Here is a 64,197-nt window from a genome sequence, read left to right as displayed (position 1 = left end):
CAGACCCTGTTAGAAAAGAAAACACCTGAATTCACCGTGTCCACATACTTTTGTCCACATAGTGTAGATTAGCCTGAAAATGAGACCAGGAGGAATGAAAAAGTTGAATTACCTTATTTAATTATTATTTACGTCAGAGCATGAAAAATATTTGAGGAATTTAGACGTAGACCATATAAAATCCTAGTCATGGATTAAAAAAAAACTAAATTAATATTGACAGAAATTTAAAAAAATAATAAATAAATAAAACAATCTCTGAGGCATTTTGGAAACAAAGATAACAATTTAAACCAAACTAACCAATGCAATGATATTTATCCCATAATATAAAACTACATTTATACCATTAGTCATTATTGTTTTGTATCCCAGACCCCTGTTAGAAAAGAAACACTGAATTCAACATGTCCACATACTTTTGTCCACATAGTGTAGATTAGCCTGCAAAATGAAACCAGGGAGGAATGAAAAAGTTGAATTACCTTATTGATGATTATTTACAGTCAGAGAATTTGAAATATTTTAGAAATTTAGAGGCAGAACTTTTAAAATCCTAGTCATGGATTTAAAAAAAAAACTAAATTAATATTGAAAAAAATCATCATGAACATCTTACAGCTACAGCTCTGACGTGTCCCAATATTTTTGTCAATATAGTTTATAAACATCAATAAAAACATAATGAACAAGAAAAAGTGAAGAAAGTAGACGGTTAGCTGTGTTAGAAAATTATAATTTGCAGTCAGAACACGAAAATATTTTAGAAATTTAGAAGCACACTTAAAATCCTAGTCATGGATTAAAAAAACTAAATTAATATTGAGAGAAATTTAAAAAAAAAAAAAAAACAGTCTCTGAGGCATTTTGGATGCAAAGATAACAATTTAAACCAAACTAACAAATGCAATGATATTTATCCCATAATATAAAACTACATTTATAGCATTAGTCATTATGTTTTGTATCCCAGACCCCTGTTAGAAAAGAAACACCTGAATTCAACATGTCCACATACTTTTGTCCACATAGTGTAGAATAGCCTGAAAATGAACCAGGGAGGAATGAAAAAGTTGAATTACCTTATTTGATTATTATTTACAGTCAGAGAATTTAAATATTTTAGAAATTTAGAGGTAGAACATTTAAAATCCTAGTCATAGATAAAAAAAAATGTAATTAATATTGAGAGATCATCATCAACGGGACATCTTACAGCTACAGCTCTGACGTGTCCCATATTTTTGTCAATATAGTTTATAAACATCAATAAAAAAATAGTGAAAACGAGAAAAAATGAAGAAAGTAGATGGTTAGCTGTGGTAGAAAATTATAAATTACAGTCAGAACACAAAATATATTTAGAAATTTAGAAGCAGAACACTTAAAATCCTAGTCATGGATTAAAAAAAACTAATTAATATTGAGAGAAATTAAAAAAAAAAAAAAAAAAAACAATCTCTGAGGTATTTTGGAAGCAAAAATAACAATTTAAACCAAACTGACAAATGCAATGATATTTATTCCATAATATAACTACATTTATAGCATTAGTCATTATTGTTTTGTATCCCAGACCCCTGTTAGAAAAGAAACACCTGAATTCAACATGTCCACATACTTTTGTCCACATAGTGTAGAATAGCCCGAAAATGAGACCAGGGAGGAACGAAAAAGTTGAATTACCTTATTTGATGATTATTTACAGTCAGAGAATTTAAAATATTTTAGAAATTTAGAGGTAGAACGTTTAAAATCCTAGTCATAGATAAAAAAAATGTAATTAATATTGAGAGAAATCATCATCAACAGGACATCTTACAGCTACAGCTCTGACGTGTCCCAATATTTTTGTCAATATAGTTTATAAACATCAATAAAAAAATAATGAAAACAAGAAAAAGTGAAGAACGTAGATGGTTAGCTGTGGTAGACAATTATAAATTACAGTCAGAACACAAAATATATTTTAGAAATTTAGAAGCAGAACACTTAAAATCCTAGTCATGGATTAAAAAAAAAAAAAAAAAAGCAAGACAAAATCATTGCTGAGAGAAATAAAGTAAAACCATCTCTGAGGCATTTTGGAAACAAAGATAACAATTTAAACCAAACTAACAAATGCAATGATATTTATCCCATAATATAAAACTAGATTATAACATTAGTCATTATTATTTTGTATCCCAGACCCCTGTTAGAAAAGAAACACCTGAATTCAACATGTCCACATACTTTTGTCCACATAGTCTTTTTATTTACAAGGTAAAATTAGAACCAGGGCTCCAGGAAGTGGCTTTGATTTGTGTTGTATGTGTCATCTTTACTGACCTGTGTGTGTGTGTGTGTGTGTGTGTGTGTGTGTGTGTGTGTGTGCGTGTGCGTGTGCGTGTGCGTGTGTGTGTGTGTTGGGCAGGTGCAGCTCTCCTTCAACACCGACACTCTCTGCTGAAACTGACCCACAGTGGGAGCAGACAGAGCTGCTGATTTCAACCCTGACGAGGACCAACCTCTGCACCGTGGAACGTAGAACCGCTAGAACCACAGCCTCCCACAGGTTCTGCCCTGGGTCAGCCTTGGCTCTGACCGGGCCCGGGGTGCAGACTCCGCAGCGGGGACGCGTGTTCCGGAATGTTTCCATATTTATTTTTTTGAGAATGTGTCCAGACGGGGTGACTGGTAGTGTAGGCCTGGGTGGTGGTCCGTGGGCGTGGCTTTGAGGGGCCTGGTGGATCCGGAGGCGGACCTTTGTTTCTGTACCAAACTCGCCTGCCTCGACAGCATGCTGTGATGTAAAACACTCTATTTTCTGTGCCAAGAAGAATGATTTATTTTGGATATGGAAGCCCCCCCCTCCCCTCCCCCCCCTCCCCCCCCCCCCCCCGCCGCCGACTGATGTGTGGTTTATTTTGCAATAACAGAGGATTTCGTCAAACGCGCTCGTGGAGGCGTGGACGCGCCTGTCTTTAGTGATGTCAGCGACACAGACAGAATGTACTGGCCGTGGTTCTGGTCCGGATGGTGCCTCCCTTCTTGTTTCGACACCGTACATTTGGTCTGTTTTTACCTGAATGTTCTTTTGTGCTCTTTACATATCGTATGCTATGTAGACAAAAGTATGTGGACACAGTGGATTCAGGTGTTTCTTTTCTAACAGCGGTCTGGAATACAAAACAGTAATGATAAGTGAAATAATATAGTTTTATATTGGGATAAATATCATTGCATTGGTTAGTTTGGGTTAAATTGTTATGTTTGCGGCCAAAATGCTTCAGAGATGGTTTGGACTTAATTTATGTCACCACTGATTTTGTTAATTTTTTTTGGGTTTTTTTTTTTTTTTTTTTAATCCATGAGTATGATTTTAAATATTCTGCTTCTAAATTTCTAAATTTTGTCCATGATGATTTGTACAGTGGCCCAGAGGTGCAACAGCCCAAAAAATTATCCATTAGCCCAAAAAATTATCCACTATAAGAAAAAAAAAAAAAAAAAACATCATCCACCTTTTAAATTCAGGGGTCACTGTTCACCCAAACGGTCTCTTGCTTTACAGTTAAGGCCACCACAAAAAATAAAAGCAAAGGCTGAAAATTTGTAAGTCCTTCAGCTAATGTGGCTAATGCTAACGAAGCAACCCACCGGAAATGGAGGTCAGCGCGCTAAAAATAAAGTTATTTTAAAATGATGATTTCCATTAATATAGTTTGTATAGTTAGTAATTTTTTGGGCTGTTCTCTTTTTTCATAGAGTGGATAATTTTTTTGGGATGTTCTCTCTTTTTTTTTTGTATGGATCATTTCTTGGGCTGTTGCACCTCTGGGCCACCGCAGATCTGACATAAAAACATCAATATTTCCTTAAAGTTAAATATTAGATTTTTCTTCCTCAGTGAGATGTGAAGACAGTAGATGGTTAGACAGGGGTCTGGGATACAAAACAATAATGATAAGTGAAATACTATAGTTTTATAATGGGATAAATATTGCATTGGTTAGTTTGGATTCAATTATTATGTTTGCGGCCAAAATGCCTCAGAGATGGTTTGGACTTAATTTATGTCACCGTTGATTTTGTTTTTTTTGGTTGTTTTTTTTTTTTTTTTTTTATCTATGACTATGATTTTAAATGTTTTGCCTCTAAATTTCTAAATTTTGTCTGTAATGATTTGACATAAAAACATCAATATTTCCTTCAAGTTAAATGTTAGATTTTTCATCCTCAGTGAGATGTGTAGACAGTAGAGGGTTAGACAGGGGTCTGGGATACAAAACAATAATGACAAATGAAATAATATAGTTTTATATTGGGATAAATACCATTGCATTGGTTAGTTGTAGGGCTGCACAATTTTGGGGAAAAAAAAAAAAAAATCCCGATTTTTTCCTCTAAAAACTCAATTTTCGATTTTGATTTTTGGGTAAAACTACAAAAGACAACAGAAGTCAGCATGTTGTTTTCAAGAGCGGCCCACAATGCAAAGCACTGCTCTGACCTGAAGTCTGTGATGGTATCACGTCATGAACCCACAGTTTTTTTTGTCTTCGTTAAATCTTTAAAATGAAGTAGAGTATACGAACAATGTATACAACAAGAAAATAACGTAAGTTTGCCAGGGAGAATACACTACAATACAATGTCCAAATCAGAGCAAATACTGATGCTTTTTGTAGCCTTTTGTTTCCAGATTTATCGAACAGCTTTGAATAAAGTTCAACATCTTTCAAAAAATAAATAATATTTGGTTTTGTGTTACAGAACTTACATTTGTGAATGAAAAATTTAGCAAGTAAGCCCACAGGCATGCAGCCCGGACACATAAGGAGGATGAAATCGATTTTATGATTTCCCTTTTTTAAAAATCGTCCTAATTAAAAAATCCAATTTTGATTTAAAATCGATTAATCATGCAGGCCTAAGCTGTAGTTTACTGTTGGACCTCACTGTTTAATTGTCCAGATTTTTTTCTGTTTTTATATATGTATATATATACATACATATATATATATATATATATATATATATATATATATAATAATATATATATATTTATTTATTTATTATATATATATATTGTTTGTATATATATATAATATAACATACATATATATATATATATTATTTTTATATATATATATATAATATTAATATATATATATATATATATATATATATATATATATATATATCAGGATCAGGCTAAACTTTATTGTCCCATACAGGAAATAATTTTTGGACAACAGTGCTACACATTGCTGCGTTCACATTCTAACACATACAATCACAAAACAGTTCAGTCGCATAATCTTAAAATCAGCATAATCACAGTTAAGTATTACACCCAGTTCTTAACCTCCTGAGAGCCAGTAAGTAAAAGTTTTTAGTTTTGTTTTTCACATTACATAATTGCATTGATTGGAAACCATATGATGCCACAGTTTTTCAGATCATTTTTATTTTATTTAACAAAATGTACTTTGCAGTGGACTTTTTTTTTTTTTTTTTTTTTTTTTTTTTTTAATAAAGCTGTGAAACTCTTGTCCACTACAGAGGACAAATATGCATTGCTGGGTCTCAGGAGGATATATTGCACCCTTCCCTCCAAGATCCAATAAAATGAATAAATATAAGTGATACGAGTTGGTTTAAGAAGGTTGGGAGTGATTTCATTCTTCAAGAGTAAAATTTTAGAAAACATTGAAACATAATTAGCAAGAATATGAGTAGTTTAAAAACCCGACCTTATGTATTGCACCCCTCCCTCCAAGATCCAATACTGGAATAAATATGAGTGATACAAGTTAATTTAAAAGGGTGACAGTAGGTAATTTCATTCCTCAAGAATAAAAGTTTAGGGAACATTGAAACACATAATTCACAAGAGCATGGTAGATTTTATACTTTAATTTATTATGTATAGCAGTGGTTTCCAATTTTTTTTGGCTCGTGGCCCCATTTTAACCTCACAACTAACCAATGCAATGATATTCATCTCATAATATAAAACTATATTATTCCATTTGTCATTATTGTTTTGTATCCCAGACCCCTGTTTGAAAAAAACACCTGAATTCAACGTGTCCACATACTTTTGTCCGTATAGTGTATAATGTGGTGGACTCTGCAGAGAAGATCCCGTTTGAGCCGGACACAGTGTATTATAATAATAATAACAGTAACTCCATCTCCAGTGAAGGTAAAAAGCATCTTAACAGTCTGAAGTGAACTCACCAATAACTGCACTACCATCACTGTGATACTAAATAGAAGTCTCAGATCAGAGTCAGCTGATGTTTTAACTACATGTTTTATTATTTGCAGGAAATCTTGTAATTTTTATGGAGTTTGAAGAAGTCGAAATGTGCAAAATCTTCACCTTTAAAAAAAAAAAAAAAAAAAAAACAACAACAAAAAACCTAGATATTCTGACTGTATGTTGGCATGTGGTTTTAACTGGTCTCTTTTCATGAGGTTTGTGATAATTGAGTTGTAACCAGTCTTGTCAATCTATTTACTGTTTCACTACTTATTTTACAGCTAATTGCCGTCATATTTTTGGTGATTATTATGGCACTGGTGGGCTTTTTTCTTACTTGAAGGGGTTGTCATTAAATACGAAAAACTGACTGTTGTAATTTGTTTCTTTTTAAGCATTTTTATGTCAGAGGTTTTACTGAAGTGAGTAACAAAACCTTTCATTTACGGGTTTTTTTCTTGGTTACGACAGCGTATTAGGGCCACATAAAATAGAAACACTTGTCACTATGAAAATAAAGACGTAAAATATCGAGATAAAACCTGTAATTTTATAAGATTAAAGTTGTCGCATTTTGAGAATAAAACCAAAATATTATGAGAATAAAGTTGTAGTTTAAAAAAAAAAAACTCAGAAGTTAACAAAAATTATGTACTTTTAGGAGATTAAAGTCATCATATGTCGAGAATAAAGCCATAATATTATGAGAATAAAGTTGTGGTTTTTAAAAAAAATCATAATTTAACAAAAATAATGTACTTTTATGAAATAAAAGTCGTCATATTTCAAGAATAAAGCCATAATATTATGAGAATAAAGTTGTAGTTTAAAAAAAAACACCAAAAACTCATAATTTAACAAAATAATGTAGTTTTAGGAGATTAAAGTCGTCATATTTGCATATTTTGAGAAAAAGCCATAATATTTTGAGAATAAAGTCATAGTTTAAAAAAAAAAAAAATATATAATATTATATATATATATAATATATATATATATATATGTATATATCAGAATTTAACAAAAATAATAATACTTTTAGGAAACTAAAGTCGTCATATTTGAGAATAAAGCCATAATATTATGAGAATGAAGTTGTACTTTAAAAAAAACTCATAATTTAACAAAAATAAAGTACTTTTAGGAGATTAAAGTCGTCATTTTGTGAGAATAAAGCCATAATATTATGAGAATAAAGTTGTAGTTTAAAAAAAAAAACTCATAATTTAACAAAAATGATGTAGTTTTAGGAGATTGAAGTCATAATATTTCAAGAATAAAGCTGTAATATTATGACAAATAAAGTCGTAGTTAAAAAAAAAAACTTCATAATTTAACGAAAATCATGTACTTTTAGGAGATTAAAGTCGTCATATTTCAAGAATAAAGCGATAATATTATGAGAATAAAGTTGTTCAAAAAAAAGAAACTCATAATTTAACAAATACAATGTTCTTTTAGGAGACTAAACTCATATTTTTAGAATAAAGCCATAATATTAAGAGAATAAACTTGTAGTTTAAAAAAAAAAAAGATAATTCAACAAACATAAAGTACTTTTAGGAGATTAAATTTGTTACATTTTGACAATAAAAATTTGACTTTTTTTTTTTTTTTTTGTACCTAACCTCCTTTTTAGTACACTCACCAGTATTTATCATCTGCACATTTCATGTTCATGTCGTTTTGGAGACAAACTCGACCTGTTGTTACTGACGTGTTGTGACAGGACTGCAGCTCTTTTCTAATTCCTCAGACTGTCAGAGTTCAGAGTGAACTCTGGATCTGAATGAACTCCACCTTCATACATCCCAACAGACACATGTGGAAGCCGCTGCAGGCTGTGCTCTGATTGGCTGATGGAAGCCGTCGACTCTGAGGCGTTGACTGTGCCTTTGTGGTTTCCAGTTTGTATGTGTCACACCCTGCTCTGCCTGACTAACCTGCCTGGAATGTAACCCTGGAAGATCATCACACACAACGACGACAACGACGAGGACGAGGCTTCAGACAAAGTGAAGGAAATCTGGGTTCATTTGTTTTCCAAACAACAACAACAACAACCACCTCAGGTAAGAGCAGCCAGAACATACAGGATGTAGTTATTAACCTCCAAAATAATCACTGATACAAGAAAACCTGAAATATTTATGAGTTTACTGACTTAGATGTGTCCTAAGGGAGTGGGTGTGTCTATGTGTGCGTTTGTATTCCTCTAAAAAAGTCTTAACCCTTAAAGACCCAAACAGCCACTGACGACCAAACCATCTACTGATCTAACCTGTTTAATAACTTCTGCTCCACTAATCCTATCAATACATGGCAATAATTCATGTAAAACACAGTTATTCATCTTTTCATGGTCATCAGATATGACCCATTTGGACGTTCAGAGGCTCTGTAGTTACCATGGAAACACCGTCATCTTCTACAACACTGATTCACCAGTAAAACCCATGGAGTTGGATCAATGACAGTGGATGGAGACACTGATTTTTACATTCAGTTACTGATATCTTTGCTGGAAAAGTCACTTTTTCTTCAATTTTCTTTGTTTCATACAAAAACTTTTGAATTTACTGAGTTTTTCTGAACCCCTACATAATCAGTGAAAAATGCAAAATGCAGATGATAAAATAATAAGACAATGTCTACTGTCACAGTACTGCAGCACAAAAATGGGTTTTGGTCCACGGTAACTACAGAGCCTCTGAACGTCCAAATGGGTCATATGTGATGACCATGAACAGATGAAGAACTGTATTTTACACCAATTATTGACATGGACTGATAGGATTAGTGGATCAACAGGTATTAAACAGTTTAGATCAGCGGATGGTTTTGATCGGTGATGGATGTTTGGGTCTTTAAGGTTTAATAAAGGTCAAATGTGGAGAAAAATTTATTTGAAAGTCACCAAAAAAACAAAAGGTCCAGGTTTCATGTCCTTTTACATGAGTGTTTGTACATTAATGAAATGAAAGTTAATAATAAACCACAGCTCTGGATAATAAACTGATAAACAGAAGAGCTGACTTTACTACTAATAGTACTACTACTACTACTACTACCACTACTACTACTACTACTAGTACTACTGCTGCTGCTGCTACTACCACTACTACTACTACTACTACTACTACTACTACTACTACTACTACTACTAGTACTACTGCTGCTGCTGCTACTACCACTACTACTACTACTACTACTACTACTACTACTACTACTACTACTACTACCACTACTACTACTACTACTACTACTACTACTACTACTACTACTACTGCTGCTGCTACTACTACTACTACTACTACTACCACTACTACTAATACTACTACTACCACTACTACTAATACTACTACTACCACTACTACTACTACTACCACTACTACTAATACTACTACTACCACTACTACTACCACTACCACTACTACCACTACTACTACTACTACTACTACTACCACTACTATTACCACTACCACTACTACTACCGCTACTACCACTACTACTACTACTACTACCACTACTATTACCACTACTATTACCACTACTACTACTACTACTACTACCACTACTACTACCGCTACTACCACTACTACTACCGCTACTACTACCGCTACTACTACTACCACTACTATTACCACTACTACTACTACTACTACTACCACTACTATTACCACTACTACTACTACTACTACTACCACTACTACTACCCGCTACTACCACTACTACTACCGCTACTACTACCGCTACTACTACTACCACTACTACTAACACTACTACTAATACTACTACTACCACTACTACTACCACTACTACTACCACTACTACTAATACTACTACTACCACTACTACTACCGCTACTACCACTACTACCACTACTACCACTACTACTACCACTACTACTAATACTACTACTACTACTGCTGCTGCTACTACTACTACTGCTGCTGCTACTACTACTACTACTACTACTACTACTACTACCACTACTACTAATACTACTACTACCACTACTACTAATACTACTACTACCACTACTACTACCACTACTACTAATACTACTACTACCACTACCACTACTACTACCACTACTACTACTACTACTACTACTACCACTACTATTACCACTACCACTACTACTACCACTACTACTACCACTACTACTACTACTACTACCACTACTATTACCACTACTACTACTACTACTACCACTACTACTACCACTACTACCACTACTACTACCGCTACTACTACCGCTACTACTACTACCACTACTACTACTACTACTACTACCACTACTACTAATACTACTACTACCACTACTATTACCACTACTATTACCACTACTATTACCACTACTACTACTACTACTACTACCGCTACTACCACTACTACTACCACTACTACTAATACTACTACCACTACTACTACTACTACTACTACTACTACTACTATACCTACTACTACTACTACCGACTACTACCCTACTACCACTACTACTACTACTACTACTACACTACTACTACTACTACCACTACTACTACTACCACTACTACTACCACTACTACTACCGCTACTACCACTACTACTACCACTACTACTACTACTACTACTACCACTACTACTACTACTACCACTACTACTACTACTGTCAAACACACCTGGAAACTCCACTAAATGTTTTTCACAGACCAAACCAAAAACAGGTAAAATAAGTTGAACACTGAAAACGACTTAATACAGAACTAACCCAGAATCCCCCCCGTTACCCATCACCCTTGGTTCAGTCCCATGACCCACCTCCAGCATTAACATCCTCAGCCCTTAGCCACACCTTTGACTGGATCAGGAAGTGACCAACCAGCCACACCTGGTAACTCACACACACAGAACAACACTTTAATGCAACTAATATTTACTTAGTATGTGAACTCCATGTAAATAATATGAGAATTAGAGGAATACATAATACATGGATGACTTTACTGGACTGAAATGAGCGTATGCAGGTAAAGTGGCTGCAAAAATACATAAAACATGTCAAATAAGAGCTGACTTTTGTTAATGTTCTGAGTTTTTGTTGTTTTTTTTTTGCAGTCGACCGAGATGGAAAACTTGTAATATGTGCAAAAAATAGACTCACATCACAGTATTATCCAAAATAATTGCAGTATGACTTTTTCACTGAAACTAATGAGGCAGAGACTGTGATTTCATTGATCTTATGCTGCCTTCAAGTGCTATGGGAATTATGAACGTCCCCTCACGTTGTATTTTCCACTGGAAAACTGGGAAAAAAATGTTTGATCCAAGAGCTTCCGAGATGAAAATAATCTTTGAACTTTGGCGGAGAGCAACGAGGGATTCATTGTGAATGGTAAAAAAAAAAAAAAAAAAAAAAAAAAACTTTATTAGCATTCTGCTGCTGTTAACTGATTATTTTTCACGTTTATAATATGCACAATTTGCAAAAAAAAAAAAAAAAAAAAAAGTTGTAGCGGATAAATTAGCACTTCAAAGCTGTGTTTCAACCATTTTTTTTATTGCGCTACAACACAAAAGCACTTGAACACAACACTCTTGTCATTTCGAACTCACAAGTGGAAAGGTTCATCTTCCCGATAGCACCTGAATGCATCATTTTCAGCTCCACCTCCTCAGGTAAAGGTAGATCCGTCCAGGTGTCTGCTCATTGGCTGTTTGACTGTTTTCTGCTCATGCTGGTTGTTGTTTTCCTTCATTTCAGTGCCAGATATACAATTAAATATCAATATCGATATACTTTATTGTCATTGTATAAAATAAAGGATGCTGATATTGATACTGAATATATATTTAACCCATAAAGACCCGTGCTACTTTTGTGGCAGCTCCCAATTATTATTTTTTCCTATATGTAACATTTTGGAAGTGATTTATCACCATTAATTACAAATAATATTCTGTTTTTTTGCATTTTTTAGTGAAAATCAGGTATTTTTCTATATAATATAGGAAAATACATAATTTAGACTGAAAAATGAAAAAAAAAAAAAACAGAGGATAATATTACAATAATGGTGATAAATCACTTAGTAAAGATGTAAATGTAAAAAAAAAAAAAAAAAGTAATTGTACAGATGTATTGATAAATGACAGTGGATGGAGACACTTGTTTTATGTTCATTTATTCATATTTTGCTGAAAAAGTCACTTTTGTTCAGTTTTCCTTGTTTTTGATACAATACCCTCAACTTTAATCTGAGGTTTATGAACATCTACATGATCAGTAAGTTAAATATTATAAATTAAACACTGAAAATGCAAAATGCAGAGGATAAAATTACAATAAATGGTGATAAATCACTTAAAAAGGTTAAATAGAGAAAAATGACTGGGTCTTTATGGGTTAAAGAGAAAATAAAAGAAAATAATCAGAATCTGAATACTTTATTAATCCCAGGGGGAATTATTGGGTGTTACAGTCGCTCCATTCAAGTAGCAGGAAAGAAATTATCAATACAACAAAAAAGAAAATATATGCAGTATACAAAGCTCTAAATATACAAACATATGTATATATACCAAATATACATATTAAAATCCTCTAAGACACAAAATTATAACAGCAATTTGTACAACAACTAACAACAAAAATAGAAATAAAATAAAGAAAAACAATAAACGCCTCCCTGGGGAGGTGTTCCGGGCATGTCCCACCGGGAGGAGACCTCGGGAAGACCTAGGACACGTTGGAGAGACTATGTCTCTCGGCTGGCCTGGGAACGCCTCGGGGTCCCCCGGAAGAGCTGGAAGAAGTGTCTGGGGAGAGGGAATCTGGGCATCCCTGCTTAGACTGTTACCCCCGCAACCCGGCCCCGGATAAGCGGAAGATAATGGATGGATGGACAAGAATAAAATACAAATAAAATAAGATAAAATACAAATGAAGAATAAAATAAGAATAAATACAAATAAAGAATAAAATAAGAATAAAATACAAATGAGAATAAAACAAGAATAAAACAAGAATAAAATACAAATAAAACAAGAATAAAATACAAATGAAGAATATACAAATAAAGAATAGAATAGGAATAAATACAAATAGAGAATTAAATAATAAAATACAAATAAAGAACAAAATACAAATAAGAATAGAATAAGAATAAAATACAAATAAAGAATAAACAAGAATAAAATACAAATGAAGAATAAAATACAAATAAAGAAAACAAATAAGAATAAATACAAATAAAGAATAAAAAGAATAAAATACAAATAAAGAATAAAATAAGAATAAAATACAAATAAAGAAAACATAAGAATAAATACAAATAAATACAAATAAAGAAGAAAAGAAGAAAAAGTACAAATAAAATAAGAATAAAATACAAATAAAGAATAAAATAAGAATAAAATACAAATAAAGAATAAAATGCAATAAAATGTATTCTAAATCAGAGTATTTCCACCCAGGACTTCATGTCCTCAGTAGATCTTGGTTCTTGTAGGTGCACATACTGCCCGTTCTTCCTCGTTGGTGTAACCTGTTGTAGTTTCCGTCTCAGATGGCTCAGACGAAGGCGGCGTCCACCTCCAGAGGGGCCAGGCGGAGGCGCTGGTGGCACCTGAGGCAGCGCTGGAGGATGCTGGGAGTGTTCGAGATCACACCGGAGCACGAGTTCTACCCTCTGACCTCCATGATCAAAGACGGGATGCAGGCCTCCATCCAGAACCTGGAGTCCACCACGCAGGACCAGCTCACACCTGAACACTTCAAGGCCCAGGAGACTCAAACCCACCAGGTCAGAGGTCAAACATACGGCCCGTGGGCCAAAACCGGACCTCCAAAGGGTCCAACCCGTCCAACAGGACACTGACAGTCAAGTTATATTGATCGTAATATAATAATATAATAATAATAATAATAATAATAATATAATAATAATAATAATAATAATAATAATAATAATAATGGATTAGATTTCTATAGCGCTTTTATGTTATATTATTCAGTTCCAGATCCCTCATACTAAATGTTTTATTTGTAAATCCACTGCGGCCTATACGTTATAATGAACATGTGTAAATAATGAACTGAGGCAGAATATCGTTAAAATTCAACTGTTTTTCTTAGAAAATTTCAGGTTCATGAATTTTGAGGTTATTCACATTTTTGTTTAAGAATAGTTTGTAAACTGTAATTTTAGGTTTTGTACTAAAACACAGAAGATTTGTAGAAATAGAATAATAGAATAGAATAGAATAGAATAGAATAGAATAGAATAGAGTGATATAGAATAGAGTAGAGTACAGTAGAGTAGAATAGAGTGATGTATAATAGAACAGAGTGATGTAGGATACAATAGAATAGAATACAGTGATATGGAATAGAATAGAATAGAATAGAATAGAATAGAATAGAATAGAATAGAATAGAGTGATATGGAATAGAATAGAATAGAATAGAATAGAATAGAATAGAATACAATAGAAAAGAGTGATGTAGCATAGAATAGAATAGAATAGAATAGAATAGAATAGAATAGAATAGAATAGAGTGATGTAGAATAGAATAGAATAGAATAGAATAGAGTGATGTAGAATAGAATAGAATAGAATAGAATAGAATAGAATAGAGTGATGTAGAATAGAATAGAATAGAATAGAATAGAGTGATGTAGCATAGAATAGAACAGAATAGAATAGAGTGATGTAGCATAGAATAGAATAGAATAGAATAGAATAGAATAGAGTGATGTAGAATAGAATAGAATAGAATAGAATAGAATAGATAGAATAGAATAGATAGAATAGAATGAATAGAATAGCCTTTTCTTGTCATCATGTGCTCTTCCGGTCAGTGCAACAATATGAATTAAAAAAAAAAAAAAAAAAAAACATAAGAAAACAAGAATAGTGCAAATTTAAAATGATAAAAAACTAAAATAAGATAAGAAAACAAAATAGAAAATAAAATCTGACAAATAGAGCTAAATAGATTTTTACACATTTTAAAAAATTCACATAAAATATGAATAGACATAATATTTCCAATATTAACAGTATGTATATTTCTGAAACGTTGTCATTATTTCTAAGTTATGTTATTATTTAACTGGGTTGAATGTGGCTCTGAACTAAAATGACTTTAATGGTTCCAAAGGTTTCCATCTTGGATTAAACTGGTGTGTGTGGTTCTAACCCGGGTCTTCCAGGGCTTTGAAATGCAGACGTTTGCAGCTGCGGTGTTTTCTAAGCTGAGGCGTTCACTGGACATCACAGACCACGACTACATGACCTCCCTCTGCTCGGACGGATGTTACCTCCAGTTTGTCAGCAACTCCAAGAGCAAAGCCGACTTCTTCGTAACGTGAGCATCAAACAGTGTCCTGCACAAAAAGTAGTCTTATCAGTTCTGAGAATATGTTTTATTATTACTGTTTTTGGGGGGGGCATTTTCTCGTCGACAAATCCTTAAAAAAATTTGAATTAAGGCGTTAATTCACCTTAAAATTGATCATTAATCTTTAAATCTGACTCTGAAAGGTCCTGAAAATCCCACAAACAGAATAAATGCTATTTGCTATATTTTCTTTGTAAATCTTTGTACAGAATTAGTCCAGTGTAATTAGTGTTGATCATTTTAACGGAGATGGGTGGAGCCTCCAACAGTCATTCATGGGTGGAGAGAAAAAAGTCTTAAAAAGTCATAAATTTGGCTTCATCAAAACTACAGATACCCTGATTGTGTATTTAATGTCTTTTTTGTGTATATTTTTTTTGCCTATTTCAGTCTTTTTTTTTTTTTTTTAGTGCATTTTATGTGTATATTAGCATATTTTAACATACTTTACGTGTATTTTAGCAGATTTTTTTGTATTTTAGTCTATTTTATTGTGTTTTCTATAGTATTTGTAATGAAATTTGACCAAGGACAGTCAGAAAAATGTCAAAAAAAAAAAAAAAAAAGTTATAAATTTGGCTTCATCAAACCTGCAGACATCCTGACTGTGTATTTAACATATTTTTGTGTATTTTAGTGCATTTCAGTCTATTTTTGTGTATTTTAGTGTCATTTTAGTATATTTTAGCATATTTTAACATACTTTATTTGTGTTCAAGCATATTTTTCTGTGTTTTAGTCTATTTTAGTCTATTTGTATTTTTTTAGTGCATTTTTTGTGTAAATTAGCGTATTTTAGCATACTTTATGTGTATTTTAGCACATTTTTTGTGGGGTTTTTTGTGGGGTTATTTTAGTGTAATTTTTTGCATGTTGGTGTATTATTAAAAAGTTAAAAAAAAAAAAAAAAAAAAAAGTCATAAATTTGGCTTCATCAAACCTGCAGATATCCTGATTGTGTATTTAACATTTTTTTCTGTATCTTAGTGCATTTCAGTCTATTTTTGTGTATTTTAGTGTAATTTTAGTGTATTTTAGCACATTTTAACATACTTTATTTGCGTTTAAGCATATTTTTGTGTGTTTTAGTCTATTGTATTTTTTAGTGCATTTTTTTGTAAATTAGCATATTTTAGCATAATTTATGTGTATTTTAGCCCATTTTTAGTGTTTTTTTAGTGCATTTACTTGTGTTTTGGGGTATTGTAGTGTAATTTTTTGCATGTTGGTGTATTATAACATTTTTGAGCTTTAACGGCTTCAATATCATTAAAACAAACATTAGTCATGGAAAAATGGAATTATAACGTAAGTGGATGTAAACATGATTCAGATTGTTCAACACAATAACTCTGAGGCCTGTTGGACTGATATTTATGTGAATGGAAGGAATGAAATTTGGCCAAAGACGACGAGAAAAAGACTAAAAAGTCATAAATTTGGCTTCATCAGACCTGTAGATATCCTGACCGTGTATTTAACACGTTTTGTGTATTTTAGTGCATTTCAGTCTATTTTTGGTGTATTTTAGTGTCATTTTAGCATATTTTAACATACTTTATTTGTGTTTTCAGCATATTTTAGTCTATTTTTGTGTATTTATTGTAAATTGTGTGTATTTTAGCATATTTTAGCATAGTTTATTTGTATTTAAGCATATTTCTTGTGTATTTGTATGTTATTTAGCATGTTTTATGTGTATTTAGTGTAATTTTTTTGTTTCTTGGGCTATTTTTTGTGTTTTAGTGTATTTTAGCATATATTAACATACTTTATTTGTGTTTTCAGCATATTTTTAGTCTATTTTTGTGTATTTATTGTAAATTGTGTGTATTTTAGCACATTTTAGCATAGTTGATTTGTATTTAAGCATATTTCTTGTGTATTTTTGTGTTATTTAGCATGTTTTATGTCTATTTAGTGTAATTTTTTGTGTTTCCTGGTGTATTTTTTTGTGCCTCTTGGTGAATGGAGGGGCTTCAATTTGACCAACGACGACATGAAAAATGATTTTAAAAAGTTGCAAATATGGATTCAAACCAGAATAAATGAAATATTTTTCTTGGAACAAAATAAGATAACTGAAAACATGAGTAGAACAATGTTTTTAGAGTTAGTTTGCCTGTTTTATTTGGAACACAAAACACTTTAGGATTGGGTTACATACCAGTATTCTGAGATTCACTCTGTTGTTGTTTTTTTTTTAGGAACGACAAGAGGTTCTTCCTGAAAACCCAGAGCAGACGGGAGGTCCAGTTTCTTCTGTCCAACCTTCAGGCCTACATGGACCATTTGGACAAATACCCTCATTCACTGATGGTCAGGTTTCTAGGTAAGAGGAGCAGCCACGCAAAAAATAATAAAAATCACAAGTATATCCTGCAAATTATTTGGCTTTTACTAAGATTTAAAAAAAACAACTCAGATTTAGAAGAGTGAGATAATTTTGCTTGTTTTAAAAGTTAATTCATACATCTGCAGATATGCTTATTTCTAGATTTAACAATCTTTTTTTTTTTTTAATTGATTTATTTCGAATATGGAAATGATACAAGCCTCCTGATTGTTACTAATTGACTTCTTTGCACAACATAATATAGAGATGAAAATTCAAGGAAGCATAAAATAATGATACACACAAAAAGAGAAAGAAAAAAAAGTCATATTTGAATATTTAAATCTTAATTCAAGAAATCTTGTCAAGTGAAATTATCTTTCTGCATGGACAGATATTTCACTTGTTTTAAGTACCTTTTCCTCAGATTTACTGTTTTTATCTTTTAGACAACCTTTTTTGTAGTATAGTGTGTGTGATGTCAAACATTGATTCCAAATATGGCTTTACATGTGATTTCATTAACATTTTAGAAGGTTATCTGTATTTTTTCACACTTTGAGAAAAGAAATGAGAATCTGTTGTGCAAAATACCATTATGGATACCAAGTAGGAAATTTGAACTTGCATAATGATTTTCACATAATAATAATAATTTCAACATAATATAAAAATAAGAAAGACCCAGACAATAGTTCAGTCCTAACCCATAAAGACCCTGTGCTACTTTTACAGTTCCCAAATAAATGTTTTTCCTATTTAACCTTTCTTGACGTGATTATCATCATTTATTATCGTATTATCCTCTGTATTTTGTGTTATTTCAGTGAATATCAGGCATTTTCCCTTATTTAATTCACTGATAATAAAAGTTCAGATTAAAGTTGATTGTTATTATATCAGAAACTGAAAAAAATAAAGAAAAAGCGACTTTTTCAACAAAATATATCATTAGCTAATAAAAATAAGTGTCTACATCCACTGTCATTGATCCAACTCCATGGGTTTTACTGGTGAATCAATGTTGTAGAAGATGACAGTGTTTCCATGGTAACTACGAAGCCTCTGAACATCCAAATGGGTCATATTGATGCCACGAAAAGATGAATAACTGTATTTTACACCAATTTTCCATGTACTGATAGAATTAAAGGGTAAACATGTATTAAAGTTTAGATCAGTAGATGGTTTTGGTCACCAGTGTCTGTTTGGGTCTTTATGGGTTAAAGTTGTGGGACAATATGGAGTTTAAGGTAGTTGTACTGATAAGATACAAAAATACAAATGATGCCTGGGGATAAAGCTTTACACCCTGGTTATTTGATGTTTTCTGGATATATACAACAGCAAAGCAGAGAATAAAATTAAAATGTTGCGAGAGATTAAAAAGTGTGTACATCTGTCTATCCATTTTCCAGGTGTCCACAGGATTATTGTTCCTAATGAAATAAAGGTACAGTATAAAGCATAAAACGTAATAAACCACACATTATTAAAGGGGTTACATGTAGTATTTATATTCCAAACTCACTCAACACGTTTAGAACCAAACCCACCACCAGGGGGCAGATCTGTGTTGGTGGAGGTCTGCGCTCTCCGAGTGCTTTTAAAGTCTAAATACTACATATAACCTTTTACACACACTTCATGTCATGTTCTATAACACTGTGTTGTCTCTGTAGAAGTATTTCATCGTGATGCAGAGTGTGTTTTATCCTGATGAGAGGATCAACATCAGGTGAGTTATTTTGTGTTGTGCAGATGTAGAAGTAGAGTCGTATATTATTACAGCTGACATCAGTAGATTATTAAGAGTGAAGTAATAGTTACTGTTGTTTGTGCTGGAGGTGGCGATAATTTTAACTGTTTTATATCAGATCTATAAACAGACATCACTTAAATCTGATGACTCATAAGGAAACAAGGAAAAACAATGCTCTGATACGCAAATGTTTCCTGTTTCTGATCAAAAATAGAGACAAATCACACAAGAAAGGATACATCAGCACAGAAATAGTTGTAGGTCTTTAAGCGTTAAGTTAGTATTTGTGTTTTGTGTCGTCCAGATATGATATTAAAGGGTGTGAGGTGGGCAGATGGACGAACCCTGACACTGGAGGAAAACAAATAATAAAAGTGCTGAAGGACAACAACTTTGAAGGACAGAACATTACATTAGGTAAGAGTCTGATGGTTTACACTGTTATTATGATTAAAGGCCATTGTTTATGTTGTTTATTTTATGGATGGATGGATGGATGGATGGATGGATGGATGGATGGATGGATGGATATAGATAGATAGATAGATAGATAGATAGATAGATAGATAGATAGATAGATATAGATAGATAGATAGATAGATAGATAGATAGATAGATAGATAGATAGATAGATAGATAGATAGATAGATATTTTATCACTATTTTCTTTCCTTTCATTTTATAATATTTCTTATATGTGTACATTCGGTGTTGTGCTGCTACTGGAACCTTAATATCCTGACAGATCAATGAAATTCATTCTAATCTCATCTAATTAAACTGTATTTGTTTTCAGTGTTGGGGAGGCTTAAACTACATGTAGTTGAACTACATTTTGCTGTAACTTGCTGGTAGTTCAACTAGAATACATGAATGTAGTTGAACTACTCAATTTGTAAACTACAATTTTGGGCAACAACATAAAATTAGTTTAGAGTTTAGAGGGGTTTTTTTAGATTTATTTTTGTAATATAAATTGTATTTTCCCATTGAACCCAAGACAGTCCCTTTTTTCTTTCATCATGAATTACTTTGAAGGCATGATCATTTCATGACATCTCAGCCATCGCTTTCTCTGATTGGTTCGCCCTGGACCCATTCCAATGCTTCACAGTTGTACGATCATTACTAATGCTACGTTCCAGTCCACCCGTATCTCGTGTTTTTCCAACCTTCAACCGGTGAAAATGCACTGGAATGTCAGTCAAACCTGTGACTTCCCACCGGTGAACTCGTACTAGATCGATGTTCTCCCAGTTCTGAGCTCTGACGTCACGTAGCAATGGCAGCCCCCCCCATGGATGTGGTGTTTATGCAGATTGTTTATTAAAACAAGGTCTTGCTCCGATATTATTTACCTGCAAATGTTGTGCATAATCAGCAGCTGCTCTAGCATTAGCTAGTTTTCAGTCCAATGAGTGCAAGAATAAATTAATACTAAATATGTATCCAAATATACAAATAACAAAACATAAAAGGTAGAACAGCTTCTCTTGCTTTATGCGCCGTTTTTCCTCCTCCGTTTCCCTCAAATAAGCAAAGAACAAACACCTTTGGCGATAGAAATGATTGGAAATGAACATTACATGCGGTCTGCCATGCTGGTTTGTTTACATCTAGCTCCCACAATTCCTGGCGCTCAGGCAGTTTGGCTTGACTTGCCTGGAACGTTACAAAGTCATGAGTTGTGATTTGAAGTCATGATTTATGGGCTCAAAAATAGGGCTGGAACACAGCATTACGTCATGTGGTCACCACCATGGACGACCTCCCCGCCACCACCACCCCTGATAGCAGTGTGCTGCACAAACCATGGCCATATTTAGTTTCATATACACCACATGTACATTCTCCATCTAATGCTGAAAATAAAAAGTAGTTGCTAAAACTACTTTTCCTCACTGTACTTTTACAAACTACATTTCGCCAAGAATAGAGAGAAATGTAGTGTGTTTGAACTACTGCCATGTGGAACTACTTGTACTTTTACAAGCTAACCTTACAAAATAACTTCCCAGACCCTTTTGTGAACCTTTACTCTGTGGACTGGAACATGTTTGTGTTGTTTCAGGTCAGGAGAAGTCGTGGTTTGTGAATCAGGTCAAAGTGGACGCTGCCTTCCTTCAGGACCTGAATGTGCTGGACTACAGTCTCCTGATCGCCCATCAGCCTTTGCACCAAGACGAACTGGACGGGAAACGCTCCTTGGCAAACCTTGTCGTACGTACCACAAAGTAAGTTTGATAAACTCTTTAAATAAGGAGCTGATGGTGTTGACCCAGTGTCCCAATGCACAAGTATCAAAATCTGCAGGAACATGAATGTCCACCAGGGGGCTGTGTCCAAAACAGAGTCATCCTCATAGAAAATACAATGAAAAATCATTTGTATGAAACAACCACATTAACAGGCGTATTTCTTATTTCATTTGGAAAAAAGTATTCATTTATTTGTGACATGTAGTAACGGCAAATAATAGACAAGGATAGGCCTAGAATGTAACTGGTACCTTTTAGAAGAAATCAAATTATGAAATCAATGATTAAATATTATTATTATCATTATTACCACTTTACCACTTGTTTCTACTAGTATTTTCCAATGTGTAATTGCAATTTTTTACTACTGTTTTTTATAGTTATTGTATTGCTTTTTTCTTGTGGTTGTTATTTCTTGTGTGTATATTTGTTTTTTGTGCTGCTTTTGGAACTTCAGTTTCCTGAGGGTTCTGCCCAAAGGATCAGTAAATTTCTATCTTATCTTATCTTATCTTATTTTATCTTATCTTGTTTTATATTGTTTTATCTTATTTTATATTATCTTTTTTTATCTTACATATTGTTTTATCTTATCTTATATTGTTTTATCTTACCTTACCTTATCTTATTTTATCTTATCTTGTTTTATCTTTTCTTTTCTTATCTTATCTTATCTTATCTTATCTTATCTTATCTTATCTTATCTTATCTTATCTTATCTTATCTTATCTTATCTTATCTTATCTATATTGGACTGGGTTTAGTCCAGTCTGTTATCGACCACTTGTTTCTGGAAAAAAAATCGTCTTTTACATTTTTTTTGCTGGAACAGAATCTTTCCTGTTGTTTTTTATTCATTCTGTTGGGTCTGGTTCTTCCCTCAGGTCTTTGGACTTGGATGACGGTCCCACAGAACCAGACCCACCCACAGCTCCGTTACTGGAAAAGGCCACAGAGGAAAGTGGACAAAGTCCTTCAGACCAAACCCTGGCAGCAGCGGCGGTGGAGGAGGAGATCCCCCTGCAGGAGCTAAAGATGCACAGGACTGACTCTGAACTGCAGGAGTTCCAGGAGCAGCATCGACGACTCCTGCCCAACTGTAAGAACCGCCGTCCACGTGATCGCGGGCCCCAGCGCCGCTACTTTGTGGGAATTATTGACATTTTCACCGTTTACGGTTGGAAGAAAGACTGGAGAACCTGTGGAAGAGCGTTCGCGTTCCCGGGCAGAGCTTTTTCCACCGTCAGTCCTCCGAAATATTCACCCAGATTCTGCCGGTGGATAGAGAACGCACTCAGTAACAGGGTTTAGAACCAGACCAAAACCTACCTGTTCATATTATCACTGATTTCTATCAAATAATACACGACTAACACTGTAAAGTTTACATTTACTATACGGACAAAAGTATGGGACACGTTGAATTCAGGTGTTTCTTTTCCTAACAGGAAGCTGGGATACAAAACAATAACAATGTCATATAATATGTAGTTTTATATTGCGATAAATCTTTTTTGCATTGGTTAGTTTGGTTAATTGGTATCTTTGCTTCCAAAATGCCTCAGAGATGGTTTGGACTTAACCCTTTCATGCATGAATTGTGAGAACCTTAATCAAGATTATTTTCTTGAGTGTTTTTATTCCTCTTTAGGCATGAACAAAGCAATGCCATTGAAAATTTTGTTATGAATCTCTATTCATGGAGTTCCAAAAATATCCATGCATTTGATTTTTGAAGCAAAAAAAACCCCACGTATTTACTGATACATCACTTGAAAACTATGAAATAATTAAAAAATAAATAAATAAATTACTGCTTCTAATCTGTTTTCTCACATTTTAACACACTCTAATACTACTCATTACCTCACTTCATGGATGAGAATATGCAAAAAAAACCCCAAAACTGTTTAGTAAAAAACAAAACACAACACTGTTTAATATTAATAACAAGCAATGATTACATTCAAACATGACTACTGCAGATCAGTTTGTTAAGAACAGTAAAGTTACAGTAATGGTGTGAATTGGAGCATATGGGATGATGCAGAAGTATCCGCTGTGTTGGCTGATATGGAACTAAAACAACACAATCCCATGAATACACAAGAGAACAGCTGTAAAATAGCTGTCCACTGTAGTGACCACTATCCATGAAAGGGTTAATATCACTAATTTTAACCTCCTGAGACCCAAGAAATATCAGCAAAGTACAAGCTTTTTTTTTTTTTTTTTTTTTTTTTTAAATCAGTGCCTATATTGGAAACATCATGATGCAACAGTTTTTTCCGATGCAGTTTTTAACATTTTTATGGAATGTCCTTTGTGGTGGACAGTTTTCTTTTCTTTTTTTTTTTTGTATAAAGTTGTGAAACTCTTGTCCACAAATGCGGACAGAAAACCCATATCTGGGTCTTAGGTCAGGGGTGTCAAACTCATTTTAGTTTAGGGGCCACATTCAGCCCAATATGATCTCCAGTGGGCCGGACAGTTAAACATAATAACAGTGAAAATGTAAATTATATTCTGATCAGGTTTAGATCTACAAAGTTTCCTTAAAATCTGAATAACATGAACAACTTGAATTGTCTTAAGAAACAAGTGCAATTTTAACAATATTATGCTTCGGTTATCAGTTTATCATTTACACATGTGCGTTACAATCGCCACAAACTATTTAGTAACAGGCAGACAATATTGGTAAAATGCATTTACCTTTCTTAAGACATTTCCATTGTTCATATTTGTTCATCTTATTCACATTTTTTTTTTGTAAAAGTATAGTTGGTAATGTAAACATTTTCTATGTAATTTTAACTTTTCTACACCAAAAAACAAGAGAAAATATGGGGTTGTCATTATTTATAGGTTATTATAATAATCTTTTACTGGTCTAACCTATTTGAAATCTAATTGGTCTGTATGTGGAACCTGAAATAAATGATTTTGTACACATGATTGTTAATATCTTCAATATAATTTTTGCATTTTACAAATTCATCCCTGTGCGCCGGCTTGGACCCTTTGGTGGGGCCGGATTTGGCCCCCAGGCCGCATTGTTTGACACCTGTGTCTTAGGAGGTTAAATGTTCCTGCCTCTGAATTTCTAAACTATTTTTCCTACTCTGACGGTAAATAATAATTTTCTACCAAAACTACCATCTACTTTTTTCCACATCTCTCTTAGGAAGAAAAATCTGCCATTAAATTATCAAGAATATGATGTTTTTAAACTATATGGCCAAAAATAGTGGAACACATCATGTCTACAGCTGTAAAATGTCCTCGTTAATGCTGATTTGACATTTAAAAAAAAAAAAAATCAATATTTCTTTAGTATTACTGTATATTTCAGAGGCATTTTGGAAGCAAATATAACAATTTCTACAAATATCATGGGCTAAAAGAATGAAGTTGTCTGGTTACTGTAGCAATGGTTGTGCTTTGTTTAGGCACTAAACAGTGGTTGTGTTTAAGGGGAAAGGTTTGAAACGACTCTAATAAGAAGGAGAAAAAGGAAAACTATTCACCTTTATCCTATTCCACAGTTTCCTCGTTCATCCATACCACCTCCTTCTAAGGTTTTTCCATATTCCACTTCACTGTGTCATGTTTTTTTGTCACCTGTTGAGTTTCATTGACCTGAGGATTAATCTGTCCATTTTTTGTTTTTGTTTTTTTCTTTAATTATTAGAATTTTTTTTTTTTTTGTTGGTCTATCAAAATTGCTTTCCAAACTTAAAATGCTGGAATCAAATGTAGGTTTCATTCATGAACCAAGGAAATTTATTTTATTGTCATAGAAGTGGAAAGAAACAAGAAGATACTGAGTTATTTTAGTTTCAATTAAAAAAAAAAAAAAAAAAAAGACAAAAAACATAGATTCAAACAGCAAAGGTGCACATGGGACTAAAAACCCTAGAAGATACAAAAAATGAAGGTAAGGTAAAAAGGAAAATAATTCACCTTTATCCTATTCAGTTGTCCTCGTTCATCCCTCACCACCTCCTTCTAAGGTTTGTCCATATTTACTTCACTGTTGTCACTTTTTTTTGCACCAGTTGAGAGTTTTACTGACCTCATTCCATTCCTCGTGACATTTTATCCCTTTAGGAGGCTTTCCAATGTTTCTTCTACTTATTTCTCAAAAGTAATAAGTCTACATATCATCTGAAGAAAACTCTTATTTTGAAGATATTTATGATTTGAAGCTAAAAGCATCTACTTTATCAGCTTTATTATGTAAATTGGTAATTTAATGGCATTTTTATGTACAGCATGCTTTTCTAATCTTTAAAACAAATGAATGACTTACGTATAAAACTGGATTCATACCTGTTTATTTCATGTATTTATGTCTATTTTAATCTGTGTCTGTGTGTAGTTTTAACAGTTGGTTGTAAGACCTGCACATTGTGGGGAAATATGACGGTGTATTTTACAGTGTGACAATGTGTGTTTATCTGTGAAGAATTAAAGCCTTTTTCTGTCACATTTAGCTTTCTTGTCTATTAATTACTTAATAATAATAATAATAATAATAATAATAATAATACATTTATTTATAGGCACCTTTCTTGGCACTCAAGGACACCGTACAGTAAAACAGTAAAACAGGAGAGTATAAAACAAGCAATAAAGCAGAGTAAAAAATAAAAGGCAGGTTTAAAAAAAGTAAATAAATAAATTCTTAAAAATACTTCTTTCAACTGTAACTGTAACTTCAGTACAATAAGTCTTAATGGTAAACTTTGACTATCTGATGTAGGGTATTTGATTTTTTTCCCTTTTTTTTTAACCCTTTCATGCACGAATTATGAGAACCTTAATAAAAAAAAATTTTCCTGAGTGTTTTTATTCCTCTTTAGGCATGAAAAAAAAAATGCGATTGAAAATTTTCTTCTGAAAAATAAATAAAAAATAAATAAATTAAATTAAATTAAATAATTACAAAAAAAAGAAAAAAAAAACATTAAAAAAATAATAATGGAAAAAAAATTCTTATGAACCTATTTTTCATGAAGTTGCAAAAATGTCCACTCAGCTGGACACCACACGTTTAATTTTTGACGCACAGAAACATGTATTTACTGATAAATTGTGTGAAAACTATGGGGAGGGCGGGTGATTCTGGGGGTTTATGCTCAGGAGAAATCTACATAATGTTGCCAATTCATGTCAGAAAAGATATGTAGTGTCTTAAAACTTTAATAAAGATATGTGTAAAAAAAAAAAAAAAAAAACCCCGAAAAGAACAAAAAAATCCATGAATATACAAGAGAACAGCTGTAGAATACCTGTCCACTGTAGTGACCAGTATGCATGAAAGGGTTAATGTATGTTTATTATTTTTAGGATTAATCTGGCCATTTTTTTTTTCTTTATTTTCTTTATTTATTTTTTGGTCTATCAGTCTTTGAAAAATTGTTTCCCAAAGCTTATGATGCTGGAATCAAATGTATTGTTTCATTCATAAACCAAAGAAATTAATTCTAGTGTCATAGAAGTGGAAAGAAACAAGATTTTTAATTATTTTAGTTTGTGCAATTAAAAAAAAGACAAACAAAAACAAACAAAAACACAGATTCAAACATACCAAAATATGCACTTGGTATTTAAAATCCCAAAAGATAAAAACAAGACGATAGATAACATAAAAAATTTTACATTTTACAATTTATCCACTAAAATAAGAGCTGCTTTTTAAAACTAAAAATTCTCAAACTTATCGAATGATCAAAATTTTTCATGCATACAAGTAGCTGATGTACTGTTTGTTTGTTTTTTTAGATTAAGGAGCTGAATTAGAGACGGACAGAAAAAAATCCAGATGCATAATTTTACTGCACAAAAACTGAGAGCTGCAAATATCAAAATCTGGTAAGATACATTCACTTTCATGTTTAATTCTTTTAAATACAGAAGAGTTTCTAGTATGTTCTATTTATTTATTTATTATGTATCTTTTAGTAAGACACAGTTGCATAATCAAGCTGTTTTGCACTTGTATACATACATTAATAATAATAATAATAATAATAATAATAATAATAATAATAATAATAATAATAATAATTATTATTATTATTATTATTATTATTATTATTATTATGTTTTATTTATTTATTTAATTAATTTTTTTGGTCTATCAGTCTCTGGAAAATTGCTTTCCAAAGCTTAAAATGCTGGAATCAAATGTATTGTTTCATTCATGAACCAAATACATTTATTTTACTGTCATACAAGTGGAAAGAAACAAGAAGATAGTGAGTTATTTTTGTTTCAATTTTTAAAAAAAGAAAGAAAAAAGACAATAAATAAACAAATAAATAGATTCAAACACAGTAAAATGTGCACATGGGACTTAAAACCCTAAAAGATATAAAAAAGAATGTAAATAGTATAAATAATTTTACATTTTTTCAACTAAAATAACTGCTGTTTTTCAGTTTTTTTAAACTTCTCAAACTTATCGAATTATCAAAATAGTTTAATGCATACAAGTAGCTGATGTATTGTTTATTTGTTTGTTTTTTAGATTAAGGAGCTGAATTAAAGATGGACAGAAAAAAATCCAGATGCATAATTTTAGTGCACAAAAATTAAGAGCTGCAAATAACAGAATCTGGTAAGATACATTCACTTTCATATTTAACTCCTTTAAATTCATAAGAGTTTCAAATATGTTCTATTGATTGATTGATTGATTGATTGATTATGCATCTTTTAGTAAGACACTGTTGCATAATCAAACTGTTTTGTACTTGTATACATACATTAATTACTATTATTATTATTATTATTATTGTATTTATTTATTTTTTGGTCTGTCAATCTTCGGAAAAATACTTTCCAAAGCTTAAAATGCTGGAATCAAATGTATGGTTTCATTCATGAAGCAAGAGAATTTATTTTACTGTCATAGAATTGGAAGGAAACAGGAAGATACTGAGTTATTTTAGTTTCAATTTAAAAAAGACAAAAAAAAAACAAAAAAAAACAAACAAACATTCAAACACAGCAAAATGTGCACATGGGACTAAAAACCCTAAAGATACAAAAAAGAATGTAAATAGCACAAATAATTTTATATTTTACATCTTCTCAACTAAAATAACTGCTGTTTTTGTTTTTTTCTTTTAACTTCTCAGACTTATCAAATTCTCAAAATAGTTTAATGTATACAAATAACGGGTATATTGTTTGTTTGTTTGTTTTAGATTAGTGCAGATAAATCCAGCAGAACATTATTTCTATTAAAGGAAGAAGAACAGAGTGATAAGTCTGGTCCAAAGAGCAGAAGAATCAGTATCTGAACCCATATTACAACCAGAACCATGAATTCACCTACATTTACTTCAATACACCTGTCCTTTAACGTCTGTTCACATCATCACATCATTTTATGAGAAAAACGTGGCGACAGAAACAAACGGCTGTAGATGAAAACACTCACATATGAACAAAAGGAAAATATCTGTCCCAGGATATGTGTTCTAGTCAGTGGGTTAAGAATCAGGACAATATGGAGGTTCAATTATTTAATATTGATTCAAACTAAACCATCAGTTTCACATTAATAATTATTCTATAGTTGAATCTGACTGAAAAAACCTGCAGGTTAAAATATGAATAACATGAATAAAACTAGAAAAGCACTCGAAGAGCGCAGACTTCCAACAAGGCAGATCATTTCACCCCATTCACCACCAAAATGTTATCATTTGTTCCTTGTGCCAGTATCAACATTTCCTAAAAATTTCATCAAAATCCTTCCATAACTTTGACTTATCTTGTTAACAGACAAACAAACCCTGATGAAAACAAACAGGAGGTAATAAGACAAAGTGACTTTCATTTCATCTGATCAATAAAAACATAATATTTTTCATATAATTAACATATTATAAATCACCTCAGTGTTCACTGTTTGTTCACAATCTATCGTTCACATTTTCATTTCTACGTAAACAACAGAGAAATCTTCCTCTGACACATTTTAATATTAGTGGTTTTAGCATCACCAGCCTTTCCAATACCAAAGAAAGGGTAGAGTTTCTCAGTGAAAGTGTGTGTGTAGGTGTAGATGTGAGTCTTGTCTTCAGCGTTGTAGAAGGACACCTCCCCCCCTGTCATAGTCCAGTTCAACTCTGATCCTCTGTGGACTCGTCTGCACTGTCACAGTCCGACCAACACCATTAGTGTATTTTCCACTGCCATGCTTTAAACACCAGAATCCATTTTCTGGTGAAGCACTTGTCTCTCCCTTTCTGTCAGCTGACTCTTTAGCCAAACCAATGTTCCATGCAGGATGGTCTCCCACCTCCACGTCCCAGCTGTGTTTCCCTGAGTTGAAGCCCTCAGATCCATGAACATTGGTATATTCAGTGTTTCTTTCTGGATTATCAGGAAGATGCTGATAAGTGTCTCCATTTCTCACACTGGTCAGATCATCAGACAGATGAAGCCATCCCTCTGCAGTGTTTGGGTCCAGGATGACGGGGCTGAAGTGGACCTTGTCCCTCATCTTGTCCCAGACTCTGAAGGACAGGTTGCCCAGGTGTTTGTCCACATGGATCAGTGCTCCTGAGATCAGCTGTGGCTCTGACACTGAGCACTGGGCTCTGGCTCTGCTCTGAGTGTCTTTACAACTGATGAGGAATGGAGCGCTGGCTTTCTGCAGCTCTTCTTCAACAGCACAGATACTGTCTGACACAGAGGACATCTGCTCCTCAATCCTCTTCATCTCTCTGATCACACTCCTCCTCTTCTGCTCCTCTTCCTCCCTCAGAGCTGCCAGTCTGGACTCCTCTTCCTCTTTCAGGAACTGCTGGAGTTTGTTGAACTCTGCTGTGATCTGATTCTCTGTGAACAAAACCTGTTTCTTTAAGTGTTGGATTATTGCATCGTATGTTTTCTGTGTTTGCTTGTATTTCTTCTTCTTGTTCTTTAGAGACTTTAAGTCAGATTTCAGCTCATCCTTCATTTCAGTAACTGCTTCTTCTACAGGAACCACAGTGTGTTTACGATGATGAGGAAAATCACAGATAGAACACACAGCTCTGTTTTCATCTTTACAGAACAGTTTAGGTTCTTCTTGATGTTTGCTGCAGACCACCTCCACCTTCTTTTCTCCTTTTTCTGTCTCAGATGATCCAACGTTCAGTCTCCCAGCAAATGAATCAGCCAGTTCTTTCAGACTGAAGTTCACAAGTCGATGATCTTTCGAAGATTTTCTTTTACAAATGGGACAGTTTCTGTTCTCAGTTTTGTCCCAGAATTCCCTCAGGCAGTTTGAACAGAAGCTGTGGTTACAGCTCAGAGACACAGGGTCTTTGAACGTCTCTGAACACACATGACAACTCAGGAAACTTTCAAATAGTTCAATCTTCTTCTCAGCCATTTTCTCTGATATGTGAATTATCCTTTAACACACAGACTCACCAAACCTCTGTGTCTTTGGTTTTACAGTTCCATCCTCCTGGTCTGTGTTTTTACATCCAACGCCCTGTGATGGCGCCTCGGCTCCGTTCAAGAATGTCAAAACTACTTTCGATTTCATTTCCTCCTTGTAGTTCAGTCATTCTCAGCTTCCTGATTTTTACTTTTCACCACTAGATGGTGCTATTTGATTTAGAATTGAACAACATGAATCATCACTGCAGTGAAATGGACAATTCAGTCCTGTTAAAGCACCAGTTACATATAAAACAGGTTTATCATCTGTAATATTAGAATGTGAACACTGTCAAAGCCACAGAAATCAACATTTAAATCATTCACAACCTCCAACATAATAACAAATGTTGACACAGTTCATACATGGCTCTATGTTGATGTATAAATTGTTTACATTCTCATTAATGACATAATAAAAATTATGAATCCTTTTCTAATGTTTTAAAAATATTTTTGTATCTTGAGTCTAGACAGCTGAGTGATCTGTATCACAGGTTTCAAACATGCGGCCCATGGGCCAAAACCGGCCCACCTAAGGTTCCAATCTGGCCCATGGGATGAATTTGCAAGTAAAATAATAGCATAAGTATTCTTTTTGGTTTGATGTAAAAATAAATAAATAAATAAATAAATAAATAATATACAGGGTGGGGAAGCAAAATTTACAATGAACATTTAGTTGTTTTTTCTCAGCAGGCACTACGTCAGTTGTTTTGAAACCAAACATATATTGATGTCATAATCATACCTAACACTATTATCCATACCTTTTCAGAAACTTTTGCCCATATGAGTAATCAGGAAAGCAAACGTCAAAGAGTGTGTGATTTGCTGAATGCACTCGTCACACCAAAGGAGATTTCAAAAATAGTTGGAGTGTCCATAAAGACTGTTTATAATGGAAAGAAGAGAATGACTATGAGCAAAACTATTACGAGAAAGTCTGGAAGATACTATTAAAGAAGAATGGGAGACGTTGTCACCCCAATATTTGAGGAACACTTGCGCAAGTTTCAGGAAGCGTGTGAAGGCAGTTATTGAGAAAGAAGGAGGACACATAGAATAAAAACATTTTCTATTATGTCAGTTTTCTTGTGGCAAATAAATTCTCATGACTTTCAATAAACTAATTGGTCATACACTGTCTTTCAATCCCTGCCTCAAAATATTGTAAATTTTGCTTCCCCACCCTGTGTATATATATAAATATATATATATATATATATATATATATATATATATATATATATATATATATATATATATATATATATATGTGTGTGTATATATATATATATATATATATATATATATATGTATGTATGTGTGTGTATATATATATATATATATATATACATATATATATACATACTGTTTGTTTGTTTGTTTGTTTGTTTAATTATTTATTTATGTAATTACCATATACTTATAAATAATGAATACATGAATTTTTTTCTTTGTTTTAGTCTAAATATAACATTAAATTATGAAAATATTTACATTTCCAAACTATCCTTTAACAATAAAATGTGAATGACTGCAACAAATATGCACAACGTGAAATGTCTAAAGAAAATTAAGCGAAATTTTCACAATATTCTGCCTGTTACTAAATGTTTTGTGCTTTTGTATATATGATCCATAATGTACATGTATAAATGAAGTTGAAGGCGTACTATTGTTAAAATTACACTTGTTTTTAATAAGATTTTTTTTTTCAGGTTATTTACTTCTTTTTTGTTTGGACAGTTGCAAATGTAAATATTTTCATATTTTAATGTTTGTTTGGTTTTTTTTGCACTAAAACAAAGAGAGAAGACTGGAGTTGTCATTATTCAAGGTTATTATGATATATGATATAACTGAGTTTGACATCCCTGATCTATATGTATGTACAGCAGGGTTTTTCAACCTTGGGTTCGGGACCCCATGTGGGGTCGCCTGAAATTTCTAGTAATTGATAAAAGAAACAAAACAAAAAAAAACTTACTGATAAAAAATATATGGTGAGTTGAGAGAGACACACTCTATATTGTTCCCTAGTTTCACTCATATTTACAGAACTGTGCTGAGATTTGGGGTAACAACTACAAGACCTCACTACAGCCACTAACTATTATTCAAAAAAGAGTAATTCGGATCATTCATAATGTTGGCTACCAGGAACATGCAAACTCATTATTCTTACAGTCAAAATTACTCAAGTTCACAGACATTGTGGACTATCAAACAGCACAAATAATGTACAAAGCTAAAAATAATCTTTTACCAACAAATATGCAGAAATTATCCAGTATTCATGGGGGGGGGGGGTTATGATTTAAGGGGGAAAATTAACTTTAAAATTCCCTTAATACGCACGACTAGGAAGGGTTTTTGTGTTTCTGTCAGCGGGGTGAGACTGTGGAACAGATTTAATATAGAGTTAAAGCAATGTCCAAGCATGAAAGAATTTAAAAAGAGGTACAAAGACACAATTTTCAGAGGTACAGGGATGAGGGAGGTGTTGGGGATCACTGGGTGTTCTACAGATGTACAAGTATGTGGTAAGTGTGTGTAAATGTATGTATAGGTGTGTATGTGTGTGTATATTTGTAGGTGTATATGTGTGTATAGATCTGTGTGTGAATATGTATTTACATATATGTGTTATTATGTGTTTATGTAAATCATATTATATTTGTTCATAATAATATAAAGCCAGAAACCTAATTATTTACTAGTAAGTATCAGTCATATTATGGCATAGTGTATAGATATGATTAGATGAGGAAGGTTATTATTGGTATTAATTTTATAAGGAGAAGGGGTGGGAGTTTATAAGTTGTACTTCTTCTCACTCCTTTTCGAATATGTATTATATGTCTTATGTTTAAGTGTTTTGTTCATTTATTCTGCTTGACATTCATGTTTGAAATAAATACATCAATCAATCAAAAAACAATCACAATCCATAAAAGACAAACTGTGAAGCTGAAACTGCAGCACTGTGGTTCTGTTTATCTGTCAAATGTTCATTGTGGTCGGTTCCAGATGCTGCAGCTCTTTCATAATTACCTCCACCAGGAGTCACTTTGCTTTGTGTGTTTGCGTACATGCATGTTTGTTTGTTTGTTTGTTTGTTTGTTTGTTTGTTAGCAAGATAACTCAAAAGGTAATGGACAGATTTTCATGAAATTTTCAGGAAATGTTGATACTGACACAAGGAAGAAATGATTACATTTTGGTGGTGATTGGGGGGGTGGTGGGGCAGATCTGTCAGGGGTCTGCGCTCTCTGAGTGCTTTTCTTGTTTGTTTTGTTTATTTATTTATTTATTATGTATCTTTTAGTAAGACACAGTTGCATAGTCAAACTGTTTTGTACTTGTATACGTACAGTAATTATTCCACTGATGGGACAGTATGGTTCTGGCTGCTGTTCCACTTCTGTCCGGTAGGTGGTAGTAATGCACTCTGAGCTGATTTAACAAACGGCGCCATAGAGTCCAAAGGAATAGTAGCAAAAGAAGAAGAAGACAACCCGGAAGTGTTTGTTAAAGTTCTGTTGTAAACAGAGAAAATGGATTCACATCAGTTTTGTACAGTGACGGACACTAAAACTCAGTGTAAATACTTATGTTACACACGAAGAAAGTCTGAAGTTTTTAATATCTGGTGAGTCTGTGTTGAAATGAACATTAATACAGAGTTCTGTTGGGGTTTTTTTGTGTTGTTTTGTGTTAAACGGAATGGACGGTGATCCAAACGAACGTCCAGCTCATTTAAGATAAGATTAAATAAGATAAAACATGCCTTTATTTGTCCCATAAGGGGAAATACCGATTATTACTGAAGTTTTGATAAATTATAAGTATGTTAAGTTATGATAAAATCAACATGTTTGGAGATGAGTAGACTGGAAGGTTGTCAAAAGCTGTTGGATAAACCTAGTGGAGTAAAAAGTACATTTACTTCTGAGATGTAGTGGAATAGAAACAGAAATCTGCATAAAATCTACACCACAGAATAATATTTGGAAGAATTACACTTTGACTATCTGATGGATTAGGATTAATCTGTCCATTTTTTTCCCCTTTAATTATTATTATTTTATTTATTTATTTTTTGGTCTATCAATCTTTGGAAAATTGCTTTCCAAAGCTTAAAACGCTGGAATCAAATGTATGGTTTCATTCGTGAACCAAGAAAATTTATTTTGCTGTCATAGAAGTGGAAAGAAACAAGAAGATACTGAGTTATTTTAGTTTCAATTTAAAAAAGACAAAGAAAACCCCAAAAAACATAGATTCAAACAGAGCAAAAGGTGCACATGGGACTAAAAACCCTGAAAGATACAAAAAAGGAGGTAAATAGTGTAAATAATTTTACATTTTACATTTTCTCTTCTTAAATAATTGCTGTTTTTTAAAACTAAAAATTCTCAAATTTATCGAATTAGCAAAATAGTTAAATGCATACAAGCAGCTGATGTATTGTTTATTTGTTTTTTAGATTAAGGAGCTGAATTCGAGACAGACAGAAAAAATTCCAGATGCTTACTTCTAAGATGTAGTGGAATAGATGCATAAATCTGCATAAAATCGACACCACAGAATAACATTTGGAAGAATTAGACTTTGACTATCTGATGTAGGGGTATTTGATTTTTTTTTCTTTTTTTTAATGTATGTTTATTATTTTTAGGATTAATCTGTCCATTTTTTTTTCTTTAATTGTTATTATTATTTTTTGGGGGGTCTATCAGTCTTTTGAAAATTGCTTTCCAAAGCTTAAAATGCTGGAATCAAATGTATGGTTTCATTCATGAACCAAGGAAATTTATTTTACTGTCAGAGAAGTGGAAAGAAACAAGAAGATACTGAGATATTTTAATTTCAGTTTTAAAAAAGACCAAAAAAAAAACAACAACATTGATTCAAACAAAGCAAAATGTGCACGTGGGACTAAAAACTCTAAAAGGTATAAAAGAGGAGGTAAATAGCGTAAATAATTTTACATTTTCTCTACTTAAATAAGTGCTGTTTTTTAAACTAAAAATTCTCAAACTTATCGAATTAGCAAAATAGTTTAATGCATACATGTAGCTGATGTAATGTTTATTGTTTGTTGATGTAGGGGTATTTGATTTTTTCTTTTTTTTTTAATGTATGTTTATTATTTTTAGGATTAATATGTCCATTTTTTACCCCTTTAATTATTATTATTTTATTTATTTATTTTTTGGTCTATCAATCTTTGGAAAATTGCTTTCCAAAGCTTAAAATGCTGGAATCAAATGTATGGTTTCATTCGTGGACCAAAGAAATTTTTTTTACTGTCATAGAAGTGGAAAGAAACAAGAAGATGCTGAGTTATTTTAGTTTCAATTTAAAAAAGACAAAGAAAACCCCATAAAACATAGATTCAAACACAGCAAAAGGTGCACATGGGAAATAAATAATTGTACATTTTACATTTCCTCTACTTAAATAAGTGCTTTTTTTAAAACTAAAAATTCTCAAATTTATCAAATTAGCAAAATAGTTTAATGCATAGAAGTAGCTGTTGTATTGTTTGTTTGTTTTTTAGATTAAGGAGCTGAATTAGAGACAGACAGAAAAAAATCCAGATGCTTACTTCTAAGATGTAGTGGAATAGATGCATAAATCTGCATAAAATAAACACCGCAGAATAATATTTGGAAGGATTAGACTTAGACAAACTTAATTGATCCACAAGGGAAACTAACTGGTCACAATAGCTCAGTTTAACCTCTGAAAAACCACTTGCAAAATAGAAAAAAAAAAAAAAAAAAGGAAAGTAAGTGTGAATAGATCAAAGCAATAATAATATGAATAGGTTACACTAATTAAGCAGAAAAGAATACTACAATATTTAACTGTAGTTAAACTCTACTGTATGTGTGACTGTATGATCACTTTTATTTTAAGTGTTTTTATGTTGTGTTCGTGTGCTGCAGTTTGACAGATGCTGTTGATGTCTGGAGCACAGATTTCACAGAAGAAACACTGAAGGAGTTTGTGAGTTTGACTGTTTTACTCTTTGGCTTCTTCAGTTTATCGTCTTTGTTCCTGCCTTGACACTGGTTAAAACTCCACCTGTTTGTTTAGACAGAGACGTTTGCCTTGAAATCTACAGAGGATTACATCCTAAAACTCAAAAGGTTAGATATTAATCTGTCATTTTTTAACTGTTTTACCTTTAGGTTTTTCAGCAAAATACCAGAAACAGAAAATGCTAGTGTCGGCCAATAGGGTTATTATTATAGTTGTAATATTTTGATTATTGATATTTTCTTTCTTTTTTTTTTCTTTCTTCCTGCCTTTCAGTTTGTTTTTTAGTTGGAGTTTAATTTTCGTTTTGTGAGAGAATAAGCGCTGTGTCAGTTGTATTTTTGCTAATGAATATATATGTTGTGAGACTCCAAATAAATCAATCACGTATTCCATGATTACATTCAAAGAAAATTGTAAATGCAAAATGTTTCGGATGATTTCTGAAAGTTTTTTCTTAAAGTAAACCAAAACAATGAAAACCACACAACAGAGAGCTAAAGTCCCATCCCTTCTTTTAATATTAGGAAAAATATGAACAATAGCCAATGATGAGAGACAAACAATATGTGTATTATCATTATTATTTTCATTTTTGTGTCACCATTTACACAAAATTTCCAGCTAAAAACTGTCTTTAATTAAAACTGAGATTAGATGATATTTGTATGTTTAGCAGTAATTATTTTTGTATCTATTTTGGCTCGTTTTACTTAATTTTTTATTTAGTTTTAATGGTTTGGGAGGTTTTTATGAGGAACATTTGGATTTACAATTACTATAAAATAAGATAGATTTACACAACTATTATTTTAAAGTCCTATTTTGTACAGTTTGTTCTTTAACACCATGAAGCAGAGCTGAGGTTTCCTGGAAGTCTGATTTGTTGTTTGGTTTTAACATATTTGCATTACCAGACTAATATTTTTAGTGCATGTAGTTGTAAAGTGTAATAACCCTGTTGGCCTTGAACCAGTGTGACTGTAATAACACAACATGACATCATGAAATCGTGTGAATATGCACGCGGCTTTTAATTGGTGTGTTTTCTGTTCGCATTATAAACTTTTCGTGTTTATGTTCACACCGCGTCAAATACTGTGCACTGAGGGTTAGGGTTAGGGTTAGAGGTTAGAGTTAGGATTAGAGGTTAAGGTTAGGGGTTAAGATTAGGGTTAGGTTTAGAGGTTAGGGTTAGGGGTTAAGATTAGGGTTAGAGGATGGGGTTAGGATTAGAGGTTAGGGTTAAAGGTTAGGGTTAGGATTAGAGGTTAGGGTTAGGATTAGAGGTTAGGGGTTAAGATTAGGGTTAGGATTAGAGGTTAGGGGTTAAGATTAGGGTTAGAGGATAGGGTTAGGATTAGAGGTTAGGGTTAAAGGTTAGTGTTTGAGGTTAGGGTTAGGATTAGAGGTTAGGATTCGAGGTTAGGATTGGGATTAGAGGTTAGGATTCGAGGTTAGAGTTAGGATTAGAGGTTAGGATTAGAGGTCAGGGTTAGAGGTTAGGATTAGGGTTAGAGGTTAGGATTAGGATTAGAGGTTAGGATTAGGATTAGAGGTTAGGGTTTGAGGTTAGGGGTTAAGATTAGGGTTAGGATTAGGGTTAGAGGTTAGGATTAGAGGTTAGGATTGGGATTAGAGGTTAGGATTAGAGGTTAGGATTAGGATTAGAGGTTAGGATTCGAGGTTAGGATTGGGATTAGAGGTTAGGATTCGAGGTTAGAGTTAGGATTCGAGGTTAGGATTAGGATTAGAGGTTAGGATTCGAGGTTAGGATTAGGATTAGAGGTTAGGATTCGAGGTTAGAGTTAGGATTAGAGGTTAGGATTAGGATTAGAGGTTAGGATTAGAGGTCAGGGTTAGAGGTTAGGATTAGGGTTAGAGGTTAGGATTAGGATTAGAGGTTAGGATTAGGATTAGAGGTTAGGGTTTGAGGTTAGGGGTTAAGATTAGGGTTAGGATTAGAGGTTAGGATTAGGGTTAGAGGTTAGGATTAGAGGTTAGGATTGGGATTAGAGGTTAGGATTAGAGGTTAGGATTAGGATTAGAGGTTAGGATTAGAGGTCAGGGTTAGAGGTTAGGATTAGGGTTAGAGGTTAGGGTTAGGATTCGAGGTTAGGATTGGGATTAGAGGTTAGGATTCGAGGTTAGGATTCGAGGTTAGGATTCGAGGTTAGGATTAGGATTAGAGGTCAAGGTTAGAGGTTAGGATTAGGGTTAGAGGTTAGGATTAGGATCAGAGGTCAGGGTTAGAGGTTAGGATTAGGATTAGAGGTTAGGATTAGGATTAGAGGTTAGGGTTTGAGGTTAGGGGTTAACATCAGGGTTAGGATTAGAGGTTAGGGTTAGGGTTATTGGTACACTGACATGCGATCAAATGGCGTTGAATAACCCACGAAAGGATGAAAATGCGTACCTACAGGACACCACATACCATAAGGTCTGGTGTGACATACAGTGTGATTTCAGGAGATCAGTCTGAATAATACGAGGTTTACATCAGTGAAATTCAAGCTGGTGTCTGTTTGTCCTTCCTCCCGTCCGTAGTGCTGGTAGCGTTTATGTTGTAGTGGGTGAATCCACATTAGATCTCCATGTGGGTCCGAGTCCAGGCGGTCTCGGTGTGACCCTGTCCAGACTGGACGGTCCTCGGGCCGCAGAGGAGCTGAAGGAGCTGCTGTTCACGATGGCCAACAGACTCGCCCACTCAGACGGTAAAAACACTCATCCTTCACTCAGAACAGCACGAACTGACCAACCACTGTGGATGTGGGACGTCTGGAAACTGTGGTGTTTGTGTTTTTGTCCAGGTTTGTATCCGGCCGTCAGTCCAATGAAGAATCACCACAGACGCACAGGTACAAAACTGTGTAGATCTTATTATTTTATTCATTTTTAACCCTCTTTATATTAGACAGATTTCACCACATGTGTCTGTTTCCAACACGTATCCATGACGGCAACAAATAAAAATGAATCCAATAAATAAATGCAAAAACACTGACGTATACCCCCATATGAAGTATATTTGACATGCATTTTCTTTACATAAAAAAAATGTGCGTTGTGTGTATTGGGATTGTTTTGTTTTGTTTGTTTTTTTTTTAATATGGAGACACACACAATGTTACAATGTTAGAGCTGTTTTAAAGAACCAACAGGAAAATGAGGAAAGGTAATGTTAATTTTGTAAAATATCTCCATCTGTGGTTGTGATACATTGTATGGACAGAAGTACACTGGTCCGTGATTGTCGGAGCAGTGCAAAGTGAAAGTAAACCACCCCCTACCCCCCGCTTTTTTTTTTCTTTTTTTTTTTTTTGGGAGGGGGGGGGTGTTAGGAGGGTCATGATAGCATAAAGGGGCATTTGGTTGAGAAACACTGCTCTAAACAAAACGAATCAGAGTTATTGTTCTTTATTTTAACTTCCCTTTTGTAAACTCAAGATACAGAATCATTAAATTAAAAATTACAAAAAAACATCCCAGTATTTAACCACGACCTGAATTTAACAAAGGTTTAAGGCTTGTGGAATCAGTGACATCTTTTAAATCACTTCTTAAAACACATTTGTATAGACTTGCTTTTATGTGATGTCTGTCCCTTTTTCAACTTTTTAATTTTTAATTTTAATTTTTAAATTTGATCCTGTTTGATTATTAATTTGTTTCACACATCTCTCTTATTGTGTTTCTTCTGTTTTAGTGTTTTACTTGCTTCGTGTATCCTGCTGTCGTGCCCTCTGTCAAAGCACTTTGTAAACTTTGTTTTTAAAGGTGCTATACAAATAAAGTTGTTATTATTACACTGGGTTACAAAAAAATGTTTTTTGCAAGTTGTCTAGGTTTTTTCAACTGAATTAGGACCATTTTGCACCGCTAAATCCAAAAATGACATCTGTTTTTCTCAATCGGGTCAGGTTTTTTTTGTTAATTTGATTTTGAAAAATTTGATCTTCTCACAATCTACGCCCAAACTTTATCTTGGTCACCAAGTTTAATACCAAAATAAGATTGGTAAGCACACTTTATGAAACTTGTGACTTGATTCCTGTTAGGTACAATGGTGTATTCAGCGCAGATGTAGCAGAATACGTCAGGCTTATTTTTGCAAGATCTTCTAGTTGAAGCCATTTCATTCACCTGTAATATTAAAAAAAACATTAATCATAAATTGGCAAAAGTCAAATCTTCAGAACTGGTTTATTGCAAGAAATATGAAAGAATTTTGTATCATATGATGTGAAAATGCCCATAAATGTAAGCAAAAATGTTAAAAAGCCAATATGTAGCATAGTTCAGAAAGTTGACCTGACTGAGCAAAATGAATGTGATTTTTGGATTCAGCACACCAAAATGATCCTAAATCAGCTCCAAAAACTTAAACAATAAATTTGTTGTTGACCAGTGTTATTATTATTATTATTATTATTATTATTATTATTATAAATTACTTTTGGACGGTGTTTGTTGGAGTAGATGTTCAGTGATTGTTTTTTTCACTAATCTTTAAACAAAATCCTAACATAAAATTCTCTATTTTCAGTTGTTGAATTGAAGTGCAGTGTGAGATATGATAATACTTAGAATTATTGATTGATTGATTGATGTATTTATTTTGAATATGAATGTCAAAACAGAAGAAAATAAATAAACAAAACACTTAAACGTAAGACATATAATATTCAAAAAGCAGTGAGAAGAAGTACAACTTATAAACTCCCACCCTTTCTCCTTATATAATTAATAACAGTAATAACCTTCCCTGTCTAAGCATATCTATACTATATACTATAATATGACTGATAGTTATTAAATAATTTGGTTAAATGTGAATTATCCTCCACATATATTTATTAATAGCTGTAGCCTGGTCTGATTCATGTTTTAACCCATAAAAACCCAAACAGCCACTGGTGACAAAAGCGTCTACTGATGGAAATGTTTAATAACTTCTAATCCACTAATCATATCAATACATGTAAATAATTGGTGTAAAATACAGTTCTTCATCTTTTCATGGTCATCAGATATGACCCTTTTGGACGTTCAGAGGCTCTCTAGTGATTGTGAAAGTGTCGTCATCTTCTACAACATTGATTCACCAGTAAAACCCTTAGAGCTGGATCAATGACAGTGGATGGACACACTGGGTTTGTGTTCAGTTAATGATAGATTTTACTGAGAAACTAACTTTTTCTTCAGTTTTCTCTGTTTTGACATAATAATCTTCAACTTTAATCTGAGCATTTACATTTATGCATTTGGCAGACACTTTTTTCCAAAGTGACTTACAGGGGAAAAACCAAAAATGAAAGAAAAATACAAGAATAGATTAAAAACATAAAACAGCTGTACAATTAAAACAGTCGTACAGAAGAATAAAAAGCAAAATAATAGACTAAAATACAAGAATAGATTGAAAAGAGACATAAAAGCAGCTGTACACTTAAAAACAGTGAAATAAAAATACCAAGTAAAAACAACAGAATACACATGATTTTATTTCTTTTATGAACATCTACATCAGGGGTGTCACACTCATTTTAGTTCAGGGGCCACATTAAGCCAAATTTGATCTGCAGTGGGCCGGACCAGTGAAATAATAACATAATAATATATAAATAATGTCCACAACAAACTTTCCTCTATGTTTTAGAGCAAAAAAAGTAAAATTATGCGATGAAAATATTTACATTTACTAACTATCCTTTAAAACACTGTGAATAACACGAACAAATGAAAATTTCTTAAGAAAACTAAGTGCAGTTTTAACATTATTATGTCTGTTTATCATGTACACATGTATATTACAACATACAAATCACAATGGATCAACAAATACACAAAACATTTAATAACAGGCAGAATATCGTTAAAATTACACTTCAGACATCTCTAAATTTTCACAAAAACACAAACAACCTCAACAAATATGAACATTTTGTTTGTTTTAGTGTAAATACAGTAAAATGACATGAAAATGTTTACATTTACAAAGGGAAAAATTTGGAGTTGTGTGTATTTATAAGTTATTATGATAGTATTTGACTGATCCGACCCACTGGAGATTTAAGTGGTCTGTTTGTGGTCCCTGAACTAAAATGATTAATATCTTCAGTGTAATTTTTGCAGTTCACAAATTCATCCCAGGGGCCAGACTGGACCCTTTGGCGGGCCGGATTTGGCCCCCGGGCAACATGTTTGACACCTGTGATCTACATGATCAGTGAATTAAATATAGGAAAATACCTGATTTTCACTGAAAAAATGCTAAATACAGAGGATAATATTATATTAAATGGTGATAAATCACTTTAAAAAAGTTAAATGTGGCAAAAAATATATATTTTGGAACCACCACAGAAGTAGCCCTGAGTCTTTATGGGTTAACGGAGACAAAGAGTAATTTTCTAGAACAAAACGGTGATTCAATGATTCTGCATTTAATTCAGTCTGATCTATAACTGACACAAACTGACAGAATATGAATAAATATGAGCTGTAATTAGTCACATTTTAGATTTTGCACAAAGTAAAAGCAGCTCAAGTTAAAGAATGTGCAGTTGAAAAGGGGTGATAGATAGAGTTACGTATTATACTTATTTTTATTGACAGAGAAATGTTTGTTTTCCAGAGTTTGAGCCGCGGCAGCAGAATTCAGCTCCATTGGTGACGGTAAAGAAACGACTTCCAGGGGCGTCACTCATCAACCCGGGAGCTAAAAAGTAAAAGTGTGTCATGGAACTAAACGTACGACTGTTTTTCTTCCAAATGATGGAACTAAACAGTTTTTTTTTTCTTGCCTTTTCAGAAAACGTGAAGCGACCGGTGTGGCCTTCGATGACGCAGACGAAGACTGACGATAAACACTGTTTTAATCCATGGACATGTGATGAAGATGATGATGAAGATGAAGAAGAGTGTTTTTAAGTCGAAAGCTTTTATTTTATTTTTTTTTTTTTTTTTTCATTATGACCCAGGGTGAAAATGAAATGAAACTTGAATAATGATTTTAATTATCTGAATATCTGACGATGGGATAAATGTTTTACTCCCAGATCACTACACTGGAGCTTTTATTCTTTTTACTTGAATATTAATTGAATAAAGGATGAGTTTCAACCAATCTTTGACCTTCCACGTATTCTTATGAAAACGTTTTCAACAACAAAATAGGCCATTCCTCTTTCTATACTGGACTTCCTCTGAGGGAAAGCCAATATAAATGTCAGTAGTTTCTATAATCATTTTGAATTTTGTTCCAAATCACACTCTTCCCCATGTAAACGTCTGTAAGTTCTATTCCATCTTCAAACTGAATATTCAGAAGCTGCAGTTCTTCCTCCTCGTCTTAATCCCAGATGAAGAGCTCATGACTTCTGGTGATACATGAGGAAGGATTCAGGAAGTACTTAATAATACCTCAGTAATGATATAAAACAAGTTTGAGGTATTTTTTAAAAATTTGTCCAAAATGACCATTTTTGGAGAACATACTATAGCCTTATAACTACACCACCAGAGGGCGCTGATGGCCACTTGGAATAAAAGTTTGAAACACTTTCAAACTCTTCAGGAAGTACTTAATAACACTTCAGTAACGATTTAAAACACTCTAAAGGTATTTTTAAAAATTTGTCCAAAATGACCATTTTTGGAGCACATACTATAGCCTTACTACTTGACCACCAGAGGGCGCTGATGACCACTTGGAATAAAGGTTTGAAATGCTTTTAAACACTTCAGGAAACACTTAATTATACCTCAGTAATAAAATAAAACATAGTACAGATTTTTTTAGAAATTTGTCCAAAATGACCATTTTTGGAGCACATACTATAGCCTTACTACTCGACCACCAGAGGGCACTGATGACCACTTGGAATAAAAGGTTTGAAACACTTCAGGAAGTACTTAATAACACTTCAGTAACGATATAAAACAAGTTAGAGGTATTTTTAGAAATTTGTCCAAAATGACCATTTTTGGAGCACATACTATAGCCTTACTACTCGACCACCGGAAGGTGCTGATGACCACTTGGAATAAAAGTTTGAAACACTTTGAAACTCTTCAGAAAGTACTTAATAACACTTCAGTAACGATTTAAAACACTCTAGAGGTATTTTTAAAAATTTGTCCAAAATGACCATTTTTGGAGCACATACCATAGCCTTACTACTTGACCACTGGAGGGCACTGATGACCACTTGGAATAAAGGTTTGAAACGCTTTTAAACACTTCAGGAAACACTTAATTATACCTCAGTGATGAAATAAAACTTTGTACAGGTATTTTTAAAATTTTGTCCAAAATGACCATTTTTGGAGCACATACTATAGCCTTACTACTCGACCAAAGGAGGGCGCTGATGACCACTTGGAATAAAGGTTTGAAACACTTTGAAACTCTTCAGGAAGTACTTAATAACACTTCAGTAACGATTTAAAACACTCAAAAGGTATTTTTAAAAATTTGTCCAAAATGACCATTTTTGGAGCACATACTATAGCCTTACTACTTGACCACCAGAGGGCGCTGATGACCGCTTGGAAAAAAGGTTTGAAACTCTTCAGGAAGTACTTAATAACACTTCAGTAACGATATAAAACACTCTAGAGGTATTTTTAGAAATTTGTCCAAAATGACCATTTTTGGAGCACATACTATAGCCTTACTACTCGACCACCAGAGGGCGCTGATGACCACTTGGAAAAAAGGTTTGAAACACTTCAGGAAACACTTAATTATACCTCAGTAATAAAATAAAACAAAGTACAGGTATATTTAAAAATGTGTCCAAAATGACCATTTTTGGACAACATACTATAGCCTTACTACTCGACCACCGGAGGGCGCTGATGACCACTTGGAATAAAAGTTTGAAACACTTTGAAACTCTTCAGGAAGTACTTAATAACACTTCAGTAATGATTTAAAACATTCTAAAGGTATTTTAAAAAATTTGTCCAAAATGACCATTTTTGGAGCACATACTATAGTCTTATTACTCGACCACTGGAGGGCGCTGATGACCACTTAAAATAAAGGTTTTAAATCACCTGAATCACTTCAGGAAGTACTTAATATTACGTCAGAAGTTATATAAAACACTCTAGAGGTATATTTGAAAATTTTTCCAAAATGGCCATTTTTGGAGCACATACTAAAGTATTTCTACTCGACCACCATAGGGCGCTGATGACCACTTGGACTAAAGGTTTCAAATCACCTGAAACACTTCAGGAAGTACTTAATAACACTTCAGTAACGATTTAAAACACTCTAGAGGTATTTTTAAAAATTTGTCCAAAATGACCATTTTTGGAGCACATACTATAGCCTTACTACTTGACCACCAGAGGGCACTGATGACCACTTGGAATAAAAGTTTGAAACGCTTTTAAACACTTCAGGAAACACTTAATTATACCTCAGTAATAAAATAAAACATAGTACAGGTATATTTAAAAATTTGTCCAAAACGACCATTTTTGGAGCACATACTATAGCCTTACTACTTGACCACCGGAGGGAACTGATGACCACTTGGAAAAAAGGTTTGAAACGCTTTTAAACACTTCAGGAAACACTTAATTATACCTCAGTGATGAAATAAAACATTGTACAGGTATATTTAAAAATTTGTCCAAAATGACCATTTTTGGAGCACATACTATAGCCTTACTACTCGACCAAAGGAGGGCGCTGATGACCACTTGGAATAAAGGTTTGAAACACTTTGAAACTCTTCAGGAAGTACTTAATAACACTTCAGTAACGATATAAAACAAGTTAGAGGTATTTTTAAAAATTTGTCCAAAATGACCATTTTTGGAGCACATACTATAGCCTTACTACTCGACCATCGGAGGGCGCTGATGACCGCTTGGAATAAAAGTTTGAAACACTTTGAAACTCTTCAGAAAGTACTTAATAACACTTCAGTAATGATATAAAACACTCTAGAGGTATTTTTAAAAATTTGTCCAAAATGACCATTTTTGGAGCACATACTATAGCCTTACTACTTGACCACCAGAGGGCACTGATGACCACTTGGAAAAAAGGTTTGAAACGCTTTTAAACACTTCAGGAAACACTTAATTATACCTCAGTGATGAAATAAAACATTGTACAGGTATATTTAAAAAATTTTCCAAAATGACCATTTTTGGAGCACATACTATAGCCTTACTACTCGACCAAAGGAGGGCGCTGATGACCACTTGGAATAAAGGTTTGAAACACTTTGAAACTCTTCAGGAAGTACTTAATAACACTTCAGTAACGATATAAAACAAGTTAGAGGTATTTTTAGAAATTTGTCCAAAATGACCATTTTTGGAGCACATACTATAGCCTTACTACTTGACCACCAGAGGGCGCTGATGACCGCTTGGAAAAAAGGTTTGAAACTCTTAAGGAAGTACTTAATAACACTTCAGTAACGATATGAAACACTCTAGAGGTATTTTTAGAAATTTGTCCAAAATGACCATTTTTGGAGCACATACTATAGCCTTACTACTCGACCACCAGAGGGCGCTGATGACCGCTTGGAAAAAAGGTTTGAAAAACTTCAGGAAACACTTAATTATACCTCAGTAATAAAATAAAACAAAGTACAGGTATATTTAAAAATGTGTCCAAAATGACCATTTTTGGACAACATACTATAGCCTTACTACTCGACCACCGGAGGGCGCTGATGACCACTTGGACTAAAAGTTTGAAACACTTTGAAACTCTTCAGGAAGTACTTAATAACACTTCAGTAATGATTTAAAACATTCTAAAGGTATTTTAAAAAATTTGTCCAAAATGACCATTTTTGGAGCACATACTATAGTCTTATTACTCGACCACTGGAGGGCGCTGATGACCACTTAAAATAAAGGTTTTAAATCACCTGAATCACTTCAGGAAGTACTTAATATTACGTCAGAAGTTATATAAAACACTCTAGAGGTATATTTGAAAATTTTTCCAAAATGACCATTTTTGGAGCACATACTATAGCCTTACTACTCGACCACCAGAGGGCGCTGATGACCACTTGGAAAAAAGGTTTGAAACACTTCAGGAAACACTTAATTATACCTCAGTAATAAAATAAAACAAAGTACAGGTATTTTTAAAAATTTGTCCAAAATGACCATTTTTGGAGCACATACTGTAGCCTTGCTACTTGACCACCAGAGGGCGCTGATGACCGCTTGGAAAAAAGGTTTGAAACTCTTCAGGAAGTACTTAATAACACTTCAGTAACGATATGAAACACTCTAGAGGTATTTTTAGAAATTTGTCCAAAATGACCATTTTTGGAGCACATACTATAGCCTTACTACTCGACCACCAGAGGGCGCTGATGACCGCTTGGAAAAAAGGTTTGAAACACTTCAGGAAACACTTAATTATACCTCAGTAATAAAATAAAACAAAGTACAGGTATATTTAAAAATTTGTCCAAAATGACCATTTTTGGACAACATACTATAGCCTTACTACTCGACCACCGGAGGGCGCTGATGACCACTTGGACTAAAAGTTTGAAACACTTTGAAACTCTTCAGGAAGTACTTAATAACACTTCAGTAACGATATAAAACAAGTTAGAGGTATTTTTAAAAATTTGTCCAAAATGACCATTTTTGGAGCACATACTATAGCCTTACTACTTGACCATCGGAGGGCACTGATGACCACTTGGAATAAAGGTTTGAAACGCTTTTAAACACTTCAGGAAACACTTAATTATACCTCAGTGATGAAATAAAACTTTGTACAGGTATTTTTAAAATTTTGTCCAAAATGACCATTTTTGGAGCACATACTATAGCCTTACTACTCGACCATCGGAGGGCGCTGATGACCGCTTGGAATAAAAGTTTGAAACACTTTGAAACTCTTCAGAAAGTACTTAATAACACTTCAGTAATGATATAAAACACTCTAGAGGTATTTTTAAAAATTTGTCCAAAATGACCATTTTTGGAGCACATACTATAGCCTTACTACTTGACCACCAGAGGGCACTGATGACCACTTGGAAAAAAGGTTTGAAACGCTTTTAAACACTTCAGGAAACACTTAATTATACCTCAGTGATGAAATAAAACATTGTACAGGTATATTTAAAAAATTTTCCAAAATGACCATTTTTGGAGCACATACTATAGCCTTACTACTCGACCAAAGGAGGGCGCTGATGACCACTTGGAATAAAGGTTTGAAACACTTTGAAACTCTTCAGGAAGTACTTAATAACACTTCAGTAACGATTTAAAACACTCAAAAGGTATTTTTAAAAATTTGTCCAAAATGACCATTTTTGGAGCACATACTATAGCCTTACTACTTGACCACCAGAGGGCGCTGATGACCGCTTGGAAAAAAGGTTTGAAACTCTTCAGGAAGTACTTAATAACACTTCAGTAACGATATGAAACACTCTAGAGGTATTTTTAGAAATTTGTCCAAAATGACCATTTTTGGAGCACATACTATAGCCTTACTACTCGACCACCAGAGGGCGCTGATGACCACTTGGAAAAAAGGTTTGAAACACTTCAGGAAACACTTAATGATACCTCAGTAATAAAATAAAACAAAGTACAGGTATATTTAAAAATGTGTCCAAAATGACCATTTTTGGACAACATACTATAGCCTTACTACTCGACCACCGGAGGGCGCTGATGACCACTTGGACTAAAAGTTTGAAACACTTTGAAACTCTTCAGGAAGTACTTAATAACACTTCAGTAATGATTTAAAACATTCTAAAGGTATTTTAAAAAATTTGTCCAAAATGACCATTTTTGGAGCACATACTATAGCCTTATTACTCGACCACTGGAGGGCGCTGATGACCACTTAAAATAAAGGTTTTAAATCACCTGAATCACTTCAGGAAGTACTTAATATTACGTCAGAAGTTATATAAAACACTCTAGAGGTATATTTGAAAATTTGTCCAAAATGACCATTTTTGGAGCACATACTGTAGCCTTGCTACTCGACCACCAGAGGGCGCTGATGACCACTTGGAAAAAAGGTTTGAAACTCTTCAGGAAGTACTTAATAACACTTCAGTAACGATATAAAACACTCTAGAGGTATTTTTAGAAATTTGTCCAAAATGACCATTTTTGGAGCACATGCTATAGCCTTACTACTCGACCACCGGAGGGCGCTGATGATCACTTGGAATAAAAGTTTGAAACACTTTGAAACTCTTCAGGAAGTACTTAATAACACTTCAGTAACTATATAAAACACTCTAGAGGTATTTTGAAAATTTGTCCAAAATGACCATTTTTGGAGCACATACTATAGCCTTACTACTTGACCACCAGAGGGCGCTGATGACCACTTGGAATAAAGGTTTGAAATGCTTTTAAACACTTCAGGAACCACTTAATTATACCTCAGTGATTAAATAAAACATTGTACAGGTATTTTTAAAAATTTGTCCAAAACAACCATTTTTGGAGCACATACTAAAGCCTTACTACTTGACCACCAGAGGGCACTGATGACCACTTGGAAAAAAGGTTTGAAACACTTCAGGAAGTACTTAATTATACCTCAGTAATGACATAAAACAAGTTAAAGGTATTTTAAAAAATTTGCCAAAAATGACCATTTTTGGAGCACATACTATAGCCTTACTACTCGACCACCGGAGGGCGCTGATGACCACTTGGAATAAAAGTTTGAAACACTTTGAAACTCTTCAGGAAGTACTTAATAACACGTCAGTAACTATATAAAACAATCTAGAGGTATTTTTTCAAATTTGTCCAGAACGACCATTTTTGGAGCACATACTATAGTCTTTCTACTTGACCACCAGAGGGTGCTGATGACCACTTGGACTAAAGGTTTCAAATCACCTGAAACACTTCAGGAAGTACTTAATAACACCTCAGAAATGATATAAAACACTCAAGAGGTATTTTTAAAAATTTGTCCAAAATGACCATTTTTGGGGCACATACTATAGCCTTACTACTCGACCACTTGAGGGCACTGATGACCACTTTGAATAAAAGTTTGAAACACTTTGAAACTCTTCAGAAAGTACTTAATAACACTTCAGTAACGATTTAAAACACTCTAAAGGTATTTTTTAAAAATTTGTCCAAAATGACCATTTTTGGAGCACATACTATAGCCTTACTACTCGACCACCGGAGGGCGCTGGTGACCACTTGGAATAAAAGTTTGAAACACTTTGAAATTCTTCAGGAAGTACTTAATAACACTTCAGTAATGATATAAAACACTCTAGAGGTATTTTAAAAAATTTGTCCAAAATGACCATTTTTGGAGCACATACTATAGTCTTATTACTCGACCACTGGAGGGCGCTGATGACCACTTAAAATAAAGGTTTTAAATCACCTGAATCACTTCAGGAAGTACTTAATATTACGTCAGAAGTTATATAAAACACTCTAGAGGTATATTTGAAAATTTTTCCAAAATGGCCATTTTTGGAGCACATACTAAAGTATTTCTACTTGACCACCATAGGGCGCTGATGACCACTTGGAAAAAAGGTTTGAAACTCTTCAGGAAGTACTTAATAACACTTCAGTAATGATATAAAACAAGTTTGAGGTATTTTTAGAAATTTGTCCAAAATGACCATTTTTGGAGCACATACTGTAGCCTTGCTACTTGACCACCAGAGGGCGCTGATGACCACTTGGAAAAAAGGTTTGAAACTCTTCAGGAAGTACTAAATAACACTTCAGTAACTATATAAAACACTCTAGAGGTATTTTGAAAATTTGTCCAAAATGACCATTTTTGGAGCACATACTATAGCCTTACTACTGGACCAAAGGAGGGCGCTGATGACCACTTGGAATAAAGGTTTGAAATGCTTTTAAACACTTCAGGAACCACTTAATTATACCTCAGTGATGAAATAAAACATTGTACAGGTATTTTTAAAATTTTGTCCAAAATGACCATTTTTGGAGCACATACTGTAGCCTTGCTACTTGACCACCAGAGGGCGCTGATGACCACTTGGAATAAAAGTTTGAAACACTTTGAAATTCTTCAGAAAGTACTTAATAACACTTCAGTAACGATATAAAACACTCTAGAGGTATTTTTAGAAATTTGTCCAAAATGACCATTTTTGGAGCACATACTATAGCCTTACTACTCGACCACCAGAGGGCGCTGATGACCACTTGGAAAAAAGGTTTGAAACACTTCAGGAAACACTTAATTATACCTCAGTAATAAAATAAAACAAAGTACAGGTATTTTTAAAAATTTGTCCAAAATGACCATTTTTGGAGCACATACTGTAGCCTTGCTACTTGACCACCAGAGGGCGCTGATGACCACTTGGAAAAAAGGTTTGAAACTCTTCAGGAAGTACTAAATAACACTTCAGTAACTATATAAAACACTCTAGAGGTATTTTGAAAATTTGTCCAAAATGACCATTTTTGGAGCACATACTATAGCCTTACTACTCGACCACTGGAGGGCGCTGATGACCACTTGGAATAAAGGTTTGAAATGCTTTTAAACACTTCAGGAAACACTTAATTATACCTCAGTAATAAAATAAAACAAAGTACAGGTATATTTAAAAATGTGTCCAAAATGACCATTTTTGGACAACATACTATAGCCTTACTACTCGACCACCGGAGGGCGCTGATGACCACTTGGAATAAAAGTTTGAAACACTTTGAAACTCTTCAGGAAGTACTTAATAACACTTCAGTAATGATTTAAAACATTCTAAAGGTATTTTAAAAAATGTGTCCAAAATGACCATTTTTGGAGCACATACTATAGTCTTATTACTCGACCACTGGAGGGCGCTGATGACCACTTAAAATAAAGGTTTTAAATCACCTGAATCACTTCAGGAAGTACTTAATATTACGTCAGAAGTTATATAAAACACTCTAGAGGTATATTTGAAAATTTTTCCAAAATGGCCATTTTTGGAGCACATACTAAAGTATTTCTACTTGACCACCAGAGGGCGCTGATGACCACTTGGAAAAAAGGTTTGAAACTCTTCAGGAAGTACTTAATAACACTTCAGTAACGATTTAAAACACTCTAAAGGTATTTTTAAAAATTTGTCCAAAACGACCATTTTTGGAGCACATACTATAGCCTTACTACTTGACCACCAAAGGGCGCTGATGACCACTTGGAAAAAAGGTTTGAAACACTTAAGGAAGTACTTAACAATACCTCAGTAACGATATAAAACAAGTTAGAGGTATTTTTAAAAATTTGTCCAAAATGACCATTTTTGGAGCACATACTATAGCCTTACTACTCGACCACCAGAGGGCGCTGATGACCACTTGGAAAAAAGGTTTGAAACACTTCAGGAAACACTTAATTATACCTCAGTAATAAAATAAAACAAAGTACAGGTATTTTTAAAAATATGTCCAAAATGACCATTTTTGGAGCACATACTTTAGCCTTGCTACTTGACCACCAGAGGGCGCTGATGACCGCTTGGAAAAAAGGTTTGAAACTCTTCAGGAAGTACTTAATAACACTTCAGTAACGATATGAAACACTCTAGAGGTATTTTTAGAAATTTGTCCAAAATGACCATTTTTGGAGCACATACTATAGCCTTACTACTCGACCACCAGAGGGCGCTGATGACCGCTTGGAAAAAAGGTTTGAAACACTTCAGGAAACACTTAATTATACCTCAGTAATAAAATAAAACAAAGTACAGGTATATTTAAAAATTTGTCCAAAATGACCATTTTTGGACAACATACTATAGCCTTACTACTCGACCACCGGAGGGCGCTGATGACCACTTGGACTAAAAGTTTGAAACACTTTGAAACTCTTCAGGAAGTACTTAATAACACTTCAGTAACGATTTAAAACACTCAAAAGGTATTTTTAAAAATTTGTCCAAAATGACCATTTTTGGAGCACATACTATAGCCTTACTACTCGACCAAAGGAGGGCGCTGATGACCACTTGGAATAAAGGTTTGAAACACTTTGAAACTCTTCAGGAAGTACTTAATAACACTTCAGTAACGATATAAAACAAGTTAGAGGTATTTTTAAAAATTTGTCCAAAATGACCATTTTTGGAGCACATATTATAGCCTTACTACTTGACCACTGGAGGGCACTGATGACCACTTGGAATAAAGGTTTGAAACGCTTTTAAACACTTCAGGAAACACTTAATTATACCTCAGTGATGAAATAAAACTTTGTACAGGTATTTTTAAAATTTTGTCCAAAATGACCATTTTTGGAGCACATACTATAGCCTTACTACTCGACCATCGGAGGGCGCTGATGACCGCTTGGAATAAAAGTTTGAAACACTTTGAAACTCTTCAGAAAGTACTTAATAACACTTCAGTAATGATATAAAACACTCTAGAGGTATTTTTAAAAATTTGTCCAAAATGACCATTTTTGGAGCACATACTATAGCCTTACTACTTGACCACCAGAGGGCACTGATGACCACTTGGAAAAAAGGTTTGAAACGCTTTTAAACACTTCAGGAAACACTTAATTATACCTCAGTGAAGAAATAAAACATTGTACAGGTATATTTAAAAAATTTTCCAAAATGACCATTTTTGGAGCACATACTATAGCCTTACTACTCGACCAAAGGAGGGCGCTGATGACCACTTGGAATAAAGGTTTGAAACACTTTGAAACTCTTCAGGAAGTACTTAATAACACTTCAGTAACGATTTAAAACACTCAAAAGGTATTTTTAAAAATTTGTCCAAAATGACCATTTTTGGAGCACATACTATAGCCTTGCTACTTGACCACCAGAGGGCGCTGATGACCGCTTGGAAAAAAGGTTTGAAACTCTTCAGGAAGTACTTAATAACACTTCAGTAACGATATGAAACACTCTAGAGGTATTTTTAGAAATTTGTCCAAAATGAACATTTTTGGAGCACATACTATAGCCTTACTACTCGACCACCGGAGGGCGCTGATGACCACTTGGACTAAAAGTTTGAAACACTTTGAAACTCTTCAGGAAGTACTTAATAACACTTCAGTAATGATTTAAAACATTCTAAAGGTATTTTAAAAAATTTGTCCAAAATGACCATTTTTGGAGCACATACTATAGCCTTACTACTCGACCACCAGAGGGCGCTGATGACCACTTGGACTAAAGGTTTGAAACACTTTTAAACACTTCAGGAAACACTTAATTATACCTCAGTAATAAAATAAAACATAGTACAGGTATATTTAAAAATTTGTCCAAAATGACCATTTTTGGAGCACATACTATAGCCTTACTACTCGACCACCGGAGGGCGCTGGTGACCACTTGGAATAAAAGTTTGAAACACTTTGAAATTCTTCAGGAAGTACTTAATAACACTTCAGTAATGATATAAAACACTCTAGAGGTATTTTAAAAAATTTGTCCAAAATGACCATTTTTGGAGCACATACTATAGTCTTATTACTCGACCACTGGAGGGCGCTGATGACCACTTAAAATAAAGGTTTTAAATCACCTGAATCACTTCAGGAAGTACTTAATATTACGTCAGAAGTTATATAAAACACTCTAGAGGTATATTTGAAAATTTTTCCAAAACGACCATTTTTGGAGCACATACTAAAGTATTTCTACTCGACCACCATAGGGCGCTGATGACCACTTGGACTAAAGGTTTCAAATCACCTGAAACACTTCAGGAAGTACTTAATAACACTTCAGTAACGATATAAAACAAGTTAGAGGTATTTTTAGAAATTTGTCCAAAATGACCATTTTTGGAGCACATACTATAGCCTTACTACTTGACCACTGGAGGGCACTGATGACCACTTGGAATAAAGGTTTGAAACGCTTTTAAACACTTCAGGAAACACTTAATTATACCTCAGTGATGAAATAAAACATTGTACAGGTATATTTAAAAAATTTTCCAAAATGACCATTTTTGGAGCACATACTATAGCCTTACTACTCGACCAAAGGAGGGCGCTGATGACCACTTGGAATAAAGGTTTGAAACTCTTCAGGAAGTACTTAATAACACTTCAGTAACGATATAAAACACTCTAGAGGTATTTTGAAAATTTGTCCAAAATGACCATTTTTGGAGCACATACTATAGCCTTACTACTCGACCACTTGAGGGCACTGATGACCACTTTGAATAAAAGTTTGAAACACTTTGAAACTCTTCAGAAAGTACTTAATAACACTTCAGTAACGATTTAAAACACTCTAAAGGTATTTTTTAAAAATTTGTCCAAAATGACCATTTTTGGAGCACATACTGTAGCCTTGCTACTCGACCACCGGAGGGCGCTGGTGACCACTTGGAATAAAAGTTTGAAACACTTTGAAATTCTTCAGGAAGTACTTAATAACACTTCAGTAATGATATAAAACACTCTAGAGGTATTTTAAAAAATTTGTCCAAAATGACCATTTTTGGAGCACATACTATAGTCTTATTACTCGACCACTGGAGGGCGCTGATGACCACTTAAAATAAAGGTTTTAAATCACCTGAATCACTTCAGGAAGTACTTAATATTACGTCAGAAGTTATATAAAACACTCTAGAGGTATATTTGAAAATTTTTCCAAAATGGCCATTTTTGGAGCACATACTAAAGTATTTCTACTTGACCACCAGAGGGCGCTGATGACCACTTGGAAAAAAGGTTTGAAACTCTTCAGGAAGTACTTAATAACACTTCAGTAATGATATAAAACAAGTTTGAGATATTTTTAGAAATTTGTCCAAAATGACCATTTTTGGAGCACATACTGTAGCCTTGCTACTTGACCACCAGAGGGCGCTGATGACCACTTGGAAAAAAGGTTTGAAACTCTTCAGGAAGTACTAAATAACACTTCAGTAACTATATAAAACACTCTAGAGGTATTTTGAAAATTTGTCCAAAATGACCATTTTTGGAGCACATACTATAGCCTTACTACTCGACCACTGGAGGGCGCTGATGACCACTTGGAATAAAGGTTTGAAATGCTTTTAAACACTTCAGGAAACACTTAATTATACCTCAGTGATGAAATAAAACATTGTACAGGTATTTTTAAAATTTTGTCCAAAATGACCATTTTTGGAGCACATACTGTAGCCTTGCTACTTGACCACCAGAGGGCGCTGATGACCACTTGGAATAAAAGTTTGAAACACTTTGAAATTCTTCAGAAAGTACTTAATAACACTTCAGTAACGATATAAAACACTCTAGAGGTATTTTTAGAAATTTGTCCAAAATGACCATTTTTGGAGCACATACTATAGCCTTACTACTCGACCACCAGAGGGCGCTGATGACCACTTGGAAAAAAGGTTTGAAACACTTCAGGAAACACTTAATTATACCTCAGTAATAAAATAAAACAAAGTACAGGTATTTTTAAAAATTTGTCCAAAATGACCATTTTTGGAGCACAGACTGTAGCCTTGCTACTTGACCACCAGAGGGCGCTGATGACCACTTGGAAAAAAGGTTTGAAACTCTTCAGGAAGTACTAAATAACACTTCAGTAACTATATAAAACACTCTAGAGGTATTTTGAAAATTTGTCCAAAATGACCATTTTTGGAGCACATACTATAGCCTTACTACTCGACCACCGGAGGGCGCTGATGACCACTTGGAATAAAAGTTTGAAACACTTTGAAACTCTTCAGGAAGTATTTAATAACACGTCAGTAACTATATAAAACAATCTAGAGGTATTTTTTCAAATTTGTCCAGAACGACCATTTTTGGAGCACATACTATAGTCTTTCTACTTGACCACCAGAGGGTGCTGATGACCACTTGGACTAAAGGTTTGAAACACTTCAGGAAGTACTAAATAACACTTCAGTAACGATATAAAACACTCTAGAGGTATTTTTAGAAATTTGTCCAAAATGACCATTTTTGGGGCACATACTATAGCCTTACTACTTGACCACCAGAGGGCGCTGATGACCACTTGGAAAAAAGGTTTGAAACACTTCAGGAAGTACTAAATAACACTTCAGTAACGATATAAAACACTCTAGAGGTATTTTTAGAAATTTGTCCAAAATGACCATTTTTGGACAACATACTATAGCCTTACTACTGGACCAAAGGAGGGCGCTGATGACTACTTAGAAAAAAGGTTTGAAACACTTTGAAACTCTTCAGGAAGTACTTAATAACACTTCAGTAACGATATAAAACAAGTTAGAGGTATTTTTAGAAATTTGTCCAAAATGACCATTTTTGGAGCACATACTATAGCCTTACTACTTGACCACCAGAGGGCACTGATGACCACTTGGAATTAAGGTTTGAAACGCTTTTAAACACTTCAGGAAACACTTAATTATACCTCAGTGATGAAATAAAACATTGTACAGGTATATTTAAAAAATTTGTCCAAAATGACCATTTTTGGAGCACATACTATAGCCTTACTACTCGACCACCGGAAGGTGCTGATGACCACTTGGAATAAAAGTTTGAAACACTTTGAAACTCTTCAGAAAGTACTTAATAACACTTCAGTAACGATTTAAAACACTCTAAAGGTATTTTTAAAAATTTGTCCAAAATGACCATTTTTGGAGCACATACTATAGCCTTACTACTCGACCACTGGAGGGCGCTGATGACCACTTTGAATAAAAGTTTGAAACACTTTGAAACTCTTCAGAAAGTACTTAATAACACGTCAGTAATGATATAAAACATAGTGAAGGTATATTTAAAAAATTTGTCCGAAATGACCATTTTTGGAGCACATACTATAGCCTTACTACTTGACCACCAGAGGGCGCTGATGACCACTTGGAAAAAAGGTTTGAAACTCTTCAGGAAGTACTTAATAACACTTCAGTAATGATATAAAACAAGTTTGAGATATTTTTAGAAATTTGTCCAAAATGACCATTTTTGGAGCACATACTGTAGCCTTGCTACTTGACCACCAGAGGGCGCTGATGACCACTTGGAAAAAAGGTTTGAAACTCTTCAGGAAGTACTAAATAACACTTCAGTAACTATATAAAACACTCTAGAGGTATTTTGAAAATTTGTCCAAAATGACCATTTTTGGAGCACATACTATAGCCTTACTACTCGACCACTGGAGGGCGCTGATGACCACTTGGAATAAAGGTTTGAAATGCTTTTAAACACTTCAGGAAACACTTAATTATACCTCAGTGATGAAATAAAACATTGTACAGGTATTTTTAAAATTTTGTCCAAAATGACCATTTTTGGAGCACATACTGTAGCCTTGCTACTTGACCACCAGAGGGCGCTGATGACCACTTGGAATAAAAGTTTGAAACACTTTGAAATTCTTCAGAAAGTACTTAATAACACTTCAGTAACGATATAAAACACTCTAGAGGTATTTTTAGAAATTTGTCCAAAATGACCATTTTTGGAGCACATACTATAGCCTTACTACTCGACCACCAGAGGGCGCTGATGACCACTTGGAAAAAAGGTTTGAAACACTTCAGGAAACACTTAATTATACCTCAGTAATAAAATAAAACAAAGTACAGGTATTTTTAAAAATTTGTCCAAAATGACCATTTTTGGAGCACAGACTGTAGCCTTGCTACTTGACCACCAGAGGGCGCTGATGACCACTTGGAAAAAAGGTTTGAAACTCTTCAGGAAGTACTAAATAACACTTCAGTAACTATATAAAACACTCTAGAGGTATTTTGAAAATTTGTCCAAAATGACCATTTTTGGAGCACATACTATAGCCTTACTACTCGACCACCGGAGGGCGCTGATGACCACTTGGAATAAAAGTTTGAAACACTTTGAAACTCTTCAGGAAGTATTTAATAACACGTCAGTAACTATATAAAACAATCTAGAGGTATTTTTTCAAATTTGTCCAGAACGACCATTTTTGGAGCACATACTATAGTCTTTCTACTTGACCACCAGAGGGTGCTGATGACCACTTGGACTAAAGGTTTGAAACACTTCAGGAAGTACTAAATAACACTTCAGTAACGATATAAAACACTCTAGAGGTATTTTTAGAAATTTGTCCAAAATGACCATTTTTGGGGCACATACTATAGCCTTACTACTTGACCACCAGAGGGCGCTGATGACCACTTGGAAAAAAGGTTTGAAACACTTCAGGAAGTACTAAATAACACTTCAGTAACGATATAAAACACTCTAGAGGTATTTTTAGAAATTTGTCCAAAATGACCATTTTTGGACAACATACTATAGCCTTACTACTGGACCAAAGGAGGGCGCTGATGACTACTTAGAAAAAAGGTTTGAAACACTTTGAAACTCTTCAGGAAGTACTTAATAACACTTCAGTAACGATATAAAACAAGTTAGAGGTATTTTTAGAAATTTGTCCAAAATGACCATTTTTGGAGCACATACTATAGCCTTACTACTTGACCACCAGAGGGCACTGATGACCACTTGGAATTAAGGTTTGAAACGCTTTTAAACACTTCAGGAAACACTTAATTATACCTCAGTGATGAAATAAAACATTGTACAGGTATATTTAAAAAATTTGTCCAAAATGACCATTTTTGGAGCACATACTATAGCCTTACTACTCGACCACCGGAAGGTGCTGATGACCACTTGGAATAAAAGTTTGAAACACTTTGAAACTCTTCAGAAAGTACTTAATAACACTTCAGTAACGATTTAAAACACTCTAAAGGTATTTTTAAAAATTTGTCCAAAATGACCATTTTTGGAGCACATACTATAGCCTTACTACTCGACCACTGGAGGGCGCTGATGACCACTTTGAATAAAAGTTTGAAACACTTTGAAACTCTTCAGAAAGTACTTAATAACACGTCAGTAATGATATAAAACATAGTGAAGGTATATTTAAAAAATTTGTCCGAAATGACCATTTTTGGAGCACATACTATAGCCTTACTACTTGACCACCAGAGGGCGCTGATGACCACTTGGAAAAAAGGTTTGAAACTCTTCAGGAAGTACTTAATAACACTTCAGTAATGATATAAAACAAGTTTGAGATATTTTTAGAAATTTGTCCAAAATGACCATTTTTGGAGCACATACTGTAGCCTTGCTACTTGACCACCAGAGGGCGCTGATGACCACTTGGAAAAAAGGTTTGAAACTCTTCAGGAAGTACTAAATAACACTTCAGTAACTATATAAAACACTCTAGAGGTATTTTGAAAATTTGTCCAAAATGACCATTTTTGGAGCACATACTATAGCCTTACTACTCGACCACTGGAGGGCGCTGATGACCACTTGGAATAAAGGTTTGAAATGCTTTTAAACACTTCAGGAAACACTTAATTATACCTCAGTGATGAAATAAAACATTGTACAGGTATTTTTAAAATTTTGTCCAAAATGACCATTTTTGGAGCACATACTGTAGCCTTGCTACTTGACCACCAGAGGGCGCTGATGACCACTTGGAATAAAAGTTTGAAACACTTTGAAATTCTTCAGAAAGTACTTAATAACACTTCAGTAACGATATAAAACACTCTAGAGGTATTTTTAGAAATTTGTCCAAAATGACCATTTTTGGAGCACATACTATAGCCTTACTACTCGACCACCAGAGGGCGCTGATGACCACTTGGAAAAAAGGTTTGAAACACTTCAGGAAACACTTAATTATACCTCAGTAATAAAATAAAACAAAGTACAGGTATTTTTAAAAATTTGTCCAAAATGACCATTTTTGGAGCACAGACTGTAGCCTTGCTACTTGACCACCAGAGGGCGCTGATGACCACTTGGAAAAAAGGTTTGAAACTCTTCAGGAAGTACTAAATAACACTTCAGTAACTATATAAAACACTCTAGAGGTATTTTGAAAATTTGTCCAAAATGACCATTTTTGGAGCACATACTATAGCCTTACTACTCGACCACCGGAGGGCGCTGATGACCACTTGGAATAAAAGTTTGAAACACTTTGAAACTCTTCAGGAAGTATTTAATAACACGTCAGTAACTATATAAAACAATCTAGAGGTATTTTTTCAAATTTGTCCAGAACGACCATTTTTGGAGCACATACTATAGTCTTTCTACTTGACCACCAGAGGGTGCTGATGACCACTTGGACTAAAGGTTTGAAACACTTCAGGAAGTACTAAATAACACTTCAGTAACGATATAAAACACTCTAGAGGTATTTTAGAAATTTGTCCAAAATGACCATTTTTGGGGCACATACTATAGCCTTACTACTTGACCACCAGAGGGCGCTGATGACCACTTGGAAAAAAGGTTTGAAACACTTCAGGAAGTACTAAATAACACTTCAGTAACGATATAAAACACTCTAGAGGTATTTTTAGAAATTTGTCCAAAATGACCATTTTTGGACAACATACTATAGCCTTACTACTGGACCAAAGGAGGGCGCTGATGACTACTTAGAAAAAAGGTTTGAAACACTTTGAAACTCTTCAGGAAGTACTTAATAACACTTCAGTAACGATATAAAACAAGTTAGAGGTATTTTTAGAAATTTGTCCAAAATGACCATTTTTGGAGCACATACTATAGCCTTACTACTTGACCACCAGAGGGCACTGATGACCACTTGGAATTAAGGTTTGAAACGCTTTTAAACACTTCAGGAAACACTTAATTATACCTCAGTGATGAAATAAAACATTGTACAGGTATATTTAAAAAATTTGTCCAAAATGACCATTTTTGGAGCACATACTATAGCCTTACTACTCGACCACCGGAAGGTGCTGATGACCACTTGGAATAAAAGTTTGAAACACTTTGAAACTCTTCAGAAAGTACTTAATAACACTTCAGTAACGATTTAAAACACTCTAAAGGTATTTTTAAAAATTTGTCCAAAATGACCATTTTTGGAGCACATACTATAGCCTTACTACTCGACCACTGGAGGGCGCTGATGACCACTTTGAATAAAAGTTTGAAACACTTTGAAACTCTTCAGAAAGTACTTAATAACACGTCAGTAATGATATAAAACATAGTGAAGGTATATTTAAAAAATTTGTCCGAAATGACCATTTTTGGAGCACATACTATAGCCTTACTACTTGACCACCAGAGGGCGCTGATGACCACTTGGAAAAAAGGTTTGAAACTCTTCAGGAAGTACTTAATAACACTTCAGTAACTATATAAAACACTCTAGAGGTATTTTAAAAATTTGTCCAAAATGACCATTTTTGGAGCACATACTATAGCCTTACTACTCGACCACTGGAGGGCGCTGATGACCACTTAAAATAAAGGTTTTAAATCACCTGAATCATTTAGGAAGTACTTAATATTACCTCAGAGATTATATAAAACACTCCAGAGGCATATTTGAAAATTTTTCCAAAATGACCATTTTTGAGCACATACTAAAGTATTACTACTTGACCACCAGAGGGCGCTGATGACCACTTGGACTAAAGGTTTCAAATCACCTGAAACACTTCAGGAAGTACTTAATATTACCTCAGAAATTATATAAAAGTTAGAGGTATATTTAAAAATTTGTCCAAAACGACCATTTTTGGAGCCCTTGCTTTAAAGGTATATTTTGCATTTAATTATTAGCATTATTATTATCATCATAATACTAA

The 64,197-nt window shown here is 33.7% G+C and overlaps 3 protein-coding genes across 4 annotated transcripts; 2 read left to right on the top strand and 1 right to left on the bottom strand.

Annotated features, from left to right (window-relative positions):
• The first annotated feature begins 8,167 nt into the window (after positions 1-8,167).
• LOC115425339 (phosphatidylinositol 4-phosphate 5-kinase-like protein 1) lies at positions 8,168-23,503 on the top strand. Its single transcript, XM_030142802.1, has 9 exons — positions 8,168-8,328; positions 13,813-14,049; positions 15,463-15,617; positions 17,858-17,982; positions 19,404-19,438; positions 19,668-19,723; positions 20,052-20,164; positions 21,819-21,981; positions 22,890-23,503. The coding sequence occupies exons 2-9, from the start codon at positions 13,813-13,815 to the stop codon at positions 23,314-23,316; spliced, it is 1,311 nt and encodes a 436-aa protein (XP_029998662.1). The 5' UTR covers positions 8,168-8,328; the 3' UTR covers positions 23,317-23,503.
• A 4,165-nt stretch (positions 23,504-27,668) lies between these two features.
• LOC115425234 (nuclear factor 7, brain-like) lies at positions 27,669-31,548 on the bottom strand. The gene is given in 2 exon segments (XM_030142618.1): positions 27,669-30,132; positions 30,134-31,548. Coding segments are annotated over 2 exon segments (1,440 nt in total). The 5' UTR covers positions 31,409-31,548; the 3' UTR covers positions 27,669-29,967.
• A 3,436-nt stretch (positions 31,549-34,984) lies between these two features.
• On the top strand, positions 34,985-44,647 carry paxx (PAXX non-homologous end joining factor). Of its 2 annotated transcripts, none has more exons than XM_030142547.1 (7): positions 34,985-35,119; positions 37,425-37,485; positions 37,576-37,628; positions 40,066-40,232; positions 40,329-40,376; positions 44,156-44,246; positions 44,333-44,647. In XM_030142547.1, the coding sequence occupies exons 1-7, from the start codon at positions 35,025-35,027 to the stop codon at positions 44,379-44,381; spliced, it is 564 nt and encodes a 187-aa protein (XP_029998407.1). In that variant the 5' UTR covers positions 34,985-35,024; the 3' UTR covers positions 44,382-44,647. The 2 variants fall into 2 exon arrangements, with proteins under 2 accessions (XP_029998407.1, XP_029998408.1); XM_030142548.1 differs by having other exon boundaries at positions 44,156-44,252.
• The last annotated feature ends 19,550 nt before the right edge of the window (positions 44,648-64,197 follow it).

Source organism: Sphaeramia orbicularis, chromosome 9 (assembly GCF_902148855.1).
Source record: "Sphaeramia orbicularis chromosome 9, fSphaOr1.1, whole genome shotgun sequence".
Lineage (NCBI taxonomy): Eukaryota > Metazoa > Chordata > Actinopteri > Kurtiformes > Apogonidae > Sphaeramia > Sphaeramia orbicularis.
Note: the sequence above shows the minus strand (reverse complement) of the source record. Positions and strands in the feature narration are given on the sequence as shown.

Bases quoted from the DNA above. Each gene is read 5' to 3' on its own strand.
- LOC115425339 (XM_030142802.1), top strand. From the start codon at position 13,813: ATGGCTCAGACGAAGGCGGCGTCCACCTCCAGAGGGGCCAGGCGGAGG. The intron at 17,983-19,403 runs GTAAGAGGAGCA...TCCATTTTCCAG, and splicing joins ACTGATGGTCAGGTTTCTAG to GTGTCCACAGGATTATTGTT. The intron at 21,982-22,889 runs GTAAGTTTGATA...TTCTTCCCTCAG, and splicing joins CTTGTCGTACGTACCACAAA to GTCTTTGGACTTGGATGACG.
- paxx (XM_030142547.1), top strand. From the start codon at position 35,025: ATGGATTCACATCAGTTTTGTACAGTGACGGACACTAAAACTCAGTGT. The intron at 35,120-37,424 runs GTGAGTCTGTGT...CGTGTGCTGCAG, and splicing joins TCTGAAGTTTTTAATATCTG to TTTGACAGATGCTGTTGATG. The intron at 40,233-40,328 runs GTAAAAACACTC...GTTTTTGTCCAG, and splicing joins CAGACTCGCCCACTCAGACG to GTTTGTATCCGGCCGTCAGT.